Source organism: Pelophylax lessonae (genome assembly GCF_965119305.1).
Source record: "Pelophylax lessonae genome assembly, chromosome: 12".
NCBI lineage: Eukaryota > Metazoa > Chordata > Amphibia > Anura > Ranidae > Pelophylax > Pelophylax lessonae.
In genome coordinates, this window is record NC_138779.1 from 91,141,043 (window position 1) to 91,213,131 (window position 72,089).

Consider the following 72,089-nt stretch of genomic DNA (forward strand, 5'->3'; position numbering starts at 1 on the left):
AGAATACATGCAAAAGGTATGACATTGCAATTTTTTACATTTATGTATATTGATTGATTGAATAAAGAATGTTCCTCTCAGACATTCTGTAGGTTTGGTATCGTATAAACTTCATTTTTCATTTGTTTTTAGAAATATTGGCTCTATGTTGATCCATTTTTTTAACCACTTGCCTACTGGGCACTTTTACCCCCTTCCTGCCATGGGCAATTTTCAGCTTTTAGCGCTGTCGCATTTTGAATGACAATTGCGCGGTCATGCAATGCCGTATCCAAACAAAATTTTTATCATTTTTTCGAGACAGATGGAGCTTTCTTTTGGTGGTATTTATTCACCACTGGGTTTTTTATTTAGTTATAAACAAACGAAAAAAAAAATACAGAAAAATAAGTTTTTCTAAGTTTCTGTTATAAAATTTTGATAATAAGTATTTTTTTCTCCTTCACTGATGTGCACTCATGAGGCTGCACTGATGGGCACTAATAGGCTGCACAGATGATCAGTGCCCTGATTATCTTTGCAGATCTCCCCTGTGAGGAAATGCCACTGATCGGCTCTCCTTTTCTCACATGCTGCCAGCACGAGGAAAGGAATGTTTATATCTGGCATTTCCTTGTTTATATGTGATCAGCTGTGACTGGACACAGCTGTTCACATGGGTAAAGAGTCTAGTCATCGGCTCTTTACCAGGAGCGGTGATGCACTGTGTCCCAGGGACAGAGCAAACCACCAATACCTGCGGCACGTGCTGAGAGTGGGAAGACATCATATGACGTCGTCCCAGAATGAGAGGGCTCTCGCCCATCCGTCATTTCACAATACGGTGGGTGGAATGCAGTTAAAGCCAAAGTCCAGGTTACCTTTAAAGCCGATTTCCATGTTTTCTTTCACTTTAAAGAGTAGTTTGAACAAAGGAACTATTTCCTTCACTAAGTGCTGCAGTGTTTCTGAGCACTGCAGGAACTGTACAGTATGTAGCTTCAACACAGTGCTGGGTTCCTGAATGTGAGACAGAGACTTCCCATCTCACACCCGGACAATATCGAGTCAGTCTAAGAGGAACTCAGCTATTCATAGGCAGCTTTGTATTCTGTGAATGAATACAAAGCTTCCTCTGATAGGCTGACTCAGAGTTGGTGACATGAGCAGCCCACCTCTCCATCTCAGCAAATCAGAGGAAGCTTTGTATTCATTCACAGAAAAGTCTTTATCTTACAGCCGAAACCCAGCACTGTGTACTTCATGTGGTGGAAACTACATGCAGTACATACAGGGCTTAGAGCTTCTACAACACTTAGGGAAGGAAATCGTTTGGACCAGCGTGGTCCAAATTAAATATTTAAAGGGAAAGAAAACATGGAAATCAGGATTTTGTCTAAATACCTTTTGTAGCCCAGTCTGCAGCACTGACAGAAAACGGATTCTGTGCCTAGGCAGGACTTTTGCACAGGCACAGCTACAAGAGGAGACTTTTTTTTATAGAGCTGTGTACAGCAAGGGTTTAACTCACCCTCCAGGATTGTGGAAGGTGTAGGACTTTTTTGGACAATTTTTGGGCAATTTTGGAAAATTTTGTAGGCATTTTTCCAAATCAGCTTTGAAGAACCCAGAAGAAAAAGGCTGGCCAAATTTACTACTCAGTAACTCCAGGTAAAGAGCAGACATTTGTGACAAAACATGGGAATTTGGCAGTACTGTGTGGTGACCTCAGGACCTAAATGGTCGATCAGACTAACCATATAATAATCTTTCACAGTGCATAATAGTCTCTGGTGCTGCTACAAATTTAAATTTTGACACGTCCATTAACCTAATGTCAGGTTTGTCATAACCAGAGGGGAACCTGCAGTCTACAGCTCGGCTGGCCCGGTACACTGCAGCTTTGTTGTACTTTATCTCTGCATCCACAATCTGCCAATAATGGGAAATCTCCAGAGCCTGGCTGTGCACTATTAACCAGTTCTTGCAGCATCCTGACTGTTTTGTACACAGGCACTTTCTATGCTGCTCACTACCTCAGAAGCCACTTCAAATGACCTCCACATGGCAGCCCCCAGGAGATGATGTCCAGTCAAACTCTGGGTCTCTCCTGCTCTGGAGAAAAGCCAACCTTCTCTCTGTACCTAAACATAAGACCCCCCCGTCACCCACTTTTGTAATTTTATTATGTCTAAAGTTGTTACTCTCTGTCACCTTTTATGTTCATTCAAAAATAGTTGACATTCCAGATCTATTGTAGCCAGTGTTTTTATGGATTGTACGGATACATTTCAGACACAATTGTCAGATGTCTCTGGCACTTTTATGTACCAAGTGTGTCAGTTTGAGGACAAGTTCAGATAACAATATTGTTGTCTATTTTGGGTCCATGTTTGTCTCTTCAGGACAGTATAATATTATGAGGAGTTTTTGTGTCATAACAGGATATTCAGATCATAACCAGGCTGACTGCACTGAGAGCCGAGACATGAAGTGAATCCATTCCAATTGACTTATTTATGTTCTTGCTTCCTATCATTGTTCTTTCAGTGCATGCATTAATGAGTGGAAGGTTCCTGTAATAATTCATTGATGTTCAGTAGTAAGTTGTAGAGTTGCCAATGCTGAAAAAGATGCCTGTGGGGCCATCTCTAGCCACCAGAGCCCAAGAGATGGTCTAAGGACCCTTTTCTCCAAGACACGTGTTTCTGTACCAGGTTGGTATTTCTATACTGTAATGTGCTCCAGCACCTGGCCACACACTTTTTGATTGCTTCTAGTGGCTATAATAGGATAGAGATGATATGAGTTTTGGGTTGGAGAGAGTGGGGTGTCAGTATTGTGTCAGTATTTTTCCTTAGTAACTAGGGAATATTTAGTGGTAAAAGGCCACCTAGACTAACAGTTTCTGATGAGTAGATTGGAAGGACCAACGATTAGCATGTGTTGAGAAGAAGCACTATATGGCCAAATGTTTGTAGATACTAAACCATCCCACCTTGTTAGACATATCATGTCAAAACCAAAGGCATTAAAGGGCAACTCCACTTTTATGGGAAAAAATAGAAAAAAAAAATTAATATGGCATATACAATTGCTACACAAGCCATATCGTAATTGAATGTGATTAAAAATTACCTTTTCTTTTCAATTTCCAGCACTGTTATTTTCTGTAAAATGCAATGCAATATGGCAACCTGATGTAATTTCCTGCTTGAGTGATTGGCCTACTGATTTTCCCAGAAGTCTACACTAAGATACAAGTCAGATTTTGGGCATCCCCTGAAACAAAAATGTCATTTTTGCTGAGATACTCCCAAAGGGAAATCACGTCTAAAGGGTCGCAGACCCTGCAACTTTCCTCATTAGAGCCCTGCAGGTGCAGCAGCTTATTGATAATTATAAAATCACCCCTATTCATGTTCATTTTTCACTTGCTTTGACACAAACAATTAGCTATTTCTTCAGAATACCAAAAGGTAATGTAGCACTACTCCCGTAGGAGTTGCAGATGTCAGGGTTCTCCACTGCTGCACAGCTAGTCACATGCATTTCCTTCTTGCATCCAGACTCAGAAAATAGTCTTTGGCTTGTTTTTGTTGTTTTATGGGGGAATGACAACTTGGATGGGGTAGGGATTATGGCATACCCAACTTATCAGCAACAACAAATCCAGGGACAACTTCCTGCCTATTTACAGCTTCCATGTCTTCTTGCTGCACAAATTTTGCTCCTGTGCACAGCTCTACTGGGTTCACTCCTTAGGAACTAACTGTAAGAGACGCTCAGTGCGCGTGCCCAGGCACACGGGAAGCAATGTGCGAATGCGCATGCGCCAATGCGCGAACACGCCAATGCGCCAATGCGCGGACGCGCCAATGCGCGGACGCGCGAACGTGCGTACGCAACGTACGCACGCAATTGGCGCCAAACGGCCTATTTATACCAGGCGGTGACAGGAGCACATTGCTGAGTGGTCTTTCAGCTTGTGTTCCTGTTTACCTGTGCCCTGACCTGCTTGTGGATTTCCCGTTACACCGACCCGGCTTGCCTTTTGACTCTCCTTGGATTCCTGCCTGCCTTGTGACCTCAGCCTGTCTTTGACCCTGCCTTGCCTTATGCCTTTGTACCTTGCTGCCAGACTGTGTACCGACTTCGGCTTGTATCCTGACTCCGCTTCTGCCTCACGTTCCTGTACCCGTGCTGTCCGGCTGTTGACAACCCCTTGGCTTGTGTTCCGATTACGCTCCTGCCTTCTCATCCAGCATCACCGAGTTCCAGTTTCAGGTGTTCATCCGGTGATCCACAGCCATCAGTCTTCTGCCAAGACATCACCTGCTATACCGGCCCTCGTGCCACTCTGTGTCCTACACCGCCTGTCATCTCTATCAGGGGTGTTGGACAGGAGGTGCAAGAGAAGCCCCCTCTACAGCTTGGTCTCCACCAGGTACGTGATAGTACCACTCAGCCAGATGTCGGAGACCGAGAGAGGGGCTTCACCTCTAGAGGCAGTATGCCAGCAACTTGCTTCGCTTACCCAAGCAGTCAAATCCTTGCAAGAGGGTTACTTCCAATTAGAGGGTCGCATCCAATCCATGGCTTCTACCCCGGCAACCCCGGCACCTGGGACCTCCATGCCCGAACGGGCTCTATCCACACCTTCAGTGGTTTTGCCACCACCGGAACCTCGGGTACCTGCTCCAGAACGATTTTCGGGTGACCGACACAAATTCCGGGCTTTCAGGAATTCTTGTGAGCTATACTTTGCCCTGCAGCCACGGACTTTCTCACTTGAATCCACCAAGGTGGGGTTCGTAATCTCTCTACTTCTCGGAGAGCCGCAATCCTGGGCCCACCGTCTCCTGGAACAAAATGATATAGCCTTGAACACCATCTCATCATTTTTCGAAGCGATGGCGCAGCTTTATGACGACCCCCAGCGATCTGTTACAGCCGAAGCAACCCTACATACATTACAACAAGGCCGCCGCCCTGCTGAGGACTATGTCGCTGAATTCCGCAGATGGGCTTCCGATACAGGCTGGAATGATGCAGCCTTACGGCATCAATTCCGTCTCGGCCTATCAGAGGGCCTTAAGGATGAACTTGCCAGAGTGGGTACGCCTGATTCTCTTGATGACCTTATTAGTCTTACTATCCAGCTTGACCGCAGGCTCAGGGAGCGGAGAGTGGAAAGAGCTGGAAGTTCCAGACCTACCTGGATGTTGCCTCAAGTGCCGTCACCTCCGGCTTTTCGTCCACCTGTCGCTTTCCCCACAACCTCCAGTGTGGAGCCCATGCAACTCGGACTTTTACGTTCTCCACTAACCACTGAGGAGAGATTGCGAAGACGCCGAAACAACTTATGCCTCTATTGTGGGGAAGCCGGACATTACCTTCAGACCTGCCCGGTGCGGCCTAGTAAGTCTCAGTTTGCTTTTCCTTCTTACCTTGCAAACAGTTCTGGGAAGGATCTGTCCACTCACATTACTCTACCTCTCTCACTACAGATTCTCGGAAAGACCATCCAAGTCCCAGTCATTATTGACTCCGGCGCTTGCAGCTGCTTCATGGACAGTGACTTTGCTCAGCGTCATCAGATCCCTCTGCAAGCGAAAACCCGTCAGTTATCTATCCATCTAGCTGACGGATCCCATCTCAAGTCCGGGCCTATAACCCAAGAAACCTGCCCATTACTGGCTATCTCTAATAAAGGCCACCGAGAATACTTGTGCTTGGATATTATCCCATCTCCTCTGTTCCCTATCATTCTCGGTATCCCATGGCTACAAGCACACAATCCTCAGATAAACTGGAAGTCAGGAGAAGTGGCATTTCCATCCACCTATTGTCAACAAAACTGCTTCCAGCCCAGTCCAGGGAAACCTGCATCACTTTTGGGCCTGCAACCTGATCCCTCTGCATCCCAACTTGTGCCTGCAGCTTACCATGAGTTCTTGGAAGTCTTTGATAAACAGAAAGCAGACATCCTACCACCTCACCGGTCGTATGACTGCCCAATTGAACTTTTACCAGGTGCTGAGATACCATTTGGGCGTATCTTCCCCCTCTCTGAACTAGAACTTGAGGCATTACGCCTTTACATCGACGAAAACCTGAAAAAAGGCTTCATCCGGCCCTCTACGTCCCCCGCAGGGGCTGGTATTTTCTTCGTTGAAAAGAAGGATCATTCTCTACGCCCCTGTGTTGATTATCGGGAGTTGAACAAGGTTACTGTCAAAAACAGATACCCCCTGCCCTTAGTTCCTGAACTTTTCCAACGTTTCAGGGCAGCCACGGTATTCACAAAACTTGACCTACGTGGAGCATACAACCTAGTACGGATCCGTGAGGGCGACGAGTGGAAGACCGCCTTTCGCACAAGATTCGGCCACTTCGAGTACCTTGTCATGCCCTTTGGATTGTGCAATGCTCCAGCTACTTTTCAGCATTTCGTGAACAATATTTTCAGAGACTTCCTTGATTTGTTTATGATTGTCTACCTTGACGATATTCTTATCTTTTCAGGTTCCATTGAAATGCACCGTGAACATGTCAAGAAGGTTCTCGGCCGCCTAAGAGACCATGGATTATACGCAAAGGCTGAGAAATGCGAGTTCGAAAAGGAATCAATCCAATTCTTGGGACTCGTCATTTCCACTTCTGGGATCTCCATGGACCCCCAAAAGGTCAAATCGATCCTCGAATGGCCCACTCCCACAGACAGGAAGAGCACACAAAGGTTCATTGGCTTCGCTAATTTTTACCGCAAGTTTATCAAGAACTTCTCCGCCATTATGCTTCCAGTCACCCAGCTAACAAGGCAAGGCACCCGTTTCCAATGGACACCGGCAGCACAAGCTGCGTTTGACCAGTTGAAGATTCTATTCACTACTGCACCTATCTTACGACACCCAAATCCCGCTCTGCCCTATGTTCTCGAGGTGGATGCTTCAGAAAATGCCATAGGTGCCATCCTGTCACAGCGTTCAGGTACGAAATCTCTTCTTCATCCTGTTGCCTTCTTTTCCAGGAAACTCAGCCCAGCAGAAAGGAACTACGATGTTGGAGACCGGGAATTACTGGCCATCAAGGCGGCCTTGGAGGAATGGCGCTACCTATTAGAAGGAGCATCTCACCCTATCCTGATCTTTACCGACCACAAAAATCTGGAGTACCTCCGAACAGCTAAGAGACTGAAACCACGTCAAGCCAGGTGGGCACTGTTCTTTTCTCGTTTTATCTTCCATATCACCTACAGGCCAGGCTCCAAGAATGGCAAACCTGATGCACTTTCCCGCATGTACCCAGAGGACGAAGAGTGTCACCCAGTAGACACAATCCTGCCATCCCAAAGTTTTCTACTTTTGCAAGCGGATCTGTTAACGCAGCTGAAGCAGGCGTCCACAAGGGATGTTTTACCATCAGGTATGTGCCTTCAGGAAGAAGAAGGTCTGTTTTTCTATAACCAAAAAGTGTTTGTACCTCCAGGTCTACGTGCCAAGATCCTCGGCCTGTGCCATGATCACCCCTTGGCAGGGCACTTTGGGATATCTAAAACGGTTGACCTGGTACAACGGTCCTTTTGGTGGCCTGGTCTGAGGTCCGACTGCCGTAATTATGTTAGCACCTGTACAATCTGCATCCGGAACAAGAATGACAAGACCAAAGCCTGGGGTTTGCTAAGACCTTTGCCCATTCCCAAGAGGCCTTGGGAAATGATAAACATGGACTTTATCGTTGAGCTCCCTCCTTCTGAAGGATTCACGACCATCTTTGTGGTGGTCGACAGACTAACAAAGATGGCCCACTTTATCCCTATGTTGGGAACTCCCTCAGCAATGGAAACTGCCCAAACCTTCATCAAGGAAGTGGTTCGGCTCCACGGGGTTCCTAGTAATATCACTTCAGACCGAGGGGTGCAATTTACTTCGAGGTTCTGGAGAGGCCTTTGCAAAACATTAAAAATTGACACATACTTTTCCTCAGCTTATCACCCGCAAACAAACGGGCAAACGGAGCGTACAAACCAGACCCTGGAGCAGTACCTCCGGTGTTTTTCATCTTTCTCACAAGACGACTGGGCATCACTTTTACCCCTAGCAGAGTTTGCATATAATAACGCAGTGCATTCAGCCACGGGTCAAGCCCCGTTTTTTGCAAACTATGGGTACTTCCCAGCCTTTATGCCTGACGTAATACCTGATTCCTTGGTTCCCGCAGTCCAGGAAAAAGCTACATTTTTGCAAACCAACAACAAATTATTGCAAGATGCCATTGTCAGAGCACAGCAAGACAACAAAAAATTTTTTGATAGGAAGAGGAGGGGAGATCTAAACCTCAGACCGGGAGACAAGGTTTGGTTATCCTCTATCAATCTAAAACTGTCATGTCCGTCTAAGAAACTGGGGCCTAGATATATCGGTCCATTCTCTATTAAGAGACAAATCAATCCTGCTGCCTATGAACTTTCACTCCCGGAAACATACAGAATTCATCCTGTTTTCCATGTGTCCCTACTGAAGCCTACCAGACCCAATCCATTTCCTGACCGAGAGTCGGATCCACCTCCGCCTGAAACTATTGATGGCAACGAGGAATACGAGGTTGAAGCAATATTAGACTGTAGGAAAAGAGGAGGTACTGTCCAGTACCTGATTAAATGGAAGGGCTATGGCCCGGAAGAAAATTCTTGGGAACCAGAAGCCAACCTCCATGCTACGGATCTAATTCAAACCTTTTTTCAGCTTCATCCTGAGAAGATGTTGCAGATGGGCATCCGGAGGCCGCCCATTGGGGGGGGGCAATGTAAGAGACGCTCAGTGCGCGTGCCCAGGCACACGGGAAGCAATGTGCGAATGCGCATGCGCCAATGCGCGAACACGCCAATGCGCCAATGCGCGGACGCGCCAATGCGCGGACGCGCGAACGTGCGTACGCAACGTACGCACGCAATTGGCGCCAAACGGCCTATTTATACCAGGCGGTGACAGGAGCACATTGCTGAGTGGTCTTTCAGCTTGTGTTCCTGTTTACCTGTGCCCTGACCTGCTTGTGGATTTCCCGTTACACCGACCCGGCTTGCCTTTTGACTCTCCTTGGATTCCTGCCTGCCTTGTGACCTCAGCCTGTCTTTGACCCTGCCTTGCCTTATGCCTTTGTACCTTGCTGCCAGACTGTGTACCGACTTCGGCTTGTATCCTGACTCCGCTTCTGCCTCACGTTCCTGTACCCGTGCTGTCCGGCTGTTGACAACCCCTTGGCTTGTGTTCCGATTACGCTCCTGCCTTCTCATCCAGCATCACCGAGTTCCAGTTTCAGGTGTTCATCCGGTGATCCACAGCCATCAGTCTTCTGCCAAGACATCACCTGCTATACCGGCCCTCGTGCCACTCTGTGTCCTACACCGCCTGTCATCTCTATCAGGGGTGTTGGACAGGAGGTGCAAGAGAAGCCCCCTCTACAGCTTGGTCTCCACCAGGTACGTGATACTAACAGTCTTTTTGTTAGCTTAGCAACAGTCCATTACAGGCTAGGAACTCTCAGTCATTTTGGAAACATAGCACATGTGGAGTGAACTGCATCTTGCAACTCCTTCCGGTTCCCAATAGACACTGATCCCAGCTCAACTTTTGCAGAAAATGCTAGCCTACCTGTCTGCCACCGGCCCACCTGGCTGCTTCTTCTTGCCAGTCCTCCTGACGGACACTCTGCACCAGTCCTGCCTGACTGGCACACTGGAGGCTTCCAAGGGCAAGGTTGGATGGAGACTTAAGCACACCGCTCAAGAGAGACCTGTTACAGCTGGCAGTCTCTCCCCTTGTCTGTCCCTGCACCGTGCTGATCTACTCACTCTGTCTCTCTTTGCTCCTGCTGTCTCTCCAACTGCCTCCTGTGATAATATCCTTCTAGGCCAGCCACCTAACCCGTCTCTCAAGGGCCACCGACAGACTCCCTCAGCACTGCTTCTGCCAGATTCAGGTTTATCCTTGGGCCAGCCTATAGTTTGCTTGTGCTACCACTAGTAGCACACTAGAGGGTGCTACACTAGGAATCTCCAACAAAGTTTGTTAAATTCCCTTCCTTGTACTTTACATAGATCACCCAGAGGGGACTGTTTTCTTCTCAACTAAAGTGGAGTTACTCTTTAAGATTGAGCTCCCTTTCCCCCCCCCATCCTACCCCTTTGTAGTTACAACAGCTTCCACTCTTCTGGGAAGGCTCTCCACCAGATACTTGAGTATGTCTGTGGGAATTTGTGCCAATCCAGACAAAAGAACATTTATGAGGTCAGGTACTGATGTTGGATGAGAATACCTGGCTTGTAACTGGTTTAAGTTACGGCTATGTGCAAGGCACTTGAGCTCCTCCACACCAAACCCAATGTATTTTCAGCCTGTAAAGCCAAGGCTAGGGAAGTACTAAGAAAGGGGCAGGGTTGGAGGGGATTGAGAGAGATGGTGTCTGTGCGAAGGAAGCTACAGGAGAGTCTGGAGGGGCACATGGTAACTAAAGCGCTTCCTCCATACCAATGTTAGAGTGGATGTAAACCCCATTCATTAAATTTGACTTGGGCACATATATGTGAAGAGTTTACTTATCTCTCTCGAAATCCCTAATTCCCGTGTCTTTATGCTGCTCCATTCGTCTGTTATCAGAACGATAACTTCTGATGAGTTCTCCAACAGAGGAGATAAAAGCAGCTGGAAATTTAGGGGTGGGTAGGTGGGTGCATAGAGATAGATTAGCAGAGAGCTGGTCTATTCACAGCACAGCTCTGCATGTTTCTTCCTTTCTCTGCCTATGTGGAGGGGGGGGGGGGGGGTGCCTTTCCGCCAATCAGCTTTTACACAGTGTATGCCAAGACTCCACACCCAGTGCTGGAACAGGAAGAAGCAATTCTAACACAATATTCACTTTCTAAACAGTGTAGAAATCTGAAGACAACAGATATACAAATAAAACTTATGTAGAGAGGTTTGTTTAATCTCTATGTATCATCTGAGGCTGTTCACCTGACTGCTCACTGGGTATATGTGAGGGTGTACATCCACTTTAACATATGCATGACCTAAACATAAACAATAATAAACAAATTTTAGTTCATGAATCTTCAACATGTGGAATGTTGAAGATTCATGAACTATGATTGGTTAACTATTGTTTATGTTTAGCTTATGCATACCACTGGTATTGTGGAAGCGCTGTCACTTCTAACACCCTCTTTTTATATGGGTAACTGAAGGCTGGAGGTGAAAAGGCAGCAGGGGGTCAGTACCAGGAAGCAGCAGGCTGTAATAACAGGTCCTCAGTGCAGACTGGCAGTATTATGTAAGCCTGCTGCTGCCTGCAATGCACATTTGTGTACTTGTCAGTTGCCAGACATCAACATTTGTTCTGCATTATAGTTGCAGCTGCTTGAGAGTAGGAAACAGTTAATGGTCAGGGCTGTAGATACAAATAGACAGCTGCTTATTACACACCACTGACCACTGCACTGCACCTTATGTACATCTGATCTTTGCTTACATTCCTCTGACCCTGCTCTCTCTGTTACTACTTACCTCTGAACTCTGACCCCTGTCCTCTGCCTTCACTACCTCATTGTCTACCCTACTGACCCCATCTTCTGCCCTGCTGACCCCATAATCTGCCCTACAAACTAATGACCTCTGTCCACTGTTCTACATCCTACTGACCTCTGTACACTGCCCTACATCCTACTAACCTCTGTACACTGCCCTACATCCCACTAACATCTGTACACTGCCCTACATCCTACTAACCTCTGTACACTACCCTTTCATCCTAATGTCTTCTGTACACTGCCCTACATCCTACTGACCTCTGCACACTGCCCTACATTCTACTGACCTCTGTACAATGCCCTACATCCTACTGACCTTTGTACACTACCCAATATACTACTGACCTCTGTACACTACCCAACATCCTACTGACCTCTGTACACTGCCCTACATTCTACTGGTCTCTGTACACTACCCTTACATACTACTGACCTCTGTATACTACCCTACATACTACTGACCTGACCTCTGTACACTAACCTACATCCTACTGACCTCTGTACACTGCTCTACATGCTATTGATCTCTGTACACTGCCCTGCATTCTACTGACCTCTGTATACCACCCTACATACTACCGACCTCTGTATACTGCCCTACATCCTACTGACCTCTGTACACTGCCCAATATACTACTGACCTCTGTACACTGCCCTACATCCTACTGACCTCTGTACACTGTCCTACATACTACTGACCTCTGTACACTGCCCCACATCCCACTAACCTCTGTACACTGCCCTACATCCTACTAAATTCTATACACTAACCTACATCCTACAGACCTCTGTACACTGCCCAATATACTACTGACCTCTGTACACTGCCCTACATCCTACTGACCTCTGTACACTGTCCTACATACTACTGACCTCTGTACACTGCCCTACATCCCACTAACCTCTGTACACTGCCCTACATCCTACTAAATTCTATACACTAACGTACATCCTACAGACCTCTGTACACTGCCCAATATACTACTGACCTCTGTACACTGCCCTACATACTACTGACCTCTGTACACTGCCCAACATTCTACTGACCTCTGTACACTGCCCTACATCCCACTAACCTCTGTACACTGCCCTACATACTACTAACTTCTATACACTAACCTACATCCTACAGACCTCTGTACACTTCCCAATATACTACTGACTTCTGTACACTGCCCTACATACTACTGACTTCTGTACACTGCCCATCATTCTACTGACCTCTGTACACTGTCCTACATACTACTGACCTCTGCACACTGCCCTAAATACTACTGACCTCTGCACACTGCCCTACATACTACTGACATCTGTACACTGCCCTACATACTACTGACCTCTGCACACTGCCCTACATACTACTGACATCTGTACACTGTCCTACATACTACTGACCTCTGCACACTGCCCTACATACTACTGACCTCTGTACACTACCTTAGATACTACTGACCTCTGCACACTGCCCTACATACTACTGACATCTGTACACTGCCCTACATACTACTGACCTCTGCACACTGCCCTACATACTACTGACATCTGTACACTGTCCTACATACTACTGACCTCTGCACACTGCCCTACATACTACTGACCTCTGTACACTACCTTAGATACTACTGACCTCTGTACACTGTCCTACATACTACTGACCTCTGTACACTGTCCTACATACTACTGACCTCTGTACACTACCCTCCATACTACTGACCTCTGTACACTACCTTAGATACTACTGACCTCTGTACACTGTCCTACATACTACTGACCTCTGTACACTGTCCTACATACTACTGACCTCTGTACACTACCCTCCATACTACTGACCTCTGTACACTACCTTAGATACTACTGACCTCTGTACACTGTCCTACATACTACTGACCTCTGTACACTACCCTACATACTACTGACCTCTGTACACTACCCTCCATACTACTGACCCCTGGTGACCTTTGATCTCTTCCATATTGCTCAGATTGATCTCCACCTCTTAAAGGTTACCTACCCCTGGTCTAGGGGATGTTGTTTTTGTATTTGTTGCTAAAAACTTGTAACTGGGAAAGAAAATGGCGTAAGAGATATTCCAAAATGTCAAAGCACAGGTTTTGCAGAGGACACTTTCTCTATGTGATGGTAGCACAGCCTTTACTCCCAGCTATGGACAAGGAGATTATTAGACACAGAATTAACAAAGGCACCCCTCCATCAGATAGTAGCAACACATTATTTCACTCCCAGTGGTAGATCAGGAGAATATTAGAGCATGAGTAGGACATGAAAATAGAATGGCTCAGTCTAAATTCATGCAGCTGATGACCACAAGGTGGATTGTACACTAGACATATTGGAGCATTTTGTAAAATCCACACCTAATGATCATAGATAAATTGCAGCTCAGGGGATTGGACTCTACTCTTGAATCCCAGTAGAAGCAAGGCCATGGGCTCAATCCAGGGAAGGGAGTAGTCCAACAGCCAGTCTGGAGGGCTTCAGGACTTAGCAACCCCCTGAAGTACATGGCCCCCTTTCCTCAAAGGGGAAAAACAAGTCTGAACAGGTTGCAGCATATTCATCCCCTCTCTGGCCGCCTACTGGCAACACCTCCCCAAGTATCACTCTGCATGCAACACTGTAACCAAATAAACTTTAGATCATATTTTTAGACAGATAGAGCTAATTCATCTCCATTTGTTTTTACATTTTTCTATAGAGGAAAAAAAGGCCAAACATTTTGAAAAAAAAAAAAAAAATGTTTATCTTAGATTCTGTTATGAACATAAAATGCTAGGAAAGTATGAAAACCCCCAAAATGACCCCTTTTTGGGAAGTAGACACTCCGAGGTGATCCGAGTTTTTTCCACAGTTTTTTGGAAATGAAGTAACATGTTGGTATTGAGGGGGTTACACCATGGAGCCTAGTAATGGTACATTAGATAAGTAAAATATGCAGGTCATACATAGAGAGAGGTCATAAACGGAGGAGGAGGTGAAGGGGTTAATCTACAGGTTACATACAGTGGGAGGATGAAGATGAAAGGGTTAATATACAGGTGTGCAGGATGGACCAGAGACAGGATGGGTCTGATATACTGTATACTATAGGGGGTGATGTAGAGGGGTGTTAGCCAGTGTTTGCTCATATTGTGGTGTTCGGGTACCCACTAGAGGCCACACACAAGTACCTAAATGGAGGTTCCTATACAAGTTATACCATGTGAACAGCAGGTCCTGGTATGTACAGTGGTAGGTGGGGCCAAGAAACGATTGGCTTGGTTTACCACTAACAAACCTCATGCCCTAATTTCTGTGTCAGGGAGCATATGATATGTACAGTTGACTACCATATGCACTTTACCCTGCAGGGTGCCACCTAGTGACCAATTTGAGAATTGTTCTAACACTTCTTTACACAGTGGCAGACATGTGCCTGGCAGGGGAGGAGAGTGCAGGATAGACGAGGTCCACCATAGGATATGAACCGGATCATAGAAAGCAGAGATTGTGGAAATCCAAATCTGAAAGATGAAGAAACACAAACAAACGTTCAATATTTAAGATGATTTTATTTCCCACATTGATGGGGGTAGACATGGTGGAGGGGCTGGAGGGATAAAGTCTTCTTCTCAGGATTCAGCAGATTTCAGGAGACGATCAGTGGTTGGCGATAACCTAATAAATGATATTCAGACAGAAGAAGATTGGTGTGATATTTGTATAGAGACATGTTTATTAAATGTAATATGGTATAAAAAATGTATCCTGTGCATCCTCCTTTAACTTCATATCCCATATACTGTGTATATATATATATATATATATATATATATATATATATATATATATATATATATATATACATATATAGTGTATGTATATGTATCCCAGCCATGTTAGCGGTTGTCAGTCCTTCAGTGTGTTTTATATGCCATCATCAGCTGACAGTTCTGTTTAAATGTTTGATGAATCTGTAAACACTACTTTAATATAAACCCATGACAAGTGATATACAGGGGGTTGCCATCACTGCGCAACCTCCTGAAAATAGTAATTGCCTGGCTATTATGCTGGCCCTCTGTGTTTAGTATTTTCATTGGCTCAGAACAATTACACAGATCAGGAAAGTCTGAAGAAGGTGACAGAAGAGGTTCTCTGTATAAATACTGACCTCATCTATCCAGTCATTGAAGAGGGACACACGGGTGAATATTGTGGGTTTCTTTAAAGTGCCGCATTTCGACACACCATAGCTAACAATGCCATCGATGTACCATCTACCATCCTCATCCTGGCAGTTCAGAGGCCCTCCAGAATCGCTCTACAAAGAAAAAGCTTGATATTAGAAATCAGCATTGTATACACAATTGTACACACAGAACACTCCTCATACACTATATGGGCAAAATCCTGTGGACCCCTGACCATTACCCCTTGTTAGCCATCCCATGCCACACCCATAGCCAATAATTTTTAGCTGCCAAAGCTCCCCCCAATGGCCAATAATATGGAGTACCCCTCTTCTCTCTTGGATTTGCATTCATCCTAAAGGTGTTCAATAAGTTTGAGGTCAGGGCTTTGTGAAGGACACCTATATGAGCTTGTTGGACATCCATTCCAAAAAAAAATGGCAATAATATGGAGTTGCCCTCCTTTGTGGCTATTACATCTTCCACTCTTCTAGAAAGATTTTTCACAAGATTTTGGAGGGTGTCTGTGGGAATTTGTGCCCATTTGTGAGGTCAGGTACTGATGTTGGATGAGAAAACAAAGTCCCCCAATGGGCACCAAAAGAAAAAAGACATGGCCTGCAGTCAATGTTCCAGATCATCCTAACGGCGTCCAGTAGGGTCGAGGTCAGAGCTCTGTACCAGACACTCAATTCCTCCACACCAAACTGGTAAAACCCTTTCTATGTTTATTGAGCTGGCTTTGTACACAGGGGCACAGTCATGCTGGAACAGAAAAGAGCCTTAACCAAACTGTTACCAAAAGGTCCAATATTGTCTACAATATCTTTGTATGATGGAGTTTTATTACCAGGATTCTTTGCTGGAAACACCTGAACTCAAATATTTTAAGGGGGGTCCACATACTTTTGGCCATATAATGTATAAAGAATAAGGACCTTTGGGTAGAGGAATGGACAGTGAACCCCAAACAGACAGGGGGCACTTTACAAAACTCACATTGCAAGAGTCCGGGCCGTAGCCGCCAGCACAGAGTAGAGACACATTAAGGGAATTCCCCCACCAGTCGGGCTTGGTGCATTGTTCATGGTCCACCACAGGGAGGATGGCTTGCTGCAGGATGATGGCCTGAGGACCACCAGCTGTACACAAAATGGATGAAAACCTTAAATATTAAATCTTAGGACTTCATGTCCCTTATAATCCACATGATTTTTGGCTTTACCTTCCAAAAGTTTAGGAAATTCTAAATCTGTCCCATTTACCTCTCCTGGGATCTAGTGCAGAGTCTCCTTGCTGGTGGTCAGCTGCTGGGACTTTCAGGCTTCACCCAAACACCAACGCTGGGGCCAATTAGGGGACAATTCTACTGATTTGTGCCTTTTAATTCAATGTGACGCATGGTTTGATGTTGCAGCAATTCATAACTATGCTTCAGCCAAGAACCCTACTGCAGTTCTTCCAGTGCACCCCTCAGCACTTGAATAGCCTGTGTCACCTATGCACTCCATGACTTCAGTGCATCCCTCAGCATCTGAGCACACATGTCACCTGTGCACCCCTCAGCATCTGAGCAAGAAAGGGCAACTGTGCACCACATGACTCCAGTGCACCCCTCATTATCTGATTACCCGGACTCCAGTGCACCCCTGAGCATTTGAGCAACCCGTGTCACCTGTGCACCCTATTATATGTTATTTAGAGACACAAACAATGGTCACTTACTGTAGAGGATCCCCCAGCCTGTGGAAAAACATTGCTGGTTATTGTAGAGAGATCGACTTGCAGGGGGGAGGCAGCCCAGCTGAACTTTGTCATTCAGTTCAGCATCTCCAGATAACTTCAGGAGGGCGATGTCATATCTGGAGGGTGAGGAGGAGAGAGGTGTCACCAGCCATTACACAATGTGTAGTAATGTACCCTTGCTAATGCACTGCCATTCAATGGAACCATGCAAATGCAGCCTAAACAGCCTCCATCCAAAACATACGCAGCATCCTCTGGGCACCTGTGTGTCTAGATTTACAAACTGTGTGAAAATGAAACTTACCCACATTCTGGGCAGTAGCTGTTCCAGTTGGGGTGTAGAAATATGTTTTCATTCTTGATAGGGAAGTACTGCTCCGCCCCCTCCTCCACACTACGATCGTGTTCTCCCAGAACCACCTGGTACGAATAGAAACCACCTGGACTGCAATACAAAAAAGTGTCAGTACAGGGAAAACAGAACGGTTTGGGGTTGGCTCTATCTCTTCTTCACCTTAGATGTTAGATGTGATGTTTTTAATATTCCTTTTAAAATATACAGTATGTGTAAAATGTTACCAATACACATTTCATACATAAGTCAGGATTCTGAACAGGGGCAACATCACTATATCTTCTTATTAATATATTTATAGATAGAAAATGGCGAGAGCACCAATAAAACACCTGGGGGGATCAATGATTGTGGAGAATGGGGGGGGGGGGGCAGAAAAGGAGAGACAGAGGAGGGGGAGGAAAGGGGGGGGGAGAAGAGAGAGAAAGGGGAAGGGGAGAGAAAGGAGGGAAAAGTGAGGGATAAGGGGAGTAGGAGAAACAGAAGGGGGAAAAAATATATAGAGAGAGGGAGAAAGATGAGGGAGAGAAGAGAGCAAGAAGGGGGGAAAAGAGAAAGGAGGAGGTAGAAAAGGGAGACCGGGGGGGGGGGTTGAGGTAGAGAGAGAAGAGAGAGAAAGAGAGGGGAAGAAAAGGGGAAAACAAGGGGGGGGGGGGGTTGGTCGGGGAGGGTAGGGGGAAGAGGGATGGGTAAAAAGAGAGATGAGAAGGAAGTTAAGAAAGGAAGAGAAACAACAATATTTTTGACACACAACAGCCCAAACAAAGGGAGGAAAGTCTTCCAGCGAACTTACTACAAACAATGCGCGGCCGTCAGGACCCAGCGAGTTGTGATGAGGCTCCCCCCACAGTCGTGTTGGAACTGTCCATCAACTTTCACCTGCAGAGACACCTGATAAAGAAGAGAAGATCGTATGAGAGACAGACATAGACAACAGATGATCATCGCCCGATCCACCCTTCCGGGAAAATGAGGATTAGCCAATCAGTAGACAGTAGAAAGGTCAGATATAGAGGACGGAGAGCGGGGGACACAGAGATCTTATCTGCTCCCATCTGCACATATCGGCCCATAGATAGGAATGAGACTGATCTCCCACTTGTATCTCATAGGATATGTATCAATTCCCACATACGGAACTCTCTGTCTCTATCTCCTCTCTGTGTATAGAAGATATTTTGCTCCTCGTGGTATTGGAATGTTTTCTTTCCAAGATGAAGCATTTTATCAATGTAACCAATCTGTCCACTTTATACAATCATTTTACATTCACACATTTGCAAACAGGGGGAGTAATGAAGAACGTTTATTACAAAGCAGAATAATAGAAATGGGTACAGCTGGACTGAGAACAATGATTTCGGGGAATACGTCCTCCATTCCCAGGGAGTTACACTTACCTGCCAGGGCCAGCTGTATGGAGCCGCATCCACTCCATTTACAATACGGGAATTGGCCGGGTAGGTGGGAACTCCACAGCCAAATGCTGGAAAAGAACAGGAGAGATTGTGGGAGCTCTATGGAGAACAGACACAGCATAAACCACACAACAATCCAAACAAATCCATTACTGACAACCTTTCAGTAAAATGATTGGCTGAATTCTGAAAAAAACAAAACAATGGCGCTCAACAATGTGGCTGGTGCTCCTGGAATGTATATGGAGCAAGCAGAAGACTTACAGAAACACCCAAAGAATAATGAGGAATTAAGGCCTGATGGTGCACCAGGGGTATAGTAACTGACATAATGTATGGATTAAATTGTAAGCTCCATGGGGCAGCCTGATAAATTAGTCATATAGCCCTCTGGACTATATTGATGACTAATACTAATAATAATCATGTTGTCCCCCTTAGTAATATCAATATCGATTGCTCACTCACCTCCAGCAGCCAGTAGAAGTGACACTACCAGTCGCAGCATCTTGTAAGTGACAGAATAGAGAAGACGAGAGCATTAAATTGGTGGCAGGACGCAGTGATGTCATGGGAAGTGTCCATATGGTGTCTGGCCAATGCCGTCCTATCAGCTCACACGCTGTCAATAAATAACCTTAAACGAATTTATTTTTTCGAAGCTCTGATGTCACAGAGAAATGTGTTAGAATTCCCATCATCACATTACTATTGAGTTTTACTTTTTTTAGCAAATATCTACACGGAAAACTTCCTCTACGCCAGAAAATCTGTGCAATGACCTCACATGGTGGGAAATACTCTCTGGGCTCCAGGAAACATTACACAGACGCCAGCAAGGTCCATGACATTTCTTTTATAGGAAAATTATCATTGTGGATCAGTTTTATTTTAGGTTTTTAAAGTAAATTGATATTATTTTTTCTACTAGTAATATAAAATCTTTTGCTGTAATATTTATTGCAGAGTGTACCCATGACAACGGTGTCACAGAGCATTATCAATTTCATGAAGAAAGCAGAGCAGAAGTTGTTTGACTTTAGACTGTCTGTCATTGAAAATCCGTATAGAGGGGGAAGAGCCTGTTAAATAGGATAATTGATTTATTTTTAGTAAAATAAAATTTCTATGCTGTTCTGGGTCTTTAATTCCTTACAGAGCCTGTGATCTCACTGCAAGACCCCCAAACTGCCTTCATCTGAATGAAAGCACTTTCTGTAGTCATTGGAGCCAAAGATCATGTGATCTAAGCATTGAGCCTTTCTCTTTTTCAAGTACCGTATATCATTTGCTAAAGCAAGCATATGGCCTACTGATTCTTGTGACGTGTGGAAGTTACAGGTTCACTTTAACTAAAATGGCTAAAATGAAATCACCTACAATTTTTTTTTTAAATTATGTTCAATTACAGAAACACAGAACTGACTTCAAAAAAGTGAAGATTTTCTATCTTATGGGGAACATTTAAAAATGCTAAATGAGGCTCAGCAGTACCGTAAAAAATCTGTGCATTGACTGAAATTCTAAAAAACAGCTGTGCACTTTCTGTGCTTCGGTATTCCTTTTATGTAGTATTAAAGTTATATTTCTGCAGTGTGAGGTCATCTGCCTCTGACAGTTAATCTCACCAGAATTAGAGTGAGATTTGGTGATGTCATTACTGTACTGTTCACTGTTCTTCTTGCTGGAGAGGAAGCTGTCCCTGAGGACCTGCAATGCAAGGATCCCCCTTCTTCATCCATTCTTTGGGTTGGTTCAGAATTTTTTTCTGTTGTCAACTGATAGGCTTTTATTGGTCATCAGATTACCAGTCTATGGTGGAGTTGGGGAGGGGGGGGGCGGGCATTGGCATAAGAATGTACAGTAAAGCCCTGCTCTTTTTCACAGAGACAGAGGTGCCTCTTGCCCGCTCTACATAGACACAGTGCTGAAATAGGCATGGCAAATCAGCGATAGGGAAAAGATCAGCTACAGACAGTGATGATGAATACTCACTCTGGGGCTGTGTATTATGGTGTACAGATGGATACACCGGCAGCATGGGGCATCGTGGTTGCAATGTGCAGCAGGGCCTAGAGGGCTGGCCAGCATATTTGGAGTAAGCTCACTTTTTCATTGTTCATGAAAAAGTGGACTTACCCTTTACAGAGGACCATTACCAAGGAAACTATGTCCAAACAAGGCAAGCAGAAGACCTTATAAGTTATATAGATTGCATATGGTCTCCCTTCAGCTGAAGCAGAGAAGTCATTGCACTGCAGATTCTCAGGTACAGCTTCTTGTCAAGCAAGGAGAGCAGTGAGTAGCACAATAGTCATCACCAAATCTCACTTTTAGTATTGAGGGACTAGCAGTCAAAGGCAGGGTTGCCGATAGGGGAGTATCACCAGCTGGGCCCGGGACAAGGGGTGGGCAAGAGGGACGACTGCTCTGGGCACTGCGGTTTAATGTGAGGTGAGTGTGTGTGTGTGTGTGTGTGGGGGGGGGGGGTACCACAAAGAGATTGGGGGGGGATTTGTGTTGGTAGGGGGAATATGGGGGCGGCAGGGGGTAAGGATTGTTCTAGAAGGGGAAAATTTGGGGGATGTGTTTTAGGAGTGGTAATATTGGGGGTTTGTGCTAGAAAAGGTAGTATAGTAGGAGAGAGGGATTTGTGCTAGGAGGGAATTTGTTTTCCAGGGTGGGGATTGTGCTAGTAGGGATGATTGAGGGGAATTGTGCTAGGAGGGGAAAGTTTTTGTGGGGGATCTGTCCTAAGATGGGGGAAGGGAACTTGTGGTGGGGGGGGGTTTGGGGTGGAAAGGAGTGGATTTGTGCTAGGAAGTAAGTGTGAGGGGCAGCGGATTTGTGCAAGGAGGAGGACTTTTTTGAGGGGGGGAGGGGAGGGTTAAGATGGGGGCAGAGATAATTTGAGCTGGGAGGGGAAAAAATTGTACTGGGAGGGGGAGGGGATTTCAGGAGGGGCAGATTTGTACTGGGAAGAAAGGGAATTTATGCTTAGGGGGTAAGCATGCAGATTACCGCTTGATTATTATTTGTTTTTTTTTTTGGGGGGGGGAGGGATTTTTGCTGACATAATTCTCATACACCTTGGGTGGTGGGTCAGGGGTGCAATTGCCCATGTTCGCCCTGGGCTCTAGATGACCTTGTCCCAGCACTGATCACCAGGCCTCCTGTAGGCACACAGGGGGGCCCAGACAGAACAGGTATCAGTGCGGCGGGAGGACAGTTTCAGAACAATGCACTGTGTCTGTGCCTCTCCCTCCAGCCAGCTTTCAGCTGCTGGAAAGAGAGATACAGACAAAGGGCATCTTTCTGTAATTGTCCTCCTGTCTCATTGCACCAATATCCCTCCCTGTACTGCCCACACATCGGATTACACCCGCAGACTTGTATAAAGTACTCGAAATTTCTACTTGAGTAAAAGTACAAGTGCTCGATCAAAAAATTACTTGAGTAGAAGTGGAAGTGCTCGCAGAAAAAGTTACTTAAGTAGAAGTACTAAAGTATTCAACATTTTTTTTACTTAAGTATTGCAAGTAGTTTTTTCAAAAAATTTGCTACTTAAGTACTAAAAGTAAAAAGTACCAGTAGTTATAAAAAAAAAATTCTACTCAAGTACTGAAAGTAGAAGTACAAGTACTGTGTTATGTAGTTATTAAAGAAAGAAGTCAAAAGTATGAACATCATATTGTTTTTATTATTTCAAATGATTTATTCAAATGATTAACCTGTGTTTGTTAGTAGTTTCTTGATGCACTTTAAGCGCTGTAGCACCATTTATTTGTTTGTTTCATATTTTCTTTTTATTGGAAAGATTTGGTATAGCAGCTTTTATTATACACAGCCTTTATTTTCGTATGCGCTGATTTACAAATGACATTATACACATTTTTTTGAGCTTTATGCAACCTGCCATCTACTGTTCTGGCAGTGGTAATTTTTTTAAAAGTAACGAGTAACTATGCAGCACAAAAAAAAAATACTTGAGTAGAAGTATCGAAATCATCGAAAAAATGTAGTGAAGTAAAAGTAGAAGTAGGAGAAAAAAATTCTACTCTAGGAAAGTACAGATACCGCATTTCGGTACTTAAGTACAGTACTTAAGTAGTTCTACTTCGTTACTATACATCTCTGTACACCCGTGTGCACGGATCCACCCTCCTTCCCCCGCAGCACTACCGGCTTTCCTCTCCCACTGGCTGCTGTGGGTTCCCTTTCTCAATTGGACTCATTGAGCGATCAATACCGATTGCTCCTGTGTCTATTGATAACTGATCATAGTAAACTCTGTTTACTAGGCCTCAGTTTATAAATGAACAGGAGCCTCTCTCTCCTGTTTATTCATCTTCAGTGCAGCTGAGGCTATAGAGAAAGGAATTGAAGAATCTGTGTCCTCAATTCCTTTCTCTGTATCAAAGGTGAGATGCCAGGAGTCTGTTTGGACCCCTGATATTTCACCCAAGCCCCCCCCTCTTTCAACAGAGTTGCCAAAAAACATTTAAAAATTGTAAAAAAATAACTAAAGTATGTAATGGTATACTTTTTAACCACTTAAGCCCCGGAAGATTTAACCCCTTTCCTGACCAGGGCCTAATTTGCGATTCGGCACTGTGTGACTTTAACGGACAATTGCGCTGTCATGCGACGCTGTACCTAAACGATTTTGACATCCTTTTTTTCCCACAAACAATGCTTTCTTTTGGTGGTATTTTATCACCTGTGCGATTTTTTGATCATGCGCTATATCAAAAAAAGAGCGTCAATATTGCAAAAATAACAATGTTTTTCAAATTTTTTATATGAAATTCCCCCCCAAAAAAATGTAAAAATCTAAATTTTTTAACATTTTAGGCCAATTTGTTTTATGCTACCTATGCTCGGTAAAAAAAATTGCAAAAAGCATATTTTGATTGGTTTGCGCAAAAGTTATTGCGTTTACTAACTAAGGGAAAGATTTTTGTCATTTTTGTTGTTTTTTTTTTTAACGATTAATGGCGGCGATCTGTGATTTTTTTTTGCGGGACTGCGACATTGCGGAGTACAGATCGGACCCTTGACTGACATTTTTGACACTTTTGGGGTTACCAGTGACATTACTACAGTAATCAGTGCTATACATATGCACTGTTACTGTAAAAATGACACTGGCAGTGAAGGAATTAACTTTATTGGAGAGGGAGGGGTTAAGTGTGTCCCTAGGGGCATGTTTCTAACTGTGATTGGCTGTAGCTACTAGTGTAATAAACAGAGATCAACGGTCCTACATAGTAGAACCGTGTTATCTCCATTCTTACACAGGGAAGAATGACAGGCGGCTTTGTTTACATTAGCCACCTGCCTTTCTTAACAGAAGATCGCGAGTGCCCAGCGGAAATCGGGTCTGTGACCGCGTGGGAGCGGGAACGCACCTCCGGCGGCGCGCGCTCGCTCCCTAGAGCCTCACAGGCTAGCGACGTAGCCCTACGTCGCTTTGCCTGTGAGGGGCTGACTGCCGACGTAAATAGTCGTGCGGCGGTCGGCAAGCGGTTAAAATTGTAAAAATTATAAAAATAATTGTAACAAATTGTACATTAGGGGGGGGGGGGCTGAGTTGTGTTTGGGTTGTCAGGTAGGCTGTATTTCACTGTAATTTCTTACGGCAGTTCTGAACAATCCCAGGAAAACAACTCTAGCTACGGAGAAAGCCAACTGTATCCAGAAGCCATTCCTAGAAGGGTGCTATACATGGAAGCACACTGTGGTCTAATATATTCATTGCTTATGACAACAATAAGGGTAATTGCAAATAACGGTCAGTTGCTATATGTTACAGCACTTTGCACCTTGTTCTAGCAAAGTAACCCTGCCTGTTTTTCAATGTGTCAGCTTTCTGATGTGTGCATGCATTCTGCCTACAGATAAAATTTAGGAGAGTCTTGGGTTATAAACTATAATAAGCAGTGAATTAGAAAGCTGACTGTCTCACTGAACATATAACATGGGCTTCTGAACTGCACAACCGCTCATCTTTTGACAGTACCTATCAATAATGTAGGAAGTGGAGTCAGGCAGAACCCTATATCTGTTTTAGTTCAAAGAATTCTCTAAGCCTTTGTTTTACAAGCAGCTATATGTAAATTCAATGTGTGATTAAAAAACAGTCTGTGCTGTCTGATATACAATCTTTGCTGTATCTAATATTGGATAAACCTAGAAGGATTACTTTATTTATACCACGTTGAATTTATTATACACAGGGCTTTTTTTATTTTATTTTTATCAGAAACACGGGGGAATGCACTGAATGTATGTAATGGCAAGAGGTGATGGGGTGAGCTGGAGGATATATTGATGCTGGCTGCTAAGGGATCTATTGTCAGTAGGAGAATATATTGTTTCGGCATGTCTATTGTTGCTGAGTGGGGGACCTATTGTTGTGTCAGGTCTATTGTTGCTGGGGGATCTATTGTTGTGGCAGGTCTATTGTTGCTGGGAAGAATTATTGTTGCTGGGAGGAACTAATGTTTCTGGGAAGGGTCTATGTTGCGGGGGGGGGGGATCTATTGTTGCTGGGAAGGATCTACTGTTAAGGGAGAGGTCTACTGATGCTAGCTGCTGGGAGGTCAATTGTTGCTGGTGGGGGACCTGTTGTTGCTGGGGGGGGGGATCTATTGTTGCTGGCTGCAGGGGATTTATTTTACTGCTTTTCTGGTTTTCATTAACACATTTCATACACATTACTTAGCACCACAAAATGACAAGTGGTTCTATATTCTATAAAAAGGGTGATACTGGCAGGTGGGTTGGGTTTGGAACCAAGGGATGGTGCTCTAAGATGGGTAGTGGGTGGAGACAAATGGGTGACTCAGAATAGGGAGTACCTGCACCCATACTCCCATACATAAGAAAAAAAACCCTAATTATACATAATTCACAAATATATATAATTTATATTGTAAGTCAATGAGGAAGGCAAACTGAAGGTGTTTTTTTGTGGTTTTCAAAGAGACAAGTCACCTTGATCATTCAGGAAAAAGCAACATGGTCTTTGCAAAGTTTATTCCCTCTGACCCACTACTCACCTTGCCAGATTTACCCCACTACTCAGGTATGGGGCAGAATATGACCTACTCCAATGTGACAATGCTGGGTTCTGACAGCCAATCGCTAGGCCAAAGAACTCTTATATGACAGAAGGAGTGATTTCACGGCTCCCCTTAGCATACCATGCCAGCCATCAGATTTAAGTGCTGACTGCGATAGGATAGGGGAAGAAATAATAGGGGTAGCTTGAAGTGTGAGTAAATGTCTGCCATGGGCCCTTAGCAAAGTCACTTTACTTAGAATGGGCATGGTGACAGTTTCTTTTTAATCACCGCAATACCAGACACTTTCACCCCCTTCCTGCCCAAGCCAGTTTTCAGCTTTCAGCGCTATTACACTTTGAATGAGGTCATGAGTTTTGAGGTCATGCAACACTGTATGCAAATTAAGTTTTTAGCATTTTTTTTCACACAAATAGAGCTGTCTTTTGGTGGTATTTTTTTTTGTTTCTGGCATAAAATTTTGCAAATACCGTATTTATCGGCGTATAACACGCGCCGGCATATAACACGCATCTAAATTTTAGGGCAGAAATTTCAGGAAAAAAGCTGAAATTTAAAATAAACAGCTTTAAACTCAGAACATTTTTTTAAAATTAAATGTAGTCTTACCAGTGCCCACAAATGCAGCCTCATCAGCGCAGTGTCCTTAAATGCAGCCTCGCCAGTGCAGTGCCCATACATGCAGCCTCACCAGCGGCCATATTTGCAGCCTTGCCATCACCAGTGCCCATACATGTAGCCTTCGCCAGTGCCCATACATGCAGCCTTTGCCAGTGCCCATACATGCAGCCTTTGCCAGTGCCCATACATTTAGCCTTTGCCAGTGCCCATACATTAAGCCTTTGCCAGTGCCCATACATTTAGCCTTTGCCAGTGCCCATACATTAAGCCTTTGCCAGTGCCCATACATTAAGCCTTTGCCAGTGCCCATACATTTAGCCTTTGCCAGTGCCCATACATTAAGCCTTTGCCAGTGCCCATACATTTAGTCTTTGCCAGTGCCCATACATTTAGCCTTTGCCAATGCCCATACATTTAGCCTTTGCCAGTGCCCATACATTTAGCCTTTGCCAGTGCCCATACATTTAGCCTTCGCCAGCGCCACTATATACATCACTAAAAATCTCCATAAAGCAGTGCCGAGAGGTAGAAGGGGGCAAGCGGCGCCGAGAGGTAGAGGGGGGCGGGCGGCGCCGAGGAGAAGGAAGGATGCGCTCTCATCGGAAGTCCCGGCGCCTATGATTGACGTCGGCATAGGAGGCGGGACTTCCGATGACAGCGCGTCCTTCCTTCTCCTCGGCGCCGCCCGCCCCCTTCTATCTCTCGGCGCCGCCCGCCCCCTTCTACCTCTCGGCACTGCTTTATGGAGATTTTTTTTATATCGGCGTATAACACGCACAGCTACTTTTTCCTCCATTTTTAGGAGGAAAAAGTGCGTGTTATACGCCAATAAATACGGTAAATAATCTTTATTCAGAAATATAGACCAAAATGTATACTGTTTCATTTCTTTGGTAAAAAACAAAAAACAAATCAGTGTATATTATTTAGTCTGTGTGAAAGTTATAGCGTCCGCAAACTATGGTATATACAGTATATCTCAAAATCAATAATTTCTGATGTACTGACAGCCTAAAGCCTGAAAATGCCAGGACAATACAAATTAACGTGTTTTGGAAAGTAGACAGTCTGAGGTATTTAGTAAGAGGCATGGCGAGTTTTTGAAGTTGTAATTCTTTTTAGTCACAATTGCCAGTGCCCATACATTTAGCCTTTGCCAGTGCCCATACATTAAGCCTTTGCCAGTGCCCATACATTTAGCCTTTGCCAGTGCCCATACATTAAGCCTTTGCCAGTGCCCATACATTAAGCCTTTGCCAGTGCCCATACATTTAGCCTTTGCCAGTGCCCATACATTAAGCCTTTGCCAGTGCCCATACATTTAGTCTTTGCCAGTGCCCATACATTTAGCCTTTGCCAATGCCCATACATTTAGCCTTTGCCAGTGCCCATACATTTAGCCTTTGCCAGTGCCCATACATTTAGCCTTCGCCAGCGCCACTATATACATCACTAAAAATCTCCATAAAGCAGTGCCGAGAGGTAGAAGGGGGCGAGCAGCGCCGAGAGGTAGAGGGGGGCGGGCGGCGCCGAGGAGAAGGAAGGATGCGCTCTCATCGGAAGTCCCGGCGCCTATGATTGACGTCGGCATAGGAGGTGGGACTTCCGATGACAGCGCGTCCTTCCTTCTCCTCGGCGCCGCCCGCCCCCTTCTATCTCTCGGCGCCGCCCGCCCCCTTCTACCTCTCGGCACTGCTTTATGGAGATTTTTTTTATATCGGCGTATAACACGCACAGCTACTTTTTCCTCCATTTTTAGGAGGAAAAAGTGCGTGTTATACGCCAATAAATACGGTAAATAATCTTTATTCAGAAATATAGACCAAAATGTATACTGTTTCATTTCTTTGGTAAAAAACAAAAAACAAATCAGTGTATATTATTTAGTCTGTGTGAAAGTTATAGCGTCCGCAAACTATGGTATATACAGTATATCTCAAAATCAATAATTTCTGATGTACTGACAGCCTAAAGCCTGAAAATGCCAGGACAATACAAATTAACGTGTTTTGGAAAGTAGACAGTCTGAGGTATTTAGTAAGAGGCATGGCGAGTTTTTGAAGTTGTAATTCTTTTTAGTCACAATTGCCAGTGCCCATACATTTAGCCTTTGCCAGTGCCCATACATTAAGCCTTTGCCAGTGCCCATACATTTAGCCTTTGCCAGTGCCCATACATTAAGCCTTTGCCAGTGCCCATACATTTAGCCTTTGCCAGTGCCCATACATTAAGCCTTTGCCAGTGCCCATACATTTAGTCTTTGCCAGTGCCCATACATTTAGCCTTTGCCAATGCCCATACATTTAGCCTTTGCCAGTGCCCATACATTTAGCCTTTGCCAGTGCCCATACATTTAGCCTTCGCCAGCGCCACTATATACATCACTAAAAATCTCCATAAAGCAGTGCCGAGAGGTAGAAGGGGGCGAGCAGCGCCGAGAGGTAGAGGGGGGCGGGCGGCGCCGAGGAGAAGGAAGGATGCGCTCTCATCGGAAGTCCCGGCGCCTATGATTGACGTCGGCATAGGAGGTGGGACTTCCGATGACAGCGCGTCCTTCCTTCTCCTCGGCGCCGCCCGCCCCCTTCTATCTCTCGGCGCCGCCCGCCCCCTTCTACCTCTCGGCACTGCTTTATGGAGATTTTTTTTATATCGGCGTATAACACGCACAGCTACTTTTTCCTCCATTTTTAGGAGGAAAAAGTGCGTGTTATACGCCGATAAATACGGTAAATAATCTTTATTCAGAAATATAGACCAAAATGTATACTGTTTCATTTCTTTGGTAAAAAACAAAAAACAAATCAGTGTATATTATTTAGTCTGTGTGAAAGTTATAGCGTCCGCAAACTATGGTATATACAGTATATCTCAAAATCAATAATTTCTGATGTACTGACAGCCTAAAGCCTGAAAATGCCAGGACAATACAAATTAACGTGTTTTGGAAAGTAGACAGTCTGAGGTATTTAGTAAGAGGCATGGCGAGTTTTTGAAGTTGTAATTCTTTTTAGTCACAATTTTTGGGAAAATGAAAGGATTAGTCCAGGCAAAACCTAACCAATGCTAAACCTGCTCTGTGCCACATTCTAAACCTAATCTATCTAACTCCGTAAAGCAAAAATCACTGTACTTACCTATTCTGCAGCCGATCCGGTCCCGTCCCCCGCTGAGCTGTCAGCAGCGGCTTCAGCGTGGAGGTGGGTGCCGGAGAGGCTCTCAACAACGGAAGCCCCATAGTAAGTCTATGGATGACGTCACTTCCTATTTATTTCACAGCCGTCGTCAGTCCTCTCCTGCACACAGCTTCCATTGCTAGAGACCTGACCAGATCGGGTGCAGAAAAGGTAAGTACAGCCATTTTTGTATTACAGGGTTAGATAAATTAGGTATAGAATGTGATACAGAGCAGGTTTAGTGTTAGTAAGGTTTTTCCTGGATGTATACTTTAAGAATTTTTTTTTTTTTACAATTTTTTATTTACATACTGTCACCAGTGTAGTACAGCATCACCATAAAAATTGTGTGGCAGTGATCAGGGACACTGGTGGTAGTATGTAAAAAAAACTGCTGTGACCAGAAGAAAACAGTGTTACCATAATAACACTGTACTACTCTAGGGGAAGTGATCAGGATTTTTTTTACACACTATGATTGATTATAACAGTGATAATCACTGTTATAAGCATCCATTTTTTCTGCATTTATTTAATTTATTTATTAAGTGTGTACTATTGTGATTAGCTGTGATTTGCCACAGCTAATCACATGGCACAGATAGGCTGGGATTGGCACTGTCTTACCATGCGATTACTGTGACCAATCACAGAGATCAACACAATAGAACACAATGATTGGTATGAATGGATTCCATTCATTCTGTGCAATTACTATGTGATCCTCAGTGACTGGTCACAGTGATCACATGGTACCTGACAGCAGCCTAGTATACTGATCTGTCACCCGCTGTGTCTGGTGGACACAGTGGGTGACAGATTGTGCTGCAGCACTGCCTCTGGGGTGCGCCCAAGGTGCGATCCTGGAAAGACATCATATAATGTCCATCCAGGACAATAGTGCGGGAGGTAGTTGAAGCCCAATTTAAGGAATTAGGCAAAATATGCTCTTGCAGTGACCCCAACCTCTGCACTACAAGAGTTACCTGCTTGTTCAGTCTAGGGGTAGAGGAATAAGGAGTCATTGGAGTTATGCCTTACTCCAACAGACTTCCTCCAGTGGTGTGCATTGTCCAACGCAACAAAGCCTCCTCTCTAAATTGTTCCTGGTTATGGTCACACTCCTGTCTCCAAGTACAATGCAACATTAACAGTACTGCATTGTATGAGATGACACCGAGGGATGGCCCACAGTCCAGAGCACTGAAGGGAAAGGAGGAGAGCGCTGGAGCTGGCTGGAGCGGGGGTAAGGTAATCAATACAGCTTGTTGAGCTCCCTCTAGATACAACAAGCATTTAACTCTTACAATGTAGTGGGCCCAATTTAAGGGCATTTGAAAATGTATTGTATTAGTATATAGCCAGCTTTAATTAAACTAAACTACCTTAACTTTGTACCCTTATATCCTCAAGTCACAATTACTTCATTATTACCTAATTGTGATATGAGTATACAATTTTTTAAAGGGGTTCTAAAGGCTGAAGGTTTTTTACCTTTATGCATTCTTTGCATGAAGGTAAAAAACCTTCAGTAATCCCCCCTAGTACTTAACCGAGCCTGATCACGATCCATCGATGTGCATGAGAGCAGCTGCTCTCCTGGGTCTCTGCCTCCCCATTGGCTGAGAAATATCAGCGGGAGCCATGCTTCTGTCAATCACAGGCAGCGAGGAGGGGGCGAGTGCGAGTTCTGTTCTATGTGTCTTATGAACACACAGAGCAAGGCTCAGGAGCAAGAACACACGAGTGCCCCCATAGCAAAAGGCTTGCTATGGGAACATTCGGAGAAGTGGAGGCATCAAGAGCACTGGCGGGGGACAGGAGAGGAGGCGGATCGGGCTGCTTTGTGCAAAACCATTGCACAGAGCAGGTAAGTAACCTGTTGCTTTTTTTTAAATTACCTTTAATATCACTTTAATAATGAATTGCTCAAGACCTGATTACCACACACAGCTGCAAATAGCCATAATTTGTCAAATGACAGAAATTAAATAATTTTCTTTCTCCCTGTTTAGATATCACCAATGAAGCCACAGCTAAAATATCAGGCTGTCTGTATTTGTTGAATAGTCTGGGGTAATTGTGATTAATTGCTCAGTTTTATCCCTTTCCTAGAGGAAGCAGATGTTGCTGAATGAAGAATCTGCTTGAATGCTGTTTATTGAAATTAATGTTAATCCTCTGAAATAATTGTATAGTTAGGATTCAGGCATTTACATCCTCATATTATAAACGAGTGATGCAAAGTTTAGTATTTGCTTGGGGAAGTGCTGCACATAGAAGAGGATAGCTGAATACAAAGCAAACAGAAGTTTTAAAGGAGATTTATATGGAATATGAAAATCCTTTTTGTGGTTAGGAGGCCTCTATGTATTGCGTAGAAGGATCACCAACTCCCAGAGTGGAATTCCCATGTTCTTTACTCCAAACAGTGTTTGGTAGCATAAAAACCTGCGAAATACATATGGGGGCTCCTTCTAATAGTTACATAGTTAGTCAGGTTGAAAAAAGACACAAGTCCATCTGGCTCAACCAATAAAAAACAAAAAAAAACAATAATGAAAACTCAACCATACAATCACATATACACAACCCTATACCCACATTAATCCAGAGGAAGGCGAAAAAAACCCCAGCAAAGCATTATCCAATTTGCTACAGCAGGGGGAAAACATTCCTTCCTGATCCCAATCAATCGGATATTCCCTGGATCAACTCTACCTATAAATATTAGTACCCACTTAGATTAACCACTTGCTGACCGCCGCATGACTATTTACTGCGTCAGCCCCTCACAGGCAAAGCGATGTAGAACTACGTCACTAGCCTGTGAGGCTCTAGGAAGCAAGCACGCCGCCGGAGGCACGCTCCCGCGCGGTCACGGGCCCCCCCGCACGTGTGCCCGCCGGGCACTCGCGATCGTCCATTACACCGGAAGAAAGGCAGGCGGTTAATGTAAACAAAGCCGCCTGTCATTCTTTCCTGTGAAAGAATGGAGATCACAAGGTTCTACTATGTAGGACCGTTGATCTCTGTTCTTACACTAGTAGCCACAGCCAATCACAGTTAGAAACACGCCCCTAGGGACACACTTAACCCCTCCCTCTCCAATAAAGTTAACTCCTTCACTGCCAGCGTCATTTTTACAGTAACAGTGCATATGTATAGCACTGATTACAGCAGTAATGTCACTGGTAACCCCAAAAGTGTCAAAAATGTCAGTCAAGGGTCCGATCTGTACTCCGCAATGTCGCAGTCCCGCAAAAAAAAATCACAGATCGCCGCCATTAATCGTTAAAAAAAAAACAACAAAAATGACAAAAATCTTTCCCTTAGTTAGTAAACGCAATAACTTTTGCGCAAACCAATCAAAATATGCTTTTTGCAATTTTTTTTACCGAGCATAGGTAGCATAAAACAAATTGGCCTAAAATGTTAAAAAATTTTGATTTTTACATTTTTTTGGGGGAATTTCATATAAAAAAATGGGAAAAATATTATTTTTGCAAAATTGACGCTCTTTTTTTGTTTATAGCGCATGATCAAAAAATCGCACAGGTGATCAAATACCACCAAAAGAAAGCTCTGTTTGTGGGGAAAAAAAGGACGTCAAATTCGTTTAGGTACAGCGTCGCACGACCGCGCAATTGTCCGTTAAAGTCATGCAGTGCCGAATCGCAAAATAGGCCCTGGTCAGGAAGGGGGTCAAATCTTCCGGGGCTTAAGTGGTTAAGTACACCCAGGAAAGAATCCAGGCCTTTTTTAAAGCAATCTAGGTTGCTAGCCAGAACCACCTCTGGTGGGAGTCTATACCACATTTTCACAGCTTTTACAGTGAAGAAACCTTTCCGTATTTGGAGACTAAATCTGTTTTCCTCTAGACGTAAAGAGTGCCCCCTTGTCCTCTGTGTTGACCTTAAAGTGAACAACTCAACACCAAGTTCACTATATGGACCCCTTATGTATTTAAACATGTTGATCATATCCCCCCTTAATCTCCTCTTCTCAAGAGAGAATAAATTCAGTTCCTCTAATCTTTCCTTATAGCCAAGCTCCTCCATGCCTCTTATCAGTTTGATCGCTCTTCTCTGCACTTTCTCCAGTTCCCCGATATCCTTTTTAAGAACTGGTGCCCAAAACTGAACTGCATATTCCAGATAAGGTCTTACTAATGATTTGTAAAGGGGCAAAATGATATCTCTCTCTCTGGAGTCCCTGCCTCTGTTAATACAAGAAATTACTTTGCTTGCTCTGGAAACTGCAGCTTGGCATTGCATGCTATTAATAAGCCTATGATCTACCAGAACACCCAGATCCTTCACCGCTTTGGATTCCCCCGTTCTACTCCGCCTAGTATGTATGATGCATGCATGTTCTTAGTCCCCAAGTGCATAACTTTACATTTATCAACATTAAACCTCATTTGCCACATAGTTGCCCAATAAAACAGTGCATTGAGGTCAGCTTGTAAGTTGGAGACATCCTGTAAAGAAGTTATTTCACTGCAAAGCTTGGTGTCATCTGCAAAGACTGAAATGGTACTTTTAATCCCAGACTCTATATCATTTATAAAGATATTAAAAAGTAAGGGTCCCAACACTGAACCTTGGGGTACACCACTGATAACTTTAGACCATTCAGAGTAAGAATCATTATCCACTACTCTCTGAATTCTATCTTTTAGCCAATTTTCTATCCAATTACAAACCGATCTTTCCAAGCCAGTAGACGTTATCTTACACATTAGCCGTGTGGGGAACTGTGTCAAACGCTTTTGCAAAATCCAAGTATACTACGTCCACAGATACCCATCTGTCCAAGGTTTTACTTACCTCCTCATAAAAAGAAATCAGGTTTGTTTGACAACTTCTGTCTTTCATGAATCCATGCTGTCTGTTGCTTAAAATATTTTTTTTTACAGCAAGAACTCTTCTATGTGGTCTTTTATTAAACTCTCCAGTATCTTCCCGACTATAGAAGTTAAACTAACAGGTCTATAGTTACTTGGCAAAGACTTTGATCCCTTTTTAAGTATAGGCACCACATTGGCCCTACGCCAATCCAGTGGTACTATTCCAGTCCTTAAATACTCCCTAAAAATTAGAAACAAAGGCTTTGAAATTACAGCGCTCAACTCTTTTAGGATGCGTGGGTGGATGCAATCTGGTCTAGCCTTATTCTGTCTAAATATTTCTGGACCATATCACTTTTGAGCCATTGTGGATCATTTGGGGCTGTTTTAATACCATCCTCGTTATGGTCATGAGCTCCCCCATGCTCCTTTGTATATACAAAGCTGAAGAAAGTATTTAATAAATGTGCCATCTCATTGTCCCCAGTCACCCACTACTGATTATTTTGTGAAGGGCCTACATGCTCAGACCTAACCTTTTTACTATTAAAATATTTTTTAAGAATTTTTTGGGGTTTGTATTACTTTCTTTTGCAATCTGATGTTCATTTTTAATTTTTGCGTCCTTGATTTCCTTTTTGCATATTCTATTATATTCTTTGTAACAATTAAACAATGATAGTGTTCCTTCGTTTTTTTATTTTTTAAAAGCTCTTTTCTTTTTATTTATAGCTTTTTTAACTTTGGCAGTGAGCCACATAGGCTTTATTTATAGCCTTTTAAATGTATTACCCATGGGAATATACTTTTCAGTGAGTTTGCATAAAGTCTTTTTGAAAATTTCCCATTTCTGTTCTGTTCTCATCGATGCCAATATTCCCTCCTAGTCTAAATCCTGGAGAGCAGCCCTCATCCTTGGAAAATTAGCTCTATTAAAGTTAAGTGTTTTTGTATTTTCTGTATGCATTTTTTGCTTACAGCTAACATTAAAAGAAATCATGTTATGGTCACTGCTACCCAGATGTTCTTTTATATGAATATTGGCAATAAGCTCTGCATGGTTTGAGATTACAAGGTCCAACAGAGCATCATTTCTAGTGGGGGCCTCAATAAACTGCACCATAAAATTGTCATGTAAGAGGTTTATACATTATTGCCCTTTAACTGGTCCAGCAGTGCCATTACTCCAGTCAATGTCTGGGTAGTTAAAATCCCCCATTTTTAACACTGTCCCAGCCCTTGCAGCCCTTTCTATCTGTGCCAGGAGTCTCCACCTCCTCATTAATACTGGGAGGTCTATAACAAACCTTTATATTACGCACACCCATGTACATTTCAACCCATACTGCTTCAGATTCAGCACACTATCCATTAACTAGGTTCTCTTTCACACTCACTTTGTGATCATTTCTCACATAGAGACAGACACCACCACCCCTCCGTTTTACCCTGTCTTTCCGAAAGAGAGCATAGCCAGGAATATTAATAGTCCAGTCATGTGAAGAATGAAGCCAAGATTCAGCAATACAAATTAAATCATAGTTCTCCCCGTGCACCAGAGCTTCCAACTCACCTATATGATAGTTTCTAGCCTTAAAGTAGTAATGAACCCTTAGCGTTTTTTAGTTAAACACCTTGTTCTCAAAAAAATAAACATTCCCCATTAAATTACTAGTTAAAATTCTTAAGCCAGCAATCTAAATTTTAATGCTGCTGGCTTCTGCTCTCTCAGTGTTGCTTCCTTGAACTTCCGGTCTTAATATAAAAGGGTTGATAATATTCAGTGCAGTTTCCAGCCAGTCTGTTAGCTTGGAGAAGGGAGGAGCAGGAGAAGGGAGGAGAGCCTTGCCATCCTAGGCTACAGGGCTGTGTGTTTTTATGTATGCAAAGAGGGTAAGGACACTACTCTAGTCCTTGCATGCAAAGGTGACTCAATAGAATGCTGCAAGAGAAAGGAGCTAACCTGAAACAGGAAACCTGGGGCAGTGGTCATGACACCAGCTTAGACTGGAACGTAGACAAAGATTAAAGGATAAAGGAGCTGCATACTAAGTAAGTGATTAGGTGCTGAAAGTGCTTAACAAATTTTAAGGTTTAATATCACAATAATATCACAATAATGTGTGTAATACGATCTGCTCATCACATGCACTTGTATAGTGCTTTACAAGGTAATTTTATGAATTTATGCTATATTCAATAAAGTAATTTATTGCGGTAATGCACTATTTCCGGACCTTTGTTTTCCCATGGACCTGTGACCCGCTTTATGGACCTGTGATCTGTTACCTGTGAGCCTTACTTTCTGATGAAGAGGAACACTGATCTGATCTATATTGGTTATATCCTTGGAGAAAGTTTATGTCTTACTAGCCCGTCTGGTGACACAGGGGCTAAGTGTGAGGTGAGAGGTTAATGAGACTGGGTGGAGGATTACCAGTACATTGAAGAGCACTGGATTTATATCTTGTGCATGCTTCACCATAATTTGCACCTGTGGACTGCTCTCCTCGATATCATCTTCATAATCCATATTTGACAGCGCTGCACTTTTTGTTATATATTTGTTATTGGGACTTTTGGTTTATTGATCCATTAGTGCATAGCAGCTTTCTGTTATTATTTGATACAGTTGCGCTGAATTTTTTATTTATTATTACATCTTTATGTAGAGCAACAATTATTTTTTCAGATCCCCAGAGAGTTCTCGTGCCATGTTGAACTTACAATGTATGAGAGAGTGAGAGCGATAACACCATATTTACCACACCTGCTCCCCATTCACACCTGAGACCTTGTAACACTAACAAGTCACATGACACCGGGGAGGGAAAATGGCTAACTGAGCCCAATTTGGACATTTTCGCTTAGGGGTGTACTCACTTTTCTTGCCAGCAGTTTAGACATTAATGGCTGTGTGTTGAGTTATTGTAAGTGAACAGCAAATTTACACTGTTATACAAAATGTATACTCACTACTTTACATTGTAGCAAAGAGTAATTTCTTCAGTGTCACATGAAAAGATATAATAAAATATTTGCAAAAATGTGAGGGGTGTACTCACTTTTGAGAGATACTGTATATATTTATTTATTTATTTATATACACACCATATTACCAAAATTTGGAACGTATTGGGACGCCTGCCTTTACACGCACATGAAATTTAATGGCATCCCAGTCTTAGACTGTAGGGTTCAATATTAAATTGGCCAACCTTTTTCAGCCACGAAAGGCCTGACTCGCAGTCTCCGCTCTAACTCATCCCAAGGGTTTTCTATTGGGTTGAGATCAGGACTCTGAGCAAGCCACTCCACCCCAAACACGCTCATCCATGTCTTTATGGACCTTGCTTTGTGCACTGGCCTAAATCATTTGGTGGAGAGAGGTTTATGGTGTGAAGTTGTTTTGCAGGGGTTGGGCTTGGCCCCTTACTTCCAGTTAATGGAACACCAAAGGCTTCAGCATACCAAGACATTTTGGACAATTTGCTCCCAACTTTGTGGGAACAGTTTGGGGTTGGCCCTTCCTGTTCTAGCATGACTGCACACCAGTGCACAAAGCAGGGTCCATAATGACATGGATGAGCAAGTTTGGGGTGGAAGAACTTAACAGGCCTGCACAGAGTCTTGACTTTAACCTGATAGAACAGCTTTGGGATGAATTAAAGCGCAGACTGTGAGCCAGGCACTCTCGCCCAACATCAGTGCCTGACCTCCCAAATGTGCTCCTAAATGAATGGTGAAACATTCCCATAGACACTCCTAAATCAGTGGACAGCCTTCCCAGAAGAGTTGAAGCTGTTATAGCTGCAAAGGGTAAGCCAACTCAATATTGAACCCTACGGACTAAGAAAATTATTAAAATTCATGTACGTGTAAAGGCAGGTGTCCCAATACTTTTGGTAATATAGTGTATATACACAGTGCCTTGGAAGAGTATTCATACCCCTTGAAATTTTCCAAATTTTGTCATGTTACAACCAAAAATGTAAATGTATTTTACTGGGATTTTATGTGATAGACCAACACAAAATGGTACATAATTGTGAAGTAGAAGGAAAATGAGAAACGGTTTTCAAATTTGTTTACAAATAAGTATCTGAAAAGTGTGGCATGCATTTGTATTCAGCCCCCTTAAGGCCCCTTTCACACTTGTGCGACTTTTCCTGCGACTTGGGGCTGCAAAGTAGCATGACACGTCGTACTCCATGATTTCCAATGAGTACTGTTCACATCTGTGTGACTTCAAGTCGCAATGACTTCAAAGTAGTCCCTGCACTTTTTTTGGGACGATTTTAATGCATTTTGAAGTCCATAGACATAGGCATTGCTTCAAGTCCAGTCAAAATTGCTGCAAAATCTCAGTAAAATCATGCAACTTTTAGGTCGCATAAGTGTGAAAGGGGCCTTAGTGACGGTTCACACTATAGCGATGTCAGACAATCGTAATTCGCACCGCACTGCTCTGCAAACCACATGCGATATCTGTGCAATGCGAATTCAGCCATACAAATTGTATTGCTGAATTTGCCCTGCATTAAGGCCAAATTCATGCAGGACCCTTTTTTTGGTCTGACCAGAATCGGATCGCATGGGCGTTCACATCTATGCAATTCGATTCCTGTCCAAATTGACAGTTCGCACTGCGATATGTAAACTAATCTGGGGATGTCATTAACTTTGTATTGACACTTTCAGCAGTTTGCATATGGCATTGTGAACTGCCTGCAAGTCGGGTGTGATGTAAGAATCCGCAGTGAATTTGCAGGGTTCCCGCATCGCACCAAAGTGAACCGACACTCACTCTGATTCCCCTAACTAAAATCCAGTGGAACCAATTGCCTTCAGAAGTCAACTAATTAGTAATTCGAGTCCACCTGTCTGTAATTTTTATCTCAGTATAAATACAGCCGTTCTATAAAGCCCTCAGAGGTTTGTTAGAGAACCTTGGTGAACAAACAGCTTCAGGAAGGCCAAGGAACACACCAGACAGGTCAGGGATAAAGTTGTGTAGAAGTTTAAAGCAGGGTAAGGTTATAAACAAAAATCTCAAGCACTGTTCAATTCATCTTCCGAAAATGGAAAGAGTATGGTACAACTGCAAACCTACCAAGACATGGCCGTCCACCTAAACTGACAGGCCGGGCAAGGAGAGCATTATTCAGAGAAGCAGCCAAGAGGCCAATGGTAACTCTGGAGGAGCTGCAGAGATCCACAGCTCAGGTGGGAGAATCTATCCACAGGAAAACTATTAGTCGTGCACTCCACAAATCTGGCTGCTATGGAAGAGTGGCAAGAAGAAAGCCATTGTTGAAAGAAAGCCATAAGAAGTCCCATTTGCAGTTTGCAAGAAACCATGTGGGGGACACAGCAAACATGTGGAAGAAGATTATCTGGTCATCTGAGACCAAAATTTAACTATTTGGCCTAAAAGCAAAACGCTATGTGTCACGGAAAACTAATATTGCACATCCCCTGACCACACCATCTCCACTGTGAAACATGGTGGTGGCAGCATCATGTTGTAGGGATACCTTTCTTCAGCAGGGACAGGGAAGTTGGTCAGAGTTGATGGGAAGATGGATGGAGCCAAATACAGGGCAATCTTAGAGGAAAACCTGTTAGAGTCTGCAAAAGACTTGAGACTGGGGCATAGGTTCACCTTCCAGCAGGACAACAAACCTAAACATCTCGGACACACACACACCTACACAAGTTGAACTGGATGGACTATTGTCTTTATTCAACCTTAAAGAGGTTGTAAACCCATTTTTTCTTCACCCTGAAAGAGAAACACATAATGAGCTAGTATGCTTTGCATACTAGCTCATTATGAAATACTTACCTTAGAACGAGCCCCCGCCATGCCGCCCGCTTAGCTGTATGACAGGCGTCATGTTCAGTCGCCCGTCTTCTCGGATCGCGGCATCCGGCCATCTGATTGGCCGGAGCCGCGGTGACGTCACTCCCGCGCACGTGCGCGCGAGCCGACTGTCACGGCGTGGGGCTCTGAAGGAACGGCACCAGCGGCCGTTCCTTCAGAACGCATGCGCCAGTGACGTCACTGGCTGCATTTAAGGTAAATATCTCCTAAACGGTGCATGTTTAGGAGATATTTACAGTACCTATAGGTAAGCCTTATCATAGGCTTACCTATAGGTACAACTTGCAGAGGAGGGTTTACTTCCTCTTTAATTACTATGTTACTATCGTAACATACAGCCAGAGCTACAATGGAATAGTTTAGATCAAAGCATATTTATGTGTTAGAATGGCCCAGTTAAAGCCCAGACATAAATCCAATTGAGAATCTGTGGTAAGACTTGAAAATTGCTGTTCACAGATGCTCTCCATCCATAAATGGATCTTCCTTTCACTTAACAATTATGTGCCACTTTGTGTTTGTCTATCACAAAAAATCCAACTAAAATACATTTACTTTTTTGGTTGTAGCGTGACAAAATGTGGAAACTTCATGGGATATGAATACTTTTTCAAGGCACTGTATACTACATACAGTATACAGTACTGTACATAGACACACACACACACATATCTTGGGTTTTTTCTGCTATTTGTTATTGCTCGCCATACGAAAATAACCTGTGGCCTTTAATTTTTTCTTGTGGTTCAAGCAACAGTCCATCCAGAGACATTCTTCCACTGATTTTTTTTTTCTTTCTTTTTTTAGATTAAATTGCCGAGTTTTAGATTGAGATGGGTCAGAGGAAAAAGCTTTTAACCTGCAAAACCATCCTTTTGGAAATGATTTCTGGGTAAAACTGTTATTAAGTGATATCCTGCCACTTTATATCTCAATTTTTTATTTTCTCGTATCCTGAAAGCTATTTCATGGGTGTTATATTTCATTGCTAGTTCTACAGCGGAGCAAGGCTGGCAGAATGTTTTGCTAAAAGCTTCTAAATTATTCTGTCAACCTTGTTTGTATATTATCGATAATGTGCTTTGCAGTTTTGCCACCCAACACAGTGCAATATTGGATATTCTTTCTGTGCATTGTACTTGAAGGGGATTCCTAGTTTAAACAGAACATATAACCAGGTTTGGGGTCAGCTTTACGTTTATAAGATAATAAAGTGATTATAAACGATCACCTTGTAAAACAACCTATTCAGTTTAACCACTTCTGGACCGGAAGATTTTCCCCCTTAATGACCAGGCCATATTTTGCGATTCGGTACTGCGTTAATTTAACGGACAAATGCGCGGTTGTGCGACGCTGTACCCAAATTAAATTGATGTACTTTTTTTTACCACAAATAGAGATTTCTTTTGGTGGTATTTGATCACCTGTGCGATTTTTATTTTTTCTGCTATAAACAAAAAAAGAGCGACAATTCTGAAAAAAAAAAAAAAATGTTCACATTCTGCTATATAACATTCCCAGAATTTCTTTTAAAAAAAATCAACATTTTTTAACATTTTAGGCCAATTTGTTTTCTGCTACTTATTTTTGGTAAAAAAAATGCATTTTGATTGGTTTGCGCAAAAGTTATCGCGTCTACTAACTATGGGAAAGATTTATGTAATTTTTATTGTTTTTTTTTATTTTTTACTAGTAATGGCGGCGATTTTTTGCAGGACTGCGACTTTGCGGCAGACAGACTGACATGTTTGACACTTTTGTAGGGATAGTGACATTCAGTGCTAAAAATATGCACTGTTACAGTAATAATGACACTGGCAGGGAAGGGGTTAACACTGTGGTGATCAAGGAGTTAAATGTGTATCTAGGGGCGTGTTTCTAACTGGGGGGGCGTGGCTTGTGAAATGATCATAGAGACCTGTTTTCTATATAGAAGGATCACAGGCACTTTGTGATCATTGCAGAGAGAAGAACGGTCAGCTGTGTTTACAACAGCTGCCCGTCCTTCTCTCAGCGGGGAGCGATTGTGGGTGTCAGGCGGCAATCAGAGCCGCCTGCCCCGCGCTGCCGAGTGGGGGCAGGAGCGCGCCCCCTAGCTGCAGGTGTGCGACCGACATATACCTACGTCGGTTCGCACAGGAGGGCCGCCCAGCCGCAGCGGTCGGGAAGTGATTAAAATAGAAATAAAAGGCAAAACATTTTTGTTTAGATATAAAAAAAATTAAATACCCTTTTTCCTGATCACATTCCCTCTGTACTCAGCTGCATATCAGCTGGGGGAGGAGAAGCAGCAGTACACTGAGCTTCCCAGTGACAAACTGTGCAGGAGAGGTGTGTCAGGACAAGTCTGATCATTGGAGGAGAATAGGCTGATTTCCCAGCATAGCTAGAGAACTGACCACGCTGTGTTCTCCTGCTTAGTGTGGTCAGTTTTTAATAGGAAAGCAGGGGGACTGACAGGAACACCAGGGATTTCACACAAAGGAAGCAATACAAAGAGAACAAGATACTTTCTCATACAAGTACATGGTACACCAGGCGCATATCAGGAATATAAAATGTTGGTGTAACAAAGGCTTTCATTTGATGCTTGATATCTCTTTTTTATTTTCTATTTATGTACTGTTTGGATAAAGCTTTTGTTTCACAAATAAAGATTTAAAATGAAATCCAAGCTGAATACACAGATTAAATACATGTAAGGAAGCCTTTCTTTGCCAAAATATTTGTATATCCGTTCATCCAGTCCTGAGATTTACACAGCCTGTCTTTCAAGGCAAGATACTCTGTTACAGGTTTTGTCCACTGCTTGTGACTGTACAGTGAAAAGAGAAGCAGCACACTGATGAGCTCATTTCTTTCTCATTATCTCCTATCAGCATGTTCATTGTTAGCAAATAAACACTAGCATTCAACTTACTGGCTCCATGTACTGCCATTCCCACTTCCAGTTTAGTGATGTATTGTTCAATGCAGAGCTGCAATGATGTGTCTTATATTTTTGGTTCTCTATAGGGTACTACAGAAGTGGTTTGCCCTTAGACTCTTGCTTTCTAATTGAAGCATTATGCAACGCATAATGCAAAGCATTTTGACGCTACTTGAAGACTTTAAAGGGTAACTTTTGTGGGGGTGGGGGGGGGGAGCAAATAAAAAAATAGCGTATACAATTGCGACACAAATCATATTGTAAATTAATGTTATTAAAAATTACCTATCCTTTTAAATCTGCAGCTGTTGTAATTTTCTGAAAATGCAATGCAATATGGCTACCTGGAGCTGTTCTGTACACAGAAACATAATTTCCTGCTTGTGTGATTGGCTCACCGAAATTCTCAGAAGTCTGCATAAGATGCAAGTCAGATTTCTGGCATCCCCCTGCAACAGAAATGTCATTTTTAGTGAAATACTCCCAATAGGAACACGTCTAAAGGGATGCAGGCCCAGCAGCTTCCCTCACTAGAGCCCTGCAGCTGCCACAGCTGACAGATAATTATGAAACCACTCCCATTTGACCCACTCAGCACAGAGCAACAAACAGGGATTTCTTCAGAATAACAAAAGGTAGGAATCTGCAACAAAGGTTTTTATAATCCTTGCAATGTACAGAGATCACCCAGAGGAGAATGTTTTTTTCTCAACAAAAGTGGAGTTACGCTTTAAGGCCACACTCACACCTGCGTGTTCCAGGAACGTGCACAGAAATGCAGGTTTTTGCATGTGCTCCCAAAAACATGCGAAAACGCACATCGTGCTTGTAGTGCCATTATTTCTTAACCACTTCAGCTCTGGAAGGTTTTAACCCCTTAATGACCAGGGCATTTTTTGCGATTCGGCACTGTGTTACTTTAACGAAAAAATGCACGGTTGTGCGAGGCTGTACCCAAATACAATTGATGTGCTTTTTTCCCACAAATAGAGCTTTCTTTTGGTGGTATTTGATCACCTCTGCGGTTTTTAGATTTTGCGCTATAAACAAAAAAAGAGCGACAATTTTGAATTTCTGCTATAAAACATTCCCAATAAAAAAAAAATTAAAAATCTAATTTTTTTATCAGTTTTAGGCCAATTTGTATTCTGCTACATATTTTTGGTAAAAAAAAATCCCAAAAAGCATATTTTAATTGGTTTGCGCAAAAGTTATAGCGTAGATTTTTGGAATTTTTATTTATTTTTTGTTTTTATTAGTAATGGCGGCGATCATCATTTTTTAGCGGGACTGCGACATTGTGGCGGACAGATTGGGCTCATAACTGACATTTTTTACACTTTTTGGGGATCAGTGACATTAATACAGTAATCAGTGCTAAATATTATGCACTGTTACTGTAAAAATGACACTGGCAGGGAAGGGGTTAACACTGGGGGTGATCAAAGGGGTTAATGTATGCCTAACTGTGCTTACTGACTGTGAATGACAGGCACATAGGGATCGAAGTTTCAGCTTTGCAGAAACTCCTGATCTCTCCCTGCCTGTGTGACAGAAGACTCACCTGCTTTGTTTTTCCATGTGTCACAGTCTCTAAAACAATCTCTCAAAACATTCCTGTAATTTATTACCTGTCAAAGGTACGTAAGGATCCGGTTAACCCACCCGGGAGGCCTATTGTGAACGGAATTGATTCCGTTACCTCCCGGGTGGGTAAATACATTGATAAATTCCTTCAACCTTTGGTGGTCAAAACCCCCTCTTTCCTGCGTGATTCCATGCAGGTTGTGAATGAATTGAGGAACATCAGCTGGAAAGACACCTATATCTTGGCTACCGCTGATGTTTACTCGTTATATACTATAATTTCACACAATCAAGGTATGGAGGCAGTGGGTTATTATTTAAGACAGGACGTGCCCTTGGGGTTTCAGAGGGAATTTCTGATGTCACTCCTCGACTTTGCGATGAGTCACAACTATTTTTGGTTTGACAATACTTATTTCCGTCAAAGGAGTGGCCATGGGTGCAAAATATGCGCCTAGTATGGCCAATCTGTTCATGGCCAGGTGGGAGGAGGATGTTGTTGGTACTGTCCCTCGGCCAGAGCTTGTGCTCTGGCGGAGGTACATAGATGACATCCTGTTTCTATGGGATGGTGATTCTGCTTTCCTGGAACGATTTATGGCCAGATTGAACATGAATGATAGGGGCATAGTGTTGACCTTTGAGTGGAGTAGAAAGGAGATCCATTTTTTGGATCTGAATATCAAAATAGTAGACGATCAAGTCGTCACCTCCACGTACTTTAAGGAGACCGACAGGAACGGATTTATAGATATGACCAGCTGTCATCACCCATCTTGGCTGAGATCCGTTCCTGTCGGTCAGTTCTTTAGACTTAGGCGCAATTGCACCAAAAGGGATGATTTCCTGAAAGGGCTGTCTCCCTAAAGAAAAAAATTCTTGGATAAAGGCTATGAAGAAAAAGACGTAGATTCTGCTATTATACGTGCAGACCACAAAAACAGGGAGGACTTATTACAACCCAAATCCAGACAAAGAGAAGATAACTTTCAGCATGGTTTCTTTTCCTCATATTCCACACAACACTATTCTATCAAAAAAATCTTCCGCCCCTAAAATTGCAAGTGGCTCCTAATATCATCAATCCCCCGAAAAGGGTTTCCTTTTTCCAAGATATAGGGGGATTTTTTCCTTGTAAATACTGTGTGGTTTGTAGAATCAACACAGGAGGTAGGAAAAAATGTGATAGTTTTGAGGCAGGAGTCACCAAAGAAGCCCATAAAATCAAACCCTTCATTACCTGCACTTCCGGACACGTGGTGTACCTTATTAGATGCCCATGTGGGTTGGAATACGTTGGACGTACCACCAGGATGCTTAGGGTCCGCTTAAAGGAACACATTACTAATATAGTTAATGGCTTCCCCAAGCATAGTGTCTACCGCCATTATGACACATGCCATAACAGGAATCCAGTGGGTACCCTAATCTTGGGGATTGACAGGTATGTAGGCAACTGGCGGGGAAGTAATCTTACCCGGGGGGTTTCCAGGTTGGAAACCTCCTGGATTTATCGAATTAAATCCTACGCCCCTTACGGGCTTAATATAGAGTGGGATCTGAATTTGTTTATTAATAATGCATGATGTACCCACTCAGCACTCCAAGCGGGGGATTATGTGCTGGAAGGAAATTTTATTTATTTTTTTTAATAATTTCATTCCTTCTCCACTATAGTTAATATAATTATTAATACTCTGTACAGGTCTCATTTTTAATTGAAGAAAATGCACCATGGTGATTGATAATTACCTTTAATATATTACAAGTACTTTTTTAAGGGCACGCTTTTCTTTTTCTGTTTATTAATGTTTTTTATATTATTGTATGGGTGCAGGGTGGCTTATGCAAGATGTATACTGTGGCTGTGGCTGTGTTGTTTGGCCACAAGATGGCGCTGTCTCCAGACCTCGCATGCCTGCCTATAGTGGGTTTTAAATAACCTTTTTAGTCATGGCATTTATCCTTATTAATACTTTTGAAAGTTGGTCTTTGGTCCAATTTAGGTATTATAATACCAATTGGATTTAAAGTTTATAATGCCGCTGATTATTGCTTCTTCCTGATGTTTCCGGTCATTGGAGCGCATAGCTCCGATTTCCGGTTCTCGGCTTACCAATCCGCCTCGTCCCTCTCGTATAAGAAGTGTGTCCTCCTACCATGAGGCCACGCCCCTGACGACGTCATTCCATGTGACGAAACGTGCGTTGGGTGGTCCCTCATTGGTAGAGGCGGACGCATGCATGGTCAAGGACGACGGCAGCCATCTTTTTGGATTGAAACAACTTCATCTACATCTACCTCTATGCTGTTATACAAACGCTGCTGCCACTCTGCATATATGTGAGTGCAATATCTGTATTTTATTACATTAAACGTTTTTACATTATTTACTGCACTATGAATGGCTTCCTTTGTGTCTTTTGAGAATTATGCTCACAGAGGATTAGCAATAATTTGAGGATGACCTATGATGGATACCTGATGAGATGATGACCGGTGCCTATTGATATTCACTGATACATACTGCCCATAAGACCTGGTGATCTGGTAAGGGTATTTAATATACCTCTATTGGTGGTGGTTCTGTGACATCTGGTCCGTCTTGGTAAAATTGGTGGATGTTACCCTTAACGGTCATGTGGATTTCTATTGTCATGTGGATTTCATAAAGGACATTTCTTTTCTATTATATAAGCGCTACAATCTATTCCTTAAAGGTCAAGATGTAGATGCATCCAGCAGACATAGATGCATCCATATGAGCATGATTTTGGCGACAACAGGGGTATATGTAAGGGAGGCGGGCCACTGCCAATAGGCCTTTCTGGACAAACAAGGAGGACTGTGTGATTGATGGTGGATCAGTAAGTTTTATAGGAGCAGGCCTGGACTGGGACAAAAAATAGTCCTGGGCATTTTAGGCTTAAAAAGAAAAGAAAAATGCCCATGGGACTTTAAATGAGGTGGGTACCGTAGGCCATAAATACTGAATTTTATTTTCTCATACAATACACAGTAGACAGGATTAAACAGTAAAAATACAAAAAAGTATACATATAGATCCATAACAGTATAAATTGCATACTGGTACATAAACATCTTGAGGCTCAATGCATTTCATGAGGTTCAACTCACTTCTTCAAGAGCAGATGCGTATTTGGTCTATAAATATAATACAACATAGTATCAAAATACAATGCAATGATCAGAAAATGTTCTTTTAAAATGGACCTAAAGGCGGATAAGTACTCACATCGACTGACCCGGGATGAGAGACCCGTGCAACCCCCAGGTAGCGGCCGCAAACGCCTGATCCAGGAGTTGAAGGAGTGGAACAACCAGACAGCCTCCAAGGGTGGACATGTGGGAGATAAGTGTGGTATATTGAATGTGGGAAGATATCCCTTGTGCTCCATAGCGGTTTGCTGTAACAAATATATGTGTATATGCGTATATAAGAATATGTAAAAGTAATGAAATAAGGTCATCTACTATATATATAATGTAATGGAGTAAAGGAGGTATCTGTGTAATATACATATAGTAGAGCACAAGCAGGAGTATGGAGCAAGAGATAAAAAGATCAACAATGTATAGTGAAACAGATGGATCCCAGGGAAGTGGAGTGTGGCAAAAAAGAGTCAAGAAAGAGTGAGAGATATATAGGGGTAGGAAAGTGTGAAATCCATAGGGAATAAACGAATATACCAGAGTGAGTGGAAGTCTGCCAAGGCATACAAATGTGAAGCCAGTGGTGTGGGATGATTCTCCTAAGTGACTGAGTGAGTCTGCAATTCCTGGTGCAAAAACCTCCCCTATTTACCCCCAAGGAGGTGTGGTGAGCGCCACGCCTAATGCCATGCGGGGCGGCTAATGAGGGACATGGACAAACTCCTGGGGGGGTTGTCATCTCAGGGGAAGAAAGGGAGCCAAAACATTTTAGGCTGAGCAGAATATTTTTTTTTAAAACCAAATTACAAATAATGACAACTCACGGTTTCTTGATGTCTTTTAGTTATATTTAGCCTGCTTCAGTCACTGTAATTTATCAATCATTTGGCATTGTATAAATATATGATATTAAATGATAGAATGAATGCAAACAAAAAGCAAAATACAATACATTTTTTGGCATATTTTTTTTTATATTTAAAATCACAGAACAAAATAACTGCTCTGTGGATTCAGCAAGTTTCGTAGAAGTTCACTGGTTTCTGCAACTCTGTCAATGACATCATCAGAATCAAGGTTCATCATTAGTATATCCTTTTCGATTGCCATCAGCATCAAAGAGCTCAAATGTTCCTGAGTTACAGAGCTTCTTAGATGGATCCTAATAATCTTCAACATGGAGAAACTTCTTTCACAGGCAACTTTTGTAAAAGATAGTGCAAGCAAAAATTTGTAGGCTAAACCGATGACATTATAGGCATCAGTTAACAAATTATAGCGCTGCATTATCTTTTAGCACCAATAGCACAATTCTTACTTGCCATGCAAGATTTGTTCACCAGTTCTGTTTCTGGTAATTTGCTTTCCTGGTTTTCCATAGATACACCTTCTACAATACTACTGTATATTCTTCGAGGGGTGATGTTTTCAGCCTGGCCCACTGCATTGCAAAATTTGCCAGTTGGAAATGGAAATTTTCTGATGTTGCTCTCTCATCAAATCTAACTAATCATTTGCCGAGTTCTTCCATTGCTGGTTCCTGAAGTCCAGATTTTTTTATATCAGAAAAGCTGTTTGGCTCCAAGCAAGCTAAGTCAGCATAGAGAGTCCCACAGGAGAGAAAGCGGGGATTCATGTTCTCTGTGACCGTATCCAAGATTACATTGTGCACACATATTTTATAAGCTGAAACATCATCACAAACTGCTACATCCTCATCAGTCTCATCTGCCATTCACTTTCTTTTTCTTATTCTTTTTTTGAGGCAGGGTGGTCTCGACTCTCTACTTCTAGGTGGTAACTTTCTTCTTCTTAATTCTTGTCATTTGCCCACTTAAAAAAACTTATCAGCAGTCATTTGTATGGAATCAAAACTTCTTGTAATTCTTTTTAGTTTTTCTTAAGTTCCCTGTACCAGTTGAATAACTTTTGAGATATCATTCTGAGTTGTTTGCAGATATTTGGACAATGGTGTTGTCAATTCAAATATTCTCAGAACAATTTGAGCTGTATGGTTTCATATTTGAGCAAGGATTCTGCATAAGATTTTGCTCTAACACACACCTCAGCGTTCGATGACACACTTTCTTCAACTCTGCTCAAAGTGTACAGTAGACTAAGAACAAAAGCAGAATCAGGATTAAAAAATTCCCCAAACACTTTTCCTAAATCAGAATCTTTTGACCACCAGCGTGTTTCCCCAATTACTGAAATTCTTTGATGGCGAGGGTCCTGGCTAACTTGGTCCCAGGTATTCATGCGCTGATAAGAATCACGAATAAACACAGAAATGTCATTCAACAAACTGAAGAGTGATGCTTTTCCAACTACAATCTTTGTTGTATCTGCAAGTACTAAATTCAGAATATGTGCAAAGCACCAGATGTGAATTTTCCCTGGTGATTCAGTTGACTGCCAGAAAGAGGAACCATTGTACTGGCCTTGCATATTTGCTACTCCATCCATTGAATTGCCAATGCAATTTGTAATATTAAAGAGGTTGTAAACCCTCTCTTATAACTTGTACCTATAGGTAAACTTTTAATAAGGCTTACTGTTAGGTAAATTGAATAAACCAAGTTTTGTGTGAACCTAAAATATATCTAGAGTGATGCTTTAAGCTTGCATGAGACTAATGAAATGTGCTTATTCGAGGAAACATCTGAGAACGAGAAAAGATGGTCTGATGATCTCAAGCGGAAGATATGATAATTGCAGCCTGATGAAAACCAAACACCTACCTTCCTGTTTGATCAAAGAATAGACATTTGTGGTCAGAACTAGTTTAAACCGAAAAAAAACTGCTGCAAGGTCCCTTTTTGTGTCAGTCACTTGATCTTAACGCCCATTTAACTATTAACTTACCATAAGAAGATATGGACGCTGATTGGATTGATTATACGGTCACACCTAGGTTACAACCCAGAACACACCTATGCCTTATGCATATTTATTACTATAAAAAGCTTGAGCCCTTTGGTTTTCAGCAGGATTTGCACGCACGCAGACCGAATGATTATTCTTTGTATCGTGTGTCTCCTCCATGCACATGAAATAAAGCGAACTTACTTGTTTTCCTAAATCACCGGTGTCCAGCCTGAAGTTTTTCCAACACTTACCTATAGGTACTGTAAATAATTTGCACCGTTTAGGAGATATTTACTTTTAATGCAGCCGATGACGTCATTAGGGCCTGCGCTGTGAAGGAACGGCCACCCGTGCCCTTCCTTTAGAGCCCTGTGCCATGAACTACAGCTCCCGTTGCATGATTTTAAACACAAAAACAATTTAAAAAGGTTTTGCCCTGTTGAAGATTAACATTCAACAACTGCAAGAAGCTTTTTATTGATACAATCAGTCACATAGCGAACAATTGTGGAGCATTGATCTTTGGAAGTGATGTCTTGAGTTGTATCAATCTGAATTGAAAAGATCCCGGCTTTCCTTACTTGCTCTCACAATAATGTTTCCGGCAATACCTCACATGTGTGATGCGATCGCTGTGTACATAGGCAAGGGACCTACCTGTGCGTTTCTGCGTGAGCATAGGGGAACTTAAATTTTTTTTTTTTTATTACATTTTTTTTTTTTTTTAACACTGCACCTTTTTAACTTTTTTTTTGATCATCTTTATTGTTATTACAAGGCATGAACAACATCCCTTGTGATAACATGGGCCATGACAGGTCCTCTTTATGAAGAGATCTGGGGTCTGATCATTTGCTTCACTGGCCAATAGCGGCCAGGTGACCAAAGAGCCGAAACAGGAAGTGACTAAATCCTCGCTTTGTGTTTCTGACAGTGAGAGGAACAACATCCGTTCCTCACACTGTGTGTCTAGAGCTGGATGCAACCGGTTGCATCCTTACTGGGTTCCCCGATCACACAGGGGAGCTTGGTAAAGGCGGCAGTGGGAGGAGGGTGGGCCCCCCGTTCTGCTGCCTGTAAAAGTAATTCCGTGGCTTGTTAGCCACCCAGATAACTTTTATCATGTGCAGAATCACTGGGGCAAAATAATGATATCTCCATCATTGCTGCATTGCTCACCCTTCCTGTCTGAAGAGGTTTATAAATGTACAGGAGACAGGAAGTGGTTCTAAAGCCTCAAGGTTTATTATCTAATGCAGAGCTTCAGCCCGCTGTCAGCTGAAAACAGGTCACAGGGGTGAACTGCACTCCTGTGATTCACAGCAGAAGTACAACCAAACAAGCTTTGGCTGTACTTCTCCTTTAAGGTAAAAAAAACCTTCTGTGTCACAGACTCACACTCTCATACTTACCTGAACCCCATCGTGTTGCAGTGGCGGAGCTAGACTTTTAAAACAGGGGTGGCAAGGTATTATTTTGGGGGGTCAATATATAAAGTGTCATTTAGTGTCAGATTTGTCCACCGCAATGTCGCAGTCCCTCTAATAATCGCTGATCGCTGCCATTACTAGTAAAAACAATTAAAAAATAAAAAGTTCCATAGTTTGTAGATGTAATAACTTTTTTGCAAACCAATCAAAATACACTTTTACAAAAAATATGTGGCAGAATACATATTAGCCTAAATTTATGAAAATAGGGGGGAGCTGTAAAGCACTGTGGGGAGCTGAAGAGCCCTGGGGGAGGGGGAACTAAAGAGCACTGGTGGGGGGGGGGCCTGAAGAGCTCTGGGGGGTACTGGAAAGGGGGGGTGTAAAGTATGCATTTATTAGATACAGAGAAGAAAAATACATCAACATCAGCAGTTCTATGGCACATCATTCTTTGTCAGTTAAACACTCTGACCTATACATATCTGTGAACACTTGCAGATTAATATGTGCACATTATTCTAGGTATATTGGGGACAGTGGCGGCTGGTGCTCACAATTTTTGGGGGGTCGCGCAAACAGAAAAATGTAACAGGCATTGCTTTGCGGCAAAAAATGCTGTAAAAAATTGCGTGACTTTGAGGTCGCAAAAGTGTGAAAGGGGCCTTCAGTAATTAAGGTATAGTGTGCCCCCTTTCAATGCAGAGAGACCAGCGTGCCCCCTTTCAATGCAATGACCAGCGTACATGCCCCCTTCAATGCAGTGACCAGTGTACATGCCCCCTTCAATGCAGTGACCAGCGTACATGCCTCCTTCAATGCAGTGACCAGCGTACATGCCCCCTTCAATGCAGTGACCAGCATACATGCCCCCTTTCAATGCAATGACCAGCGTACATGCCCCCTTCAATGCAGTGACCAGCGTACATGCCCCCTTCAATGCAGTGACCAGTGTACATGCCCCCTTCAATGCAGTGACCAGCGTACATGCCCCCTTCAATGCAGTGACCAGCATACATGCCCCCTTTCAATGCAATGACCAGCGTACATGCCCCCTTCAATGCAGTGACCAGTGTACATGCCCCCTTCAATGCAGAGATCAGCGTACATGCCCCCTTCAATGCAGTGACCAGCGTACATGCCCCCTTCAATGCAGTGACCAGCGTACATGCCCCCTTCAATGCAGTGACCAGCGTACATGCCCCCTTCAATGCAGTGACCAGCGTACATGCCCCCTTCAATGCAGTGACCAGTGTACATGCCCCCTTCAATGCAGTGACCAGTGTACATGCCCCCTTCAATGCAGTGACCAGCATACATGCCCCCAATGCAGTGACCAGCGTACATGCCCCCAATGCAGAGATCAGCGTACATGCCCCCAATGCAGAGATCAGCGTGCGTGCCCCCAATGTAGTTACCAGCGTACATGCCCCCAATGCAGAGATCAGCGTGCGTGCCCCCTTACCTACCTGGAGCGTCAGCGGGCGGCTTCTTCTCAGTCCTGGTGACCGGCGGCGCGTCTCCACAAGTCCTTCCGCCTCCTCCTCGGCTAATGGCAAGGGGTTTGTCTTGTGGCAAATGGCAAGGGGTTTGTCCTCCCTCCCCCCCCCCTCGGGCACTCACATTCTTCTTTCCCCCCTCCTCGGGCACTCACATTCTTCTCCCCCCCCTCGGGCACTCAGATTCTTCTTCCACCCCCCCCCCTCGGGCAGTGGCACTCACATTCTTCTCCCCCCCCCCTCGGGCAGTGGCACTCACATTCTTCTCCCCCCCCCCTCGGGCAGTGGCACTCACATTCTTCTCCCCCCCCCCTCGGGCACTCACATTCTTCTTCCACCCCCCCTCGGCAGTGGCACTCACATTCTTCTCCCCCCCCCCCGGCACTCACATTCTTCTCCCCCCCCTCGGGCACTCAGATTCTTCTTCCACTCCCCCCCCCTCTGGCAGTGGCACTCACATTCTTCTCCCCCCCCCCCCTCGGGCACTCACATTCTTCTTCCACCCCCCCTCGGCAGTGGCACTCACATTCTTCTCCCCCCCCCCCCCCCGACACTCACATTCTTCTCCCCCCCCTCGGGCACTCACATTCTTCTCCCCCCCCCCCCCCCCTCGGGCACTCACATTCTTCTTCCTTCGGCTCTCAGAGCAGCGCTGCAGCCAGAAGAAGACGGAGGGGGGTGGAGGCGGAGCCAATGCTAGGCGGCAAGGAGAGGAATTTGAAATCCTCCTCCGCTCCGAGAACCTCTTCTGCTGTCACATGACGAGAGGAGGAGGATTTCAAATTCCTCTCCTTGCCGCCTAGCATTGGCTCCGCCTCCACCCCCTCCGTCTTCTTCTGGCTGCAGCGCTGCAGCTGAGAGCCGAAGGAAGGAAGGAGGTTAACGATCCACACGAGTCCTGGGGCTTTTTAGGGGCACACTCGGGGCTGAAGCTCCGTGTCAGTTGCCACCCCAGCTAACCCTCTGGCTCCGCCACTGTCGTGTTCTAGTTATGTGCATGAGAGCTCCTGGCTTTGTACCTCCTCCCTGGGCAGATATATAGCAGTGGGAGCCTTTGGCTCCTGGTCCTGTCAATCAAATCTAGTGAAGAGGAAGCAGAGGATTGGGCCGAGTCCAGCTGTATGGGTCAATGGACGCAGCAGCGGGGCTCAGGAGCGAGCTCTCATGAGTGCCACATGGGAATCGGTTTCCTATTGGGGGGCACCAGCAAGAAAGGATGAGCCAGGAGTGCCAGCGAGGGACCCAGGAAGAGGAGGATCCGGACTGCTCTGTGCAGAATCATTACACATATAGCACTACTCCCTTGAGAGCTGCTTAAAGCGGATTCCCCTGGGTTACCCTTAGCAACAACCGGCAAATTCTTAACACTTTAGGTCCTTGGCTCAGTCAGTAAACACTCCAGGGGATTTGGTTTTTGGGTATTTTATTTGAAACTGGGATAGGAGAAGGGATGAGTTTGATACTCCAACTATGAACTATGCACAATCTTCAGGACAACTAGCTGTAGTGTGTACGGCAAGGCCGCTGCTTCACCCTGCCACTAAGGTGAAGATGTTTAGAAAAGCTCCTGTTTTAGTTACTCTCTTCAGGGTTCTGAAACTGGCACCTCCTTTACTCTCAACGCTGGTGTGCTGACACCTGTCCGCTGACCCTAGCTTCTGGAGTGGCCCCCTTCCTGGCAGAACCCTAGGCAAGTTCTTCTGTACTCATGGACACTGTTTTTCCTCCAAACTCCTCTTGTCAGCATCCACTGGAATTCTGCATTCAGCAACACCTTCAGGTTCACCAGGCCGACTGCCTGTGACCACATTTCCTAGCTGCAGAAGGAGACACAGCCATGCCCTCCTTCTGGAACTTGGCTTTCCGCCCAAAGACCCCCTGTCACGTGTGCATTTGGCCTTTATGGTCAATCCCAGGATTCACCACTGTTGTGCCCTCCCTCTGGGACTGCCACAAAAGCCTGTGTATCACTGGCTAGGTTTCCTCCACTGTCCAACAGGCTCCCCTATTGGATAAAGTGGGGACACTCCCTTAGACCAAGTGAATCACACCTAGACACATGTAACGGGCCTAACTAGAAATCCTGCTCTCTGATAAGCAGGAAAGCAACCCAATGCTTTTACCTAGCACCTGACCAGGAGGGTGCTACATACAGATCAGGTGTGTATGACATGTTTGTTATTTAACCCCGCCTCCCCTGGGCCCCCTCCTGTCACAGTGTTCTGCCAATCGTAAGCAGCTGAGCACCTTTCCCGACAACATTTCCTGGTCTGCAGCTGCACATATACAAGAGGAGTGTATACATGAGGCTCTACAGCTATCCTGGCTGGATAGCTCAGTAGTGTTCAGACTAGGATCCAAACATACCTGAGCTCACCCCTGCTAATGGGAATGCTGCAGCTGGCTTTGAGGCCTTAACCCTCCTCTTGTGTTAGGGTCAAAACTGACCCGTTTTCAGGTTTTGAATGTCTATAAGTATCACATAAATTTGTTTATTGCATCAAGATTTTTTTACTTTGTCAGGAACCTCTATTTAAACAATGTAATAGAAAAATAATCCTTTTCACTAAATTATAAAATACTGTGGTGAAAATTAAGACGTTCATGGTGTTAGGGTCAATTCTGACCCAGTTATAATATAGGATTTTAGGACACTAATAAGTTCCAAAAATGAAATAAACACTCTCTCTGCTTAGTAACAGTGACAGCCAATCCCCTCTCAACCCTGTGAGCTGTAGTTAGGGAGGGGCCTATCTCTTTTCCTGCTTGTCTGCTTCTCTAAATAAAGTGAAGAAACATAGGACAAATACATTTCAGAGTTGCTGACTTTATTTTACCATTTTTTAAATTTGACAATGAGAGGTATGCTATCAAAAGAAAGGTCTAGGGGTCACACCAAAAATATTAAAACCAATATTTTCAAGGATAAAGAAGCCTAACAAGGTAACCAAGAGGTAAGAAACACATTTGATGATAAATAATTATTCAGAGGGTATTTTATGGCTGATTTAAAACACGGGTCAAAACTGACCCTAACATCATGGATAGTAACGGAATTCTAACATAAGAGGAGGGTTAAGCTCAGATTTACACTACTGCGGTGCGAGACACCACATGTAATTCACACAGGAATCGCAGCACATTCCTGTGTGAATTACATGCGGTGTCTCTGGGGTGCGATTTGAGCCATGGATTTGTATGGCTCAAATAGCAGCACATTTGCACTAAATCCTTTTTGTGTCTGCACCAGAATCAGATCACGTAGATGATCACACCCATGTGATCCCATTTTGCAAATTGCGCTGCGTTTGGCAAACCGATTGCGGAGGGTCATTAACATAGCATACACACCGCAATTGGTTCCTATGGATGGTTTGCGATTTAGATGCAGTGCCGAATCCGCAGCAAATTTGCTGTGAATTTGCACCGCATCTAGTGTGAACCCATTGGCTTTTGTTAATCCACCTGCTAGCCAAAATTAATAAAAAAGTTCCCTCACTGCTACTGCTTTCTGGGGCCCTCTGATAAACTGATGGGGCCCAGGGAAATTCAATACATCTGCAATCAATAACCTGGGAGCCACAGAAAAATGTATATTTACTTCCTGCCTGCACACGTAATAAAACTTCAAGCTGCGGGGCCCCCATGTCCAAATGATGGACTCCCCGGCACCCTACAGGAGGACCAATGGTACCCCCTTATCGGTGGTCCTGTGTTTGTGTGTGTGTGTATATATATATATATATATATATATATATACACATACATATATATATATATATATATATATATATATATATCCAAAAAGGTGTCCTGCATTAGAAGTATATATATGATTTTTTTTTGTAACATTTTAACATGCACTGCATTTACCCAGCCAGTACTAAATATACTGCAATTACAAACACACAAAACATAAATAAATAAAGAAATAATATATACTGTATATATATATATATATATATATATATATATATATATACTCACTGACTGTGTAAAAGAGAGACGGTTACAACTGACCAAACCAAAGCATTCTCACACATCAAAAATCGGGTAAAACTGTTTTGTTTTTTTTTTGCAAACAGGCAGGCTGGCATAGTGTGTCACTTACTTTGCAGTCCAGGCCCTGGCAGTGTCTGCGGCTGCCTTTCCCGACATGAGGCAGAAGGGGTCTCCTCTAGTTCCTCCCCTTTATGGTCAACTGACCCCTTCGTTTCCACCCCACCAAGCTGAATAGTAGGCTGGATGGTGGCGGAGCTGGCCGCAGTGAACGGCGCTGGCCTAAGCATCAGCCCGGCTGCCTTGGGAGTGGGGACTGGGGACCCGGCCAGAAGGATATGCGGCCCTCTCTGCAGAATCAGCCGTGGAGCTGGCCACAAAGAGGCCAATGGCAAGTGAGCAAGGCTGGCCCAAACAGCTGCCTCGGGAGTCGGGAGGGACCCAAAATGACATGCGGCCCGGAGGCCCCGGCCCACCGGGCAGATGCCCCGTCTGCCCTATGGCCAGTTCGTGCTTGATAGGGGGGTTAATGTGACTTTGGAGGGTGAGGTCTCTATGGAATTAATTGTTATGTATCTCTCATATTTGGTGGGTTGTATATTTTTACTTTTGTTATCTCTAGGAATTGATCTATCTGGTCAAACGAGGATTTAGGGTGATTCAAGAAGGGCTACGTAGTTCTTAGGTTCTCCATAGGAACAAGTGACTGCATATTATTTGAATCTTATGTAATAGACCATACCAGGGCTTTTTTACTTATCTATCCTGTCAACAGTTAGAACAGGACATGAAACAACTGACTGGTTCAAAATTGAGAAAGGAGAGCGGCAAGGATGTATATTGTCACCCTACTTATTTAACCTATATGCAGATTATATCATGGAAAATGCCAGGATAGACGAATCACAAGCCGGAATTAGGATCGCAGGGAGAAATATCAACAACCTGAGATATGTAGACGATACTACACTAATGGCAGAAAGTGAAGAAAAACGAAAGGGTCTCTTAATGAAGGTGAAAGAGGAGAGTGCAAAAGCTGGCCTGAAATTGAACATTAAGAAAACGAATTTAATGGCAAATGGTCCCATCACTCTTGGCAAATAGAAGGAGAAGAAATGGAAACAGTGACATGTTTTATCTTCCTAGGCTCCAAGATCACTGCAGACGGTGACTGTAGCCACATAATTAAGAGACACTTGTTTCTTGGGAGGAAAGCAATGGCAAACCTAGACAACATTATAAAGATCAGAGACATCGCCCTACCGACAAAGTGTCATATAGTCAGAGCAATGGTATTCCCAGTAGTAACCTATGGCTAAGAAAGTTGGACCATAAGGAAGGCTGAACACCAAAGAATTGATGCTTTTGAACTATGGTGTTGGAGAAGACTCTTGAAAGTCCCCTGGTTGGCAAGAAGATCAAACCAGTCAATCCTGAAAGAAATCAGCCCTGATTATTCACTGGAGGATAGATCCTGAAGCTGAAACTCAAATACTTTGGTCACCTAATACGAGGAGAGGACTCATTGGAAAAGACCCCGATGCTGGGAAACATGGAAGGAAAAAGGAGAAGAGGACTACAGAAAACAAGATGGATAGATAGCATCATTGAAAACAATGAACATGAAGATAAGCAAGCTCCAGGAGGCAATAGAGGACAGAAAAGCCTGGAACACTATGGTCCATGAGGTCAGGAAGAGTCGGAAATGTCTAAACGACTGAACAACAACCCTGTCAACTCCAATCTCCTCCCCACCCCCATTTCCTGGGGAGATATGTACAATGATAAGTAAATATACCTATAAAAACACACAACCTGTAAGTGGAGAAAAGATTTTTTTCTTCAAGCGAATTTCTACGAAGCAGCTCAATATGCTGTTTGTCTGTATTTGTTAGTTGTGAAATTTAAATGAAAAATCAATTTAGCCTAAATCATTTCGCTTATGCCAATTGACAAAAAAAAGTTTAAAAATGGTAATTTTGTATCTTCCAAACATAATGTATAAATAAAAAAAATATATTTGGAAAAACTAAAATTAAACCATACAATTTATTTTAAGCGATTTGCCGTGTTCTATGTAAAGTTCCAGGAAATATGGCTGTGCTATTGGAATAATATAAATGTATAAGGAAATGTCACTAGTGATGGACGAACATCGGAAGGGGCGGTTCGCGAACGCCATCCGCAAACTTTCTCAAATGTTCGCGAACTGCAAGTTCGCGGCGGACCCCATTCACTTTAATGGCAGGCGAACATTAAAAACCTCCAGGTCATATTTGCAGCCACAAAATAATTACTAGCTGTGCACACATAGTCCCACAACATGGACACTGACATACCAGAAGTATTGCTATTGGAAAAGTTGCCATAATTTTTTATTTTTTTTTGCAGCCAAAAAATGTATTTATTTTTTTTTCTAAATCAGCCATAACTGACAGCAGCCGGTAAATACATGTCAAATACATATAGGGTCCATTCACACGTCTGTAAAATGGGTCCACATCCGTTCCACAATCTAGCGGAAAGTTTACAGACCCATTAATTTTCAATGCCAGTCTGAAAAATTAGGCATTCACAGGATAAAGAAGTAAGTGTTGGCCAGTACAGGCCCCAAAAATTAGCCAACAGGCGTTCACCTGACAGCAAAGAACTTTGCATTCTGTGGCTGGAGGTACATTAGGCATACACAGGATACAGAAGTAAGTGTCGGCCAGTACAGGCCCCAAAAATTAGCCAACAGGCGTTTACCTGACAACAAAGAACTTGGTTTTCTGTGGCTGGAGGTACATTAGGCATACACAGGATACAGAAGTAAGTGTCGGCCAGTACAGGCCCCAAAAATTAGCCAACAGGCATTCACCTGACAGCAAAGAACTTGGTATTCTGTGGCTGGAGGTACATTAGGCATTCACAGGATACAGAAGTAAGTGTCGGCCAGTACAGGCCCCAAAAATTAGTCAACAGGCGTTCACCTGACAGCAAAGAACTTTGTATTCTGTGGCTGGAGGCTGCTGTGTGGAGCAGGGACAGACTGTATAGTGACACAAGTCGCTAGCTAATAGGTCCACAAAAGTCTTTTGTCAGTGTAGGGAGAGGTTGCTGTGTGGAGCTGGGATAGACGATAGCAATTAGGCATTCAACGGACATAAAAGGCCTTTAATGCCGCTGTATTTACCTAAGACAGGGACCATGAATTGTTATGGGTGGTGGCGGATATTTGTGGCCTGTCATGAGGAATTTGAATCAAACATGGTCTACTGGTCACATGTGTTGAATGCCTCCGAGATCCATGCCTCATTCATTTTTAGAAATGGGAGGTAGTCAACACTGTCGTGAGCCAAGCGGTTGAGCTCATCGCTCACGATCCCCCCTGCTGCGCTGAACGTCCTTTCATACAGGACACTGGACGAGGGGCAAGCCAAAAGTTCCATTGCAAATTGTGCATGCTCTGGCCAGAGGTCAAGCCTGCCCAACCAGTAGTCCAGGGGTTCATCACTTCTCAGAGCGTCCACATTGGCTGTTAACCCGATGTAGTCGGACACCTGTTGGTCTATGCGTTCCCTGATGCTGGAGCCTTTGCAGTCAACGCATAAGTCGCGGTAAGCCCAACACTCACCTAGGGACGATCCACTGGACGGGTGGAAAATATGGTTTCCATCTGTCCAGATTTGACGGATCGGATATCATCGGACATGTCTCCCCTGACATCCGATGCCCCATAGACATGCATGGGGGGACAGTTCAGATCCGCCAAAAAAATGGAGAGGCGGATCTGAACGGTCCGCCTGTGTGAAAGGGGCCTAAAAAGGCACCTGGACATCACCGAGCCCAGTGGGAGCAACGCCGTCAGAACCCACAAAGCCACACTCCAGGCTCTCACCGTCCAGCCTCTTCTCCTTCTCCTCTCTCCTCACAATTGTCCTCCACTCCACCTTCCATCATGCCATCTTCACGTTTTTCTTGAAAAAGGCAGGCTTCCGTGGCCCAAATATTCGAGCATAAAAAAAAAAGATGACCCCGGATAACCCTCTTGCCCTAAGGTTCTTGCCCTAAGGTTGACCGCTGGCTTGTCGGAGCTGATAGCCCGCCAACTACTGCCATATAAACTGGTGGACTCGGAGGCCTTTCCAAAATTTTTTGGGCGATATGAACACCTCTATGGAAGGCCCAGGAAGGAAATATTTCTCGCAGAAGAGCATCCCAGAAGAGCTATATGGCCATGTTCAGCGGCAAGTATATTTGCAGTGTTCCCGCATCGCATCAATGTGAACCGGCACTGACAGTCTGTCCCTGCCCCCCACAGCAACCTCTCCCTACGCTGACAAAAGACAGAATATAGAGAGTACACCTATACCAAATACCAGTCCTTAAAAGGACTTTTGTGGACCTATAACCGAGCGATCTGTGTCACTGACAATCTGTCCCTGCTCCATACAGCAAACCTCTCCCTACACTGACAAAAAGCAGAATGTAAAATGGCAGCCAGATCAGGTCTATTTATAAGGTAGGGGGTATGTCCATGTGCTGAAATGTCTCAATTGGCTGTCCTGTACCACCTGGTGGATGTGTCATGGGTCAAAGTTCTTCAGAATGTAAAATAATATGGCCACTGCGAACATCGCCATATGTTCGCATAATCGGTGGACAGCGAACAAGCAAAGTTCGCCGTGAACTGACCGCCGGGCGAACCGCAAGGCCATCTCTAAATGTCACACTGCTGTTAAAAGGCACTTTTACCCCCTTCCTGCCCAGGCCAATTTACAGCTTTCGGCGCTGTCACACTTTGAATGACAATTACGCAGTCAACGCTGGGTTTTTTATTTTTTGCTAAAAAAACAAATAAAGTCTGACAATTTTGAAAAAAATATTTTTTTCTTAGTTTTTCTTAGAACATTTTGTAAATAAGTCATTCTTGTCATTCACTGATGTGCACTGATGGGGCTGCACTGATGGGCACTAATAGGCTGCACTGATAGTCACTGGTGGGGTGGCACTTATGGGCACTGATGAAATGGCTTGAAGGGCACTAATGAGGTGGCAATGATGAGGAGGCACTAATATGTAGCACTGATGGGCACTGATAGGGAGCACCAATATGCAGCGCTGGTGAGCACTAATGGGCATTGATAGGTGGCACTGATGGGCACTAATGGGCACTGAAAAGCAGCACTGACTTGCATCACTGGTGGGCACAGATTGGCCTCACTGATGGGCACAAATTGGCATCACTGATGGGCACAAATTGGCATCACTGATGGCCACTATTGGGGCTGCAACGATAATCAGGCAACTGATAATCTGTGAGGAAATGCAGGCTGATGGGCTTTCCTCTCCTCCCACTCTGTCAGTGTCAACCGGCATTTCCTTGTTTATGTGTGATCAGCTGTGTTTGGACACAGCTGATCACATGGGTAAAGAGCTGTGTCATCAGCTCTTTATCGAGAAGAGGTTTGCGCCGTGTCCCAGTGACACAGGGCGCCCGCGATCACTGCGAGCCTGTGGGGGTAGCGTCATATGACGTCACCCCAGAACAACAGAGCAAATTTGTCTATACATATGATTCAATCCCTTCAAAGACTGGGCTGCAGGGCAGTATTCCAACATGATAACGACCCCAAGCACGCCTCCAAGACGTCCACTGCCTTGCTAAAGAAGTTGAGGGTAAAGGTGATGGACTGGCCAAGCATGTCTCCAGACCGAAACTATTAAGCATCCGAGGGGCATCCTCAAATGGAAGGTGGAGGAAAGCAATGTTTCCAGCTCCATGATGTCGTATCGCTGTACACTCACTACTTTACACTGTAGCAAAGTGTCATTTCTTCAGTGTTGTCACAGAAAAGATGTAATAAAATATTTACAAAAATGTAAGGGGTGTACCCACTTTTGGTGAGATACTGTATTTTGCCTAATGCATTACCCCATGTTTAAGGGACAGGGGACCTTAACGCTGCTGTGCTCAGGCAGCATTACGAGCCCTGTCTCACTTAAGCCAGCCTTGTGACAGCCAAACAGCTGATTTGCAGCGTGACAGTGGTGGAACTGCCAGGGCCGCAAAGGTCACACTTGCAAATAAGCTCTTGTGTTCTGCCACTTTGGAGGGGCCCCTAGCTAAGTTTGGCTTGAGATGGAGATTTGGCTTGGGCGGGGATTGCCTTCTCCAGTCACCAGAGCCCTCCCTTACATCAGAGTTCACAGAGTTCCCCCTTACATCAGATTTATCTGAGTTACAGTGCAAGGGAAACTGCAGACTCTGCAGACTCTGAGGTAAGGATGAACTCTGCAAACCGTGATGTAAGGGGGGGGCTCTGGTGACCAAACAACCTCTTACACCTGAGTTCCCCTTTACATCAGAGTCCACAACGCTCCCCTTTACATCAGGGTCCATAGAATTCCCCTTTACATTAGGGTCCACAGTTTGGAGTTCCCCCTTGCACTGTAAGGCAAACCCTGTGGACTGATGTACTGTTAAAGCGGAGTTCCGGCCACAAAATCGACATAATCGATTTTTTGGCCATCTGCTTGCTTTTCGTCACCTGAAAAGGAAATGGATAGTTACGATTTTTTTTTTTTTTTTACTTACCTTGTTATTGTAGAAAAATATACTCACCTTTCTTCCACTTCCTCCCTCGGCGGCTGTGGCCCACGCCGTCACTTCACGCCGTCACTTCTGTCACCACCTTAACACCTTAGCATTAAGAGGGCCTGTCAAATAACCTAAGACTTATTGAGCTCTGGAGCTTATTTTTCCTCATGTCTAAGTTTTGCCTAAGACCTAACAAAGCCTAGATCCGCCTCTGGGCTCCATTTACCATTCTATAAAAGACGTTCATCTATTTTGTACAGTCCGTTCTTTGATGATAATAATAAGTTACATTGCTATATTGTTACCGGCAGGCAAATTTATACCAGAAAGAATTCTTCCTAGTGACAAGCTAATTAACATGTAATTAAATGTGACAAGGTGAAGATGTCTTCTTAGGAAAATTACCATTTTACATTTCTAAATTAGAAGATAACAAGCAGCGTTCTCTGATGGCAAAAAATGCAGCGTACAGACATCAGATGGCAGATGGACTTGTATGCCCCAACTGGCCACCAAACCATTTTTGGGGAGCACAATGGGCATTGTCCGTCTCCAGGGGCACAATAGCAATATGGCCGATCAAATTTCCTCAAAAACACACTCAGCTAGGGAGCATATAGGAAACATTGTTCCCTTTTCAATCCAACCCAAGAGCATAGTAATTAGAATTGAGGGTTTGGTCTGATCTATATAATTGTATCCAAAATGCACTATTTATCCATCAAAACGTGTTTTCTAGTGCCAAATATTTCATCCAATTTCTAAATTGCTGCATTTGTAAATTTTAAAAGCCAGTAAAAAGGAATAGTAGTGGTAAAAAAAGCACTTGTGGGTTTAACGAATCCTTTTTTTGCATAATTCTCCTTTAAGGGGGATGTGGCAGGAGGGGGGGGGGGGGTGTCCTATGCTTACATAATTTTGCTAATAGGTGTCCCTCATTCCCATCTCACAAAGTTGGGAGGTATGTCTATGTGATCTTTTATTAAACTCTCCAGTATCTTCCCAATTATAAAGTTAAACTAACAGGTCTATAGTTACTTGGTAGGGTTTGCTGCACCCAGTTCTGCGAGCCTTAAGGTGTTTTCTCTTTACCTACAGCCATCTGCCATTTGAGCTTAATAAGGGAGGGCAGTTGGAGATGCAATGAAAAAAGGTCATACATTTGTAACAAAGATAGGAGAGAAACAGACGTGTCTGGACCTCATTACAGTATATGTAGATAGACTAGCAAAGGGTTCAAAACTATCACTGGACTTCTGTATGATCCAGGGAAATTGGTGGTTGTATCTTTTTAACCTCCCTGGTAGTATTCCTGAGTGTGGCTCAGGGTGGAATACCAGTGCCATTAACGGTAACCCAGAGCCACACTCGGGGTACCGCCAGAGAGAAATCGCTGGATTCTGGAAGAGAGGTAACTTACCTTGTCCCCAGGATCCTGCGGTGTATTCAGGCAGTGTACGGCGGCCGGATCTTCCACCTGATGCCGTGTCCCCCGGCTTCCGTTCCCTGTGAGCGTTGCGTATATATATGTATATATATATATATATATGTATGTGTGTGTGTTTGTGTATATATATATATATACAGTATATATATATACACATATATATATATATATATATACTTTAACTTATTTATAGTTATTTATTATATTAGAACTTATGATTTTGTGTTTCAAACTTTATCATACCCGAGATGTTAGAAAGAAGGACGCACAGTAAAAAAAAATCATATGTAAATAGTTGGTTTGGGCTGCTCGTCCTTAAGAATTACATGCAATATAATGGTACCGCTTTCAGCACCTAAAATCTGAAATAATCATACCGCCAGGGAGGTTAAAACCTTGCTGATCTTGTTATTTAGCACCACCTCAAAAGCCTCCAAGATATATCTGTGGAATGCTCAATGGCTGTACCTGAGACTCTCACACTTATGTTAAAAAATATAATGAAAGGATGGCGCTCACATGTGATGGGTGAATTATAGAACATGTGAGTGCAAATACCTTTTTTTATGTTTTTTACACCTATCTTAATAAAAATGCTACACTATGGAGCCTTTTATCTTGTCTCCCGTGGGATACCTTCCATATGAGCATCATATTGTAAAGGAGATACAAAGTAGAGTTGTCCATCAGGAGAATCCCATCCTTTGGCAATATATGCACATTTTGACCTACCTGTAACAAGGGCTCAATGTATTCCTTAATCTTCACTGCTTGTGCTCAAGGAGAATGTATACCCACTCCTTGAGCACAAGCAGTGAAGATTAAGGAAATCCAATCATTGAGTAATATTTGGTGTTGAGATTTGTCACACTGGACTTTATCATATATGTAGTTTATTATATACAATTTTATTATTTGTACTTATGGAGATTTATGAGTTTCATGGTTTATAATTCACCTATCACACGTGGGTACCATCCTTTCATTATATTTATTTACTATTTGGAGGTGTTGTTATACACTTTAAAAGGGGCTGACACATTTATTTGTTTTTAATATTTGGTTTACTAAGGGCGCCACACGTTGGTTTTGTTTTGTGGTCTCACACATACAGTATATACAACATATCCAAATTCTACACAGCTATCCCTATATTGATGTGAAACAGCACTCATTGTTGAACAACATGGCCTTTTGGGTGTAGTGCCCATGGGGTCCGGACACCAGAAAACGTCTATCACTAGTCACTGTATCTGATCGATGAACTGTTTGACATCACCACTTCCTGCTGGGTACTAAAAAAATTCTATCTTGGACCGAGGCACACTGCTGCTTGATGTGAATTGAAGCTAGGGAATGACAAGAACAGGGTTTAGGAGCAAATACAAAATTCACAAAAGAGACTGGATTTCTGTATCATGAAGAATGCACATTAAGTGGATGCTGTTCCAATCTTTATATTGGGGCAGAGGCTGGGTGGATTGGGACCATAATTTTACCTGAGGTCAAATACACTAATGCATTCGCTCCTGCAGGATAACTTACACAAAAAAAGCTAATGAGTGGATAAATGTAATGTAATATATTAAAGAAGTTTATTATTATGATTTATTATTATCACTTTTATATGGTAAAATTAATAAAGCTATGTCGTTAATTGCCCGAGCAACCTTGACAGTGGTTGATGAAATGCTTTAATATTTCTTTGCTTGGACTTGTGCTGCATCTTCTTTTATTATTTCTTTTTGTAATGTATATCTACATTGGGATGAGCTCAACACATTTCATCTGAATGTTGTTGGGAGGTAAAGTATTCTTAAATAACTTGTCCCAGAATTTTAACTGTGTGTCCTTACACAAAAAAATGAAATGATCCATTTTGTGAGGAATTTGATTTTAGGTTTTAACAGTGAGGGCTACAAGAATGATGATTTCATTTTGGCATCTAAATTTTTACGATTAGACCATATCTCATAAGCTGTGGATTCCTTATCCTTAGCCTTTTTGTTGCTAGGGGTGATGTCGCTCTAATGCCCATGGGTATGGTTCGAGTTTTGTTTTAGCTTGAGGAGGACCCTTGTCTTACATACTATTAATAATTCTATAAAACTCATATTGTATTGAGAATGTTAAGCTCCTTTGCTGCCTCTTCGAAGGTAACTGTTTAAGTGCCATTTGGATTCCCCTGGTGTGCTGTGAGCAAAAGACTAAGGTTGTCCTGAATCAAAGATCATTTATTCAGTTGTTACAGGGAACTTTGCTGTGATGGAGAGACTCTGCCATAGGGTATTCTTCATTTATAGGGGGGATTCTGATGTGAGGGGGGCCCTCTGACTCTGTGATGGGGCCTCAGATGTATAGGGAGGACTTTGATGTGATGGGGGACTCTGATTTATATGGGGGGCCTCTGACATGTAGGGGGACCTCTGATGTGATGAGGACTTTTGATGTGAAAGGGAAGCTCTGATGTGATGGGGGGACCTCTGATGTGAAGAAGGGGATGCTAATGTCTATGCTAACCATCCAGGTGGTTTTGTGCATCGTCTCAAGCCAAAGTTTCCCAAAAGTAACATTTTACTTTTTTTTAGACTGGGGTGCCTCAAGATTTTGCATACTTTTAAAGGGTGCAACTGAATAAAACTTGAGAAAAGCTGCCTTACAAAATGGTTAACCCATTACCTATGTAACATTTTATAGCAGCAGTTGGCAGCTTATAAGGCATAGGGGGCCTCAAACGTGGCCTCTGAAAGCAGGAAAGGGACACACATAACACTCAATATACAGTATGAAGTGGCACAGAAGACTGTAAGAAACTGAAGACATTCTAAAAGAGATGGTCAGAGACTCCAGACTTGTGTTGTCAAATTCTGGAAACCTGCTGCAGAAATCATTCAATGACTAGGGACATGTCATGTGAGACTGCTAGAGATTAGTTTTATTACAGCCCCTTTACAAATCAGTGTTCCCACTGCAAAAGGTAGCAATGCAAATGTAGCATATTGCATGATCCCGCACTATGGACAATAAAAAGTGATCTTTAGTTCCACTGCCAAAGCAGTCTCAGACATGTATTAAAGTAGCAAAAAAAGTATAGTTTACACTATGGAGCCTGTTTTTTGCTACTTTCATGCATGTCTGAGACTGCTGGGGTAGTGAAACTAAAGATAAGGAGAAATACTTTAGGGCAGATCTTGGCTATCCACATACTGGATGCATACTTGGATATCCAGCATAATGGTGCTGTGAATGGCAGTTACCCCCTTGAGGGGAGAGATTTCTGGTGAGTGGAGCACTAAGACGGGGGCACACGTGGAGATACCTGGCACACCGCACAAGTTTGTGGAGCTCTGTATTGCTGCAACACTGTCTACAAGTGTTTTCACAGCAGCACCATATAAAGGGTTTATGTGTGGACACCTGATGTTTGGAAGACTGCATTAAGGACACAATATATTTTGTCACATATGGGCTTATTATTTGGAGCACTGGTCACTTTATATGAACTTTGGATCATTGGCTACAGGATATGTACTGTTATAATTCTTTAATCACATAAGGATTTATTGCTTGTAGCACTGGTTACTCCATATGAGTTTTGAAATACTGTTTATTGTTATTTTTCTAAGCACATACGGATTTATCACTTGCAGCACTGGTCACTTTATATGTTACTTACACATTCTATTATAAACCACTGTATATTTAGTATAGCACACTGTGCATATAGAATCTGAATAGGCCTTAATACTGGCCTTCCTCTTGCATAGCAGTGCCACATCCACTTTTTTCCAGATGAATCTATTATCAAATACCAAAGGGCCACATGGGGCCATCAAGTCGTCAACTGGACACTAGGGCTGTATACGAACAATTGCAAAATATTCATACAGTGCACATTATCCCTGTTTAATACTGACAAATGCATAAAAATACAAACTTGTTTTATTTACTAAAAACTCTAAATTTGGCCCAGACAGTCCAGTTTAAGTGCTTTAAAATAAAAAAGATATCTATCAGAAAATTTAACACACAGGGACAAAAAAAATAATCTTTCTTCTTCTGCCAATAAACAGAGTCGTTGACCTTTAACTATGTAAATATAAAATCTGCAAGGAAGATAGATCTTTCATTTTGCTTATGAAGTTTATAACACTGCCCACTGAGAGCAGAATTAATAACAGAGAATGAGCTACAAGATTTACTGACCCAGAGACGTGCTCTGTAAAAAGGGATTTTGTGATTGCTGTTTGTGTCTTGCAGGGAGAAAGGCAACATATGTTACTTGTCAAAGTGACAAGGATAGCAGGGACCTGTAAAGCAATATTACATTGTCTGACACTGTTCTCTGTCTTTCTTTAAGGTAAAATTAAACCTAGGTACCCTACTAGGTCATGATTCTGTCATGGAAGCTCTTGTTCTGGCACTTCCTGGGATATGGTAACAACTGTCTCCCAGTGGTGCTCTTAAGTTGTCACCCTGCCACATGCATGACTGGTGAAGACTACAATTAGCCATACCAATAACATTGCACAGGCATCGTCCACCGTTGTCACCATCAGAAATCCACAAGCAGTGATGGACAGCTGACACTGGAGCAAACGCGTGCAGAAAGAAAGAGATGTAAAATGGGTCTGTAGGAGATCAGCCGCACTGAGATGCAAATAGGGATGTAAAAAATGTAAAAAAAAATGTATTATGAATAAAAAAAAATATTATTATACACAGTATTTTAGCACACCTAAGCTGGCCGTCTAATTACGCTGATCGAAAAAACAAATGGATTCCTTCATCCACACATGTGAGGTGGGTAGAGAAATCTACCCCCTGAGACAGTGGGATTGATTTACTAAAAGCAAAACGAATATGCTCTTTACAAAGTGCAGTTGCTTCAGACCTTAGCAAATAAGCAGAAGCTCTGCTGACTTCCATCATCCAATCATGTGCAAGCAAAAATGCTGTTTTTTTTATTTTCCTTGCATGTGATTGGGTACTCTTTGGGTCTTATTTGCCTTTTAGTAAATCAACCCCATTGTTTTCTAACAGCAGGGACTCTATGCTGTCGGAATACAGTGATCAGCAGCTGCAGCCTATTGGAGCCAATGGGTTTATATTTTTTGCTTAGAACATGTGCATTGCAATATGTATAATTTTTTCCTAAAGGAAAACCACAAAAATATTCCATCCTGCAGCTTCAAATTTTCTTATTACTGCAGTTGTAAATGATCATTGATTTGACCCCACCAATAATTGGAAAATTAAACAATTGTTCCAAAAACAAACATTTTCTACCGGTGTAAGACCAGCATTACTGATTAGTATTGTAAGGCCAAATTTACAAGTCATTTAGCAGGTAAAAAAAGTAAACATTCAGTTATGCGTTTAGTAGTTGTTCTGGTGTTCCACTTTAAAGGCTGCTTGTAGCACACGCAAGCTTGTTGGAATATCTGCAATCTGTGGTCTCTAGGTAGCCAGGGTAAGATGTGGTTTGAAGATAACTCTTATCTTGAAGACATCACAGTGAAGCTGAGTTTAACATTTGTGTCCAAAAAATGAATCTCCTGCCAGCTAAAGATCAGGTTCTGCTTTGAACTATGTTAGAACCAATGCTGAGACAAAATTTAGAGCAAAGCTTCCCCCAGAGCCCACCTCAGCCCTCAAAGAAGGCTATGATCCA

The 72,089-nt window shown here is 43.3% G+C and overlaps 1 protein-coding gene across 1 annotated transcript; it reads right to left on the reverse strand.

The window, feature by feature from the left end:
• Positions 1-15,125: 15,125 nt before the first annotated feature.
• Positions 15,126-50,324, reverse strand: LOC309568881 (proproteinase E-like; the record flags this gene model as incomplete). The annotated part of the gene is made up of 9 exons (XM_082274664.1): positions 15,126-15,241; positions 15,738-15,887; positions 16,756-16,898; positions 17,482-17,618; positions 17,807-17,947; positions 18,651-18,748; positions 19,258-19,343; positions 49,908-50,030; positions 50,108-50,324. 9 exons carry the CDS (start codon positions 50,322-50,324, stop codon positions 15,224-15,226), a joined length of 1,113 nt encoding a protein of 370 aa, XP_082130790.1. The 3' UTR covers positions 15,126-15,223.
• Positions 50,325-72,089: the final 21,765 nt, after the last annotated feature.